Source organism: Rhinolophus ferrumequinum, chromosome 22 (genome assembly GCF_004115265.2).
Source record: "Rhinolophus ferrumequinum isolate MPI-CBG mRhiFer1 chromosome 22, mRhiFer1_v1.p, whole genome shotgun sequence".
NCBI classification, from domain to species: domain Eukaryota; kingdom Metazoa; phylum Chordata; class Mammalia; order Chiroptera; family Rhinolophidae; genus Rhinolophus; species Rhinolophus ferrumequinum.
Genome location: NC_046305.1, coordinates 19,575,726 through 19,647,405, shown reverse-complemented (window position 1 = coordinate 19,647,405; position 71,680 = coordinate 19,575,726). Strand labels below are relative to the sequence as shown.

At 39.3% G+C, this 71,680-nt stretch overlaps 4 protein-coding genes across 7 annotated transcripts; 2 read left to right on the top strand and 2 right to left on the bottom strand.

The window, feature by feature from the left end:
- Positions 1 to 18,134: 18,134 nt before the first annotated feature.
- On the bottom strand, positions 18,135 to 42,606 carry NSL1 (NSL1 component of MIS12 kinetochore complex). 2 transcript variants are annotated; one of them, XM_033093319.1, is made up of 6 exons: positions 42,250 to 42,606; positions 40,638 to 40,716; positions 36,895 to 37,025; positions 35,302 to 35,356; positions 20,949 to 21,016; positions 18,135 to 19,651 (listed from the first exon to the last, which is right to left on the bottom strand). In XM_033093319.1, the coding sequence occupies exons 1-6, from the start codon at positions 42,481 to 42,483 to the stop codon at positions 19,373 to 19,375; spliced, it is 846 nt and encodes a 281-aa protein (XP_032949210.1). In that variant the 5' UTR covers positions 42,484 to 42,606; the 3' UTR covers positions 18,135 to 19,372. The 2 variants fall into 2 exon arrangements, with proteins under 2 accessions (XP_032949210.1, XP_032949211.1); XM_033093320.1 differs by lacking the exon at positions 18,135 to 19,651 and adding an exon at positions 20,486 to 20,566 and having other exon boundaries at positions 42,250 to 42,519.
- Positions 42,601 to 58,257, top strand: TATDN3 (TatD DNase domain containing 3). 3 transcript variants are annotated; one of them, XM_033093322.1, is made up of 10 exons: positions 42,601 to 42,702; positions 44,408 to 44,440; positions 45,352 to 45,425; positions 45,639 to 45,723; positions 50,222 to 50,284; positions 51,200 to 51,309; positions 51,464 to 51,519; positions 52,628 to 52,740; positions 55,436 to 55,513; positions 58,078 to 58,257. In XM_033093322.1, the coding sequence occupies exons 1-10, from the start codon at positions 42,637 to 42,639 to the stop codon at positions 58,219 to 58,221; spliced, it is 822 nt and encodes a 273-aa protein (XP_032949213.1). In that variant the 5' UTR covers positions 42,601 to 42,636; the 3' UTR covers positions 58,222 to 58,257. The 3 variants fall into 3 exon arrangements, with proteins under 3 accessions (XP_032949213.1, XP_032949212.1, XP_032949214.1); XM_033093321.1 differs by having other exon boundaries at positions 55,433 to 55,513; XM_033093323.1 differs by lacking the exon at positions 51,464 to 51,519 and having other exon boundaries at positions 52,626 to 52,740; positions 55,433 to 55,513.
- Positions 58,246 to 61,540, top strand: LOC117014989 (BRISC complex subunit Abraxas 2-like). The gene has a single exon (XM_033093324.1). It carries the CDS (start codon positions 58,891 to 58,893, stop codon positions 59,530 to 59,532), a length of 642 nt encoding a protein of 213 aa, XP_032949215.1. The 5' UTR covers positions 58,246 to 58,890; the 3' UTR covers positions 59,533 to 61,540.
- A 4,555-nt stretch (positions 61,541 to 66,095) lies between these two features.
- Positions 66,096 to 71,282, bottom strand: SPATA45 (spermatogenesis associated 45). Its single transcript, XM_033092384.1, has 2 exons — positions 71,006 to 71,282; positions 66,096 to 66,115 (listed from the first exon to the last, which is right to left on the bottom strand). The coding sequence occupies exons 1-2, from the start codon at positions 71,280 to 71,282 to the stop codon at positions 66,096 to 66,098; spliced, it is 297 nt and encodes a 98-aa protein (XP_032948275.1).
- Positions 71,283 to 71,680: the final 398 nt, after the last annotated feature.

Genomic DNA, 71,680 nt, shown 5'->3' with positions numbered 1-71,680 from the left:
TTTTCTTTACTTTGTACTGACTTTGTCTGGTTTTGGTATCAGGGTAATAGTACTAGCTTCATAAAATGAAATGGGAAATTTTTTTGGGAGAGATTTATAGAATTGGTGCTAATTCTGCTGTCCTGCGGGAGACCCTGCTCGCTGCGCCATTTGTCATATGGGGCAGCCTGCGGGGTCTCTGGTCCTGCTCCCCACATAAGAATGCAGGATATGGCTAGGCCAAAAAGGAACACCCACAGAGCCATAGATAGCGGAGTCATACCACTATATTTTCTCTGGCGGCTCGGCGAAAACACATGCAGTAGTAGCCATACGATCTGCAGTCTGCCATTCACTCCTCTGCCTGCCAACCAACCAACCAACCAATCAACGCAGCCCTGCAGTTACATCAGTAGCCAATTGGCTAACCGGTTACAGCTGATGGCGAACCAATCACAGTTGATGGTCATTCACTACCGGAGCCAGCACCTCCTCACGTGAGGCCGAGAGCCTGGAAACTGTTCTCTGGGACTCTGTCCCCACACTCCACACATCCAGGGTCTCGCCTCACAATCTACGCAACAAGTGTCTTTTGTGAGGGTCCCTGTGCCATATTAGCCTACAGGCACCTATGGACGGAAAGAAACAGTAGTTTTAGGAACCAACAATGGCAAATCCCTTCCATCTGGGAGGATGCATGTTAGCTTTTTGTCCTGGGAAAGGAGGGTTGCCACTGGCACCTTTCCTGGTTTGTGGTACCAGACCTTTATGGCAGTGCTTCGGGTCCCTTGTATAGTTTCAACATGTAACAGAACAGGGGACCCCACAATAGGCCATAGTGAGAGCACATATGTTCCCCGCAAAATTATCCCAGTATCGGGACCTCCGTATACTACAGTCACTTGTGGTGGCCACTCAGCCACCACCCCTGGTGTCACTTGTAAATCATGAGTCAAACCGGACCCCATGGGGCTATCAGGACCAACCATCGACAGTGGGGGCTTTTGACCTGCCAGGGCCAAGTCCATTGCTGCTGTTCCCCTGCTTTTAAGCATGTGGGTGCTCGCAGCAAAATGTTTCTATTTTTGTCATAGCCTGGCTTTAGCAGTCTCACTTGTAGTAACCTGTAACGGAATGGGAGCGGCCGTCCGATGTAGCAGGGCTTTTACTGGGGGGTGGGGGACCCTCCCCCTCCCTTCCGTGGTCTCTCATTCAGGATTTTCAAGACGTCCCATAGACACGAGGCCCAGTCACGCATCGTGGGAGGGTGTTTTGACACCCGGAGGCCTCGCTTCAAAACGCCATTGTAGCATTCAATCACGCCAGCTGCTTATGGATTGTACGGGGTATGAAACAACCATTGTATGTCCATCTTGGCAGCCCAGCGCTGCACTTCTTGTCCTGTAAAATGGGTACCCCTGTCACTTTCAATGACTTGGGGGTGCCCATAGAGGGCGCACAGCCGTGTAAGAGCGACCACTGTATGCCGCTGATCCGCAGCCGGACACAGCCAAGCAAACATCAACCCCGTAGCAGTGTCCACTGCTGTGAACGCGTATATCGCATTGCAGGCCTTAGGCGGGGGTCCAATGTAATCCACTTGCCAGTGAATGAGGGGTACCCTCTCTTGTGTACTCTGATGTGTCTCCCAGGGGAGCCTCCACCTTTGGGGCTGTCCTGGGCACAGATGGCACAATCATAGCAGGCATCTGCTATCTCCTGCCATTGTAATAGCAGACCCCAGCGTCTGCTCACCTGCCACATGGTTCGGCTTCCAGCGTGCTGCAATTTCCTATGCGACCAATGGCCACATCAGTGGCAGGAGCCCGTTCTAACCATCGAACCCGTTCTAGGGCATCTGCTTTATCATTACCTGGGGACACTAAGGGGGAGTGACCTGTGACATGCATTAGGGTCACCTCTTTTCTCTGCTCTAGGTCCCAGAGGTCCTGCCACATGGCTTGACCCCACAGTGGACGGTGTCCTACCAACCAGTTTTGGTGTTTCCACGTAGGGAGCCACAGCGTTAGGCCCCGGAACACCGCCCAGCTGTCAGTACAAATAACTAGGGGCCCAGGCCCCTGAGCTACGGGCTGATTATCATCCACACAGCCCGTAGCTCAGCCCACTGGCTACTCTGGCCCATCCCAGTATCAAACCAAATGGTGTCTGTTTTGGGCTGCACACCAATAGCCATCCAAACTGCTGCAGCTCCTTGGCTAGAACCATCGGTAAACCAGGCATCCTCAGGTACTGGGGACTGTCCTTCTTTATAGGGCGAGGGCTCCAAGTCCTCCCCTCTAGGCAGAGCGCTTGGCTCAGCCTGGGCTACAAGCTCCATAGGCCCCAGGACCTGTTGTAGCTCTGTCCTCAAAGGGCATGAACTAAGGGTGCTACGTCGCTCCAAGTAGGCGCCCCACTTGGCGAGGGTGGTCGTCTGTGCCACCCCAGTTTTGGGTCCCTGGGTCCACGTAGGGACCCACCCCTGGCGGGATAGGTTGTTCGAACCAACACCTGTGCGTTCCTGTGATGGCTTCTGTGGCCACCAGGGCTGCGTACACAACAGCCAGCTGTTTCTCTATTAGAGAGTAGCGGACCTCCACTCCTTTCCACAATTGGGACCAAAATCCCACTAGCAACTGGAGACGCTCCCGCCTTTGCCAGAGACCCCAACTGTACCCCTCTTGGGTTACGTGAAACATCAAGTTCAAATGGGCGGCCAGGGTCCACTATTTGTATAGCCTGTGCCTGCTGCCGTGCCCGTTTTGTGGCAACAAAGCCTTGTTCTATAGCCTCTGTCCAATCCCATGAGGCCCCCTTTTTTATCATGTTATACAAGGGCCTTGCCATTTGTGCTAAATGAGGTACAAATGCCTGCCAATATCCTAGCAGACCCAAATACGTCTGCAGTTGGGAGACCTTGGTCGGCTGGGGAAAGGCTTGTATTTTGTCAATAATCGCCTCAGGTATGACCTTTGTCTTACCCGACCACACAACACCCAAAAATTTGAAGGATAAGCCAGGGCCATGGACCTTTCCTCATTCACTGCTCAGCCACGTGACTTCAGGTGGCGGAGAAGAGAGGGAGCTGCTTGCTCTAAATCAGAAAGAGAATCTGATGTTAATAGAATATCATCGACATAATGAAACAAGGCCACAGAGGATGGGTGATCCCACTGTGCCAAATCCTGGGCTACGAGCCCCTGGCAGATAGTGGGGCTGTGCAAGTATCCTTGCGGAAGGACTTGAAAAGTCCACTGCCGCCAGTCCCAAGTAAAAGCAAACTGCTCTTGACACTGGGGTGTAATGTCAATGGGGAAAAAAGCATTGGCCAAGTCCACTACGTAGTGATATGTTCCCAGGTGGATAGTCAGAGGATCCATCAAATTGTGAATTGAAGGTACTGCTGTGTGCAAAGGTGGCGTCACCTTATTTAACTCCCTATAGTCCACAGTCATTCGCCAGGTCCCACCTGGCTTCTTGACAGGCCACACTGGGGAGTTAAAGGGACTGTGCGTTGGCCTCACAATATGTGTCTTCTTTAACTCTAATTTTGTGGACAGAGTCCCAGAGAGCAGTTTCCAGGCTCTCGGCCTCGCATGGGGAGGTGCTGGCTTGGGTAGTGAATGACCATCAACTGTGATTGGTTGGCCATCACCTGTAACCGGTTAGCCAATTGGCTACTGGTGTAACTGTGGGGCTGCGTTGATTGGTTGGTTGGTTGGCAGGCAGAGAAGTGAATGGCGGACTGCGGATCGTGTGGCTACTACTGCATGTGTCTCGCCTGGCCGCCAGAGAGAATATAGTGGTATGACTCCCCTATCTATGGCTCCGTGGGTGTTCCTTTTTGGTCTCGCCATATCCTGCGTTCTTATGTGGGGAGCGGGACCAGAGGCCCCGCAGGCTGCCCCTCACGACACCAATATTGTACGACCAATCTCCTCCTGCCCTCCTGGCAGGCGGTACTGTCGCACTGTAACCACGCGCCAGGGCTGTAGCAACACTTGAGGAGGGTGGTGAGCATGCCCGTGTGTCACCGCTTTCACCACCTGGATCCGGAGACGGAACTCTCCTACCGACGTCTGTAAGCTGAGGCCATGTAGCACGTCCACCCCTAGAATATACTCCGGAACGGGGGAAACATAAACCTTGTAGGTACGAGGGGGAAGCCTTCCTATACCCAGTGGTAAGGAAACGGCTTTCACAGTCAGTCTTTCCCGCGTAGCCATCAATGCAGATTGCTGGTCCGGAGAACAGTTCTGGGTTCCCATAAATAAGACTGCAGTCTGCGCCAGTGTCAACTAGGGCCAAAACCCTCTTGTATGGACAGTTCCACGTGGGGCCTCCGGTCCCTGCTTGTCCCCTCTGACCGGGTACCTTGGCCCCACCCCTAATCAAGCTGAAAGGAGTCGGCCTCAAGCGGCTGCATGAAGTCCTGGAGGGACACAGGTGGCGCTTTCCTGGAATTCTCCTTTAGGCTTCTCCGGAATTGCTGTTCTGGACGCAACTGTTTCCAAAGTTCCAACAAGAGTGTACTGGGTTGTCGGTCTATTTCTTCCCAGTCGACCGCGGCTGCCACGAGATCACGCCACATCTGCGTGCATGTTATTCTCTGAGGCCTGCGACCTCCCCCCTTTACTTTTGATTTGTGCTTCCAGGTCTCAACTGTTTGGACCTCCTGTCTTAACTTCCTTCGCCTCTGGCTTTCAACATCCCCTAGGGTGGCCATAGCAGTTGTAACTTCATGGATCCGCCGCCCCACATAGGGTGTAAGAATGGTGACCAAAGATCCAAAAGCACTCGCAGGTGCAGTATCCAAAACCAGATCTCTCATGCTGGCTGCAAAAGCTCGTCATCCGGCCCCTGCATATTAGGGTTGAAAATAGTACGTCTCATACCCATTTTACAGATGATTTGAGTAAGTTTCGTATATGACTGTCATTTACTCACAGTGTCTGGCAGCTCGCCAGCCTGTCCCCATACTGTGCGTACCGCAGCAGTGAGCCACTCCATTAGAGAATGGTTGCCCTGGTCGTGGGCCAACCTATGGCAGTTCTGTAACCTTTGTCGCAGGGACGGATGCACTGTCACAAAGGCTAGCTTTTCCATCTCGCCTGGGGAGCAGAGAATGTTGTCTGCTCCCTCGTCCCATAAACGTAGTAGCCAAGCTGAGACTGTCTCTTCAGGGCACTGTCGGTACCGCCTCCCCAGCTCCTGCAACTCAGTGGGAGTGTATGGGGTGTAGGTTGTGAACTCAGTCACAGCTGGGTTGCCGGCAGCAACGCCCCCGGGGGCCCAAAGGTTGCTCATGCTTTACCTTTTGTTTCAAGATTGGTGGGGCTTGGAGGTTAGGAGCTACATTGTTTCCACTCGCTTTCTCTGCCTCTGGCCTCAGAGTCTCCACCTTGGGGCCCCTCTTCTAACAGGTGGACCCCGGGCTTCCAGCGCCTCCAGCCGGGACACCTGGTCCGGCACCTGGGCCATTTCGTTAAGCGCACTTTCCACGTTGAGACTCAAGGCTGTGAGGAACATCCAGCCCACGCGGCCAGCTGTAGCCTTCGCCAGCCAAAGCCTGCAGGGCCCTCTCCACGCTGGCTGGAGAGCCATCCATGTCCTCCCACCCCTCCTTGGGGGTCTAACTCCTGAGAACAGTGGCCACCGAGCACCACACACTGTGTGGAGGCCACCTGTCCGCCTGCCCAGAGTCAGACTCCATTCCTACCTGGTCGGAATCTTGCTCACCTTGCCAGGCATCCGATTGGGTGGCGGCCTCAGTGCACGATGTCCGCAACCCTCGGAGTCTACAGCAGCAGCACGTTACTAAAAGGAAGGTGACTCCTTCTGTGGCCAGGAGGGAGGTGTACCATCTGGAGGCTCGAGTCTCCCAGGTGGACCGCACCTCCCATTCCCGGCGCAACTCCTCTTGGGCCTTCTGAAACTGAACTTTTACACGCACAAACTGCTTCACCGTGTTTCGGTGGTTTTGGCCGGCACCACACCCTGCTGGCTGCGCCATTTGTCGTGCGGGAGACCCTGCTGGCTGCGCCATTTGTTGTGCAGGGCGGCCTGCGGGGCCTCTGGTCCCGCTCCCCACATAAGAATGCAGGATATGGCGAGGCCAAAAAGGAACATCCACGGAGCCATAGGTAGGGGAGTCATACCACTATATTCTCTCTGGCGGCCGGGGAGACACACGCAGTAGTAGCCACACGATCCGCAGTCCGCCATTCGCTCCTCTGCCTGCCAACCAACCAACCAATGAACGCAGCCCTGCAGTTACATCAGTAGCCAATTGGCTAACCGGTTACAGCTGACGGCCAACCAATCACAGTTGATGGTCATTCACTACCAGAGCCAGCACCACCCCACGCGAGGCCTGGAAACTGCTCTCTGGGACTCTGTCCCCTCATCTGCTTTAAACATTGAGTAGAATTCGCCAGTGAAACCATTCTGGATCTGGAGATTTCTTTTTGGGGAGTTTTAAAATTCTGAAGTCAATGCCATTAGTAGTTATAAGGCTATTAAAATTATCTATTTTGTGATGGGTGAGTTGTAGTAGTTCATGTTCTTTGAGGAATAGGTCCATTTTGTCTAGTTGACAAATCTATGTGTGTATAGTTGCTCATGGTATTCCTTTATCATTCTTTTGATGTCTGGAGCTTCTCTAGTCATAGTCCTGATACGGATCACCTGTGTCTTCTCTCTTTTTTTCTTGGTCAGTCTTGCTAGAGGTTTATCAATCTTTCTTGATCTTTTCAAAGAATCGGCTCTTTGTTTCAGTGGTTTGTTTTTAATTTTTACTAATATTTATTATTCCTTTTTTTCCTTCCTTGTTTTGGACTTATTTTGCTGTTTTCTAGATTCTTGAGATGAACACTCAAAACATTTAGTGCCATAAATTTCCCTCTTGGCACTGCTTTGGTCGTGTCACCCAAATTTTTCTATGTTGTCTTTTTATTTCCGTTCATGTCAAAGTATTTTAAAAATTTCTCTTGAAATTTCCTATTTGGCCAATGAATTATTTATTAGAGTGTTCAGTCCAAGTGTTTGAAGATTTTCCTGTTATCTTTCTGTTACTGATTTCTAATTTGATTCCAATATGGTCAGAGAATACACTCTGTATAATTCTAATTATTTTTAATTTGTTGAGGTTTGTTTTATGGCCCAATTATAGTCTATCTTGGTATATGTTTCATGGGTACTTGAAATGAATGTGTATTCTGCTGTTGTTGGATGGAGTTTCGTATAAATATCTACCTGATCATGGTTCATGGTAGTGTTGAATTTGTATAGCCTTTGCTGATACTTGTCTAGTTGTTCCACCAATCATTGTCAGATATCTTAATTTTTGCCTCTCTGGTAAGTAGAAAACACTATCTTACTGTGGTCTTGAGTTGCATTTCCCTGAGTTCTAGTAAGACTGAGGATGAAATTAAATATCTTCCTTCCTTCTTAAATTGCACTTTTTAAAACACGTAGTTGAGACTTTACCAATTACTCAAACCTATTGCCTTTTTCTCTTATTTCTAGGTTTTACATATGTAGTGACCCGTGCTGATGCATCTGAATAGAGAAGCCAGGAATATGTCTGTGGATAATTCTCCTTGTGTATCTCCACTTGGCACAATGCCACAAGCAATTAGACAAATACTGAGATCAAAAACCTACAATGACTCCCCATTATCTGACAAATACAGTCCTAAATCATAGCCTATCATTTGAAGCCTCTGTGATGTACTTCTGATTTAACTAACATAGCTATGTCAATGTCTCACTATTCCCTAGCTAAGTAGGTCCCTGCTTCCACATTTTTGCCCATCCCTCTGCTAGAACATTCTTTGTTAACCAAAATCCTACTTAACATTTTCGCTGCGACAGCATGTTCCTCTAGAGTGAATGATATTTCCATGTCACTGATGTGGCATTGGACTTTACTCCATGAGCTCCGTGTTCCTGAAAGGAAGTTTAGGAAAGCAGATGTACATTTTTCTATATTTTTGTGTTTTTCAAGAATGAATAATAATAGAAAAGTTTTATACTTTAAAGTAATCATTTATTTTAATAAAATGTAACACCTTAACTGTATTTACTTAAAAATATAAATACTGTTTTTAATTATTTTTCTGTGGATTTTTGATACATTATGGAGAACAAACTTGAAATCTATTAACGCAGTGAAAAGGTTAAACTTTAAATGTGGTTCACACTCTCCCTCTATGGAGACTTGATCATCCCAACTGGAAGCGATTGCCCATTTCTGTTGTCCTATAACATCTGTCATATGCTGGTACATAGCTTGGTAACAGAATGCACACATCTGGGAAACTACTGGGTGGCCTCATGTCAGTAATTCAGACCAGGACTGTCTTGTTTCTTGACATCCATTTCTTGGTTTGTCGGCAAAGTGCTTCTTTATTAATGTTCTAGCTCACATAATGAACATTATTAAAATTCCATCTCAAATGATCAAATCATCAAAAGTGATATATCAGGCAAACCCCCAATTTGTTGAGCAGAAATATCACCTAATGCAACAGATTAGAAGAATGAATTATTTAGAATACTGATAAACTCATGCTTAAAGTGATTTCTATATACATGTCAGTTGAATGTGGGAGATGAACTAGTCTCTCAATTGCAAAACAATTGAAAAAATGTATTTGAAAAATCTGATTAGTTTTATTGCGGGCGGAAGTGGACAACATTCCTCTGAGTGCTGAACTTTTTTGTTTCTTCAAGTGAGGTGATAGTTGAGTAGACTGTATAATATAAAAGGACTTAAAAGAAAACAAGTCTAGACACTACCCTGTGTTATTTTTAAAGCAAGAAATTCCAGGCAAATCTCATACAACCTATCTATATAAAAGTAGCCGTCAATTTTTAATCTCATATGGGTGCAATTTCATACACCAGGCAATTCCACTCTGTATTAAAAACTGAACTACACCTTTTTAAGGCACAGAAGACTAAAAGAAATTTCTGCAAATAAGATTCTCATCTTCTTATAAAACTGAATCACATTTATTAAGAAAAATTAGAAAATAATTCTTATTGATAATTAATGATAAACTACTATGCACTTAATTAATAATTAAATTATCAGTACCATCCATGTTTCCTTTACCCAGCGACAACTGCTTACTATATAGAAGAAACTTGGATTGTTCTAGATCTATTTGGGTTCATGTGGCGGCAAGACTATACCTGCCAGATTTATTTATTTATTTATTTATTTATTTTTTAACGAAGAATCTGTAGCCACACTCACTGTTCCAGGGCTTAATAATATGGCTGGTCAGCAGTTCTGCATGTTTATTTTCAGTTCCACATGCTGTTCTTCAAATCCATTTCCTCTTGTTCTCTCCCCAGCAGAGACAGAAAAGTGCTGGCCTCTCCCCTGTGCCTAAGAATCTTCCACAGAATCGAACCACTGCACCTTCACCCGGTTCTCCTCTGGTGTGAATCAATCAAGTGTGTGTCTCCTTGGCATTTGGGTCTCATTTTCCAATCATTTTATCACTTTGAACCTTCTCAGAGGCTGAGAGCCAGGCATGGTTTTCCTAACAACTGGTCGACTTGGTTCCTGGCATCCTCCTTCCTGACAGCAGGCTGCTGAATCAGATGGTTTTTCACTTCTGACTTTATGTAGCTCTTCATGGGGCCTAGCTTAGGACTCTGCTTATGGCAAATATTTAATAGGCTTTACTGGCTGTCTGACTCAAGAGGGTGGTTCCTAATAGGAGCCACAAAGGGTAAAGGCAGTTCCAGGAATTTGCTGGTGGTAGTGGTGGTGGTGGATCAAGCTGAGAAAACAAAACAATGCACGCCTCCTGCTGATTTCCCAGTCACTTCTCCCACATTCATCACAAAGAATGTGACCATCTACGGCACCACACATTGCCCGTTGCAATGTGCTCCCTGGCAGGGGACATGCCCTGGGATTTGTGTTCTTCAAGGAGCTCAGGCTTCGTATGGGCTGCTGTATTCAACGTGGAATGGTGCTCTAGGTAGTTGGGTCTCCTCCTGGTTTCCTTGTTTCTTTTCAAGGAAGACACTTTAAACGTGGTATTGTTGAAGCTGGCATCACTGCACCCTGGTACCCATGAGAGATATAGCCAGCCATGTTTGTCCTGTGTCTCAATCTGAACCCCTCCAGAAGTAGCTGGGAAGATGTGGTGGGGGGAGCCCGAGCAGTGGAGTGACAGGGAGTCTCAGACTCAGTAAATGCTCAATGTTTGCAGAAGCATTCCCAGCACTGCCAAGCTTCTGCAGAAAGTGCCTGGACTATTCTGTCCAACATCTTCCCAATTTGACCCTGCATTCTTTGCAAACAATTATTCACCAACCCTTTCATCCATCTTACTCTTGTGTCTTGGATTTTCTCTTTTAAGGTCATACCACTTGCCAGAATATCCCCAATCAACCTCTGTCTTCTCCCATCATTCAAAGGGTTCCTGAAACCACCTCTTCCAGGAAGTCTTCCCTGACTAACCAGAACAATGAAACCCTCTGGCCTCCTTCTATACTAACCACTCTCCTCAAAGAACTTCCCCTTTGTTTCCACAGAACGTAAATGCTGCAATTTATTTATTGTTGAATATGTGTTTTGAGTAGATTCTCAGGAAGGATATAATAGGTGATGTCTTTCGAGAAGTAGGATGGTGTTTCAGAGCAGCCAACAAGCACTGCTGCTATATGTGTGACTTTGCAGGTAGTTGCTCAGACTTTGTCTTCAGGACCGGAACTTCTCCATTTCTAGTGGTGCTGCTTCTGTGTGAAGCATTAGCCAGATGCTTCAGTACTAGTCACTGAACAGATGCTTACTGAGAATCTACTATGAACCAAGCAAGCACTGTGTTCGATGCGGGGAATGTAGTGCTTACTGAAAGTTTTTGAAGACGATTGTGATTGCCCATCAATTTGGTGGCCCACAATGAACCATGCCTCTCAGCCTTCATGCCCTTGTGTAGCACCCCCCACCCCCACCACTTCTTGAATCTGAGCTGGCCTGTGACCGACCTGCTTTAATTAATATAGTAGAGGTGATGCTGTGCCGGTTCCAGGCTTAAGCCCAAACAAATCTGGAAGTTTCTGTTTTGTGGTTTGGGGAGCCATGAGCTACTATTTTTGTAATGGTTTGTTATGCAAAAATTGATAACAAAAAAACAAACAAAACTATAATTCCTGAAAGCAGGAGAGGAGTGTGTGATCTACCAAAGTGGCTTCAAGAAACAGACCAAATGGTTAGAAATGTAATAATCAAACATAGTCATGGTAGCAATAGGCCTTAAAAACAAACAAACAAACAAACAAACCATACCAAGTTCTTGGCTTAAAAACAGTAACTAAAGGTTATTTGTTCTCAGTTCTACAATCTGAACTGGGCTCAGCTGGATGGTTCTTCTGCCGGTCTTGCTGGTGGTCACTCATGTGGTCACTCTGCTATCAGGTTGGAGGATGCCAGGAACCAAGTTGACCAGTTGTTAGGAAAACCATGCCTGGCTCTCAGTCTCTGAGAAGGTTCAAAGTGATAAAATGATTGGAAAATGAGACTCAAATGCCAAGGAGACACACACTTGACTGATTCACAACAGAGAAGAGCAGGGTGAAGGTGCAGTGGTTCAATTCTGTAGAAGATTCAATTCTTTTGGTGGGTTGGCTGGAGGCTGGGTTCAGCTAGGACTTGGGATGGCTGAGCTTCTCTCTCTTTCCCTGTAGTCTCAGGGCCTCTCCCTTTCCAAGTGGACTCTCCCCGTGATTTCTCCAGGAGAGCAGCTGGACTTCTTACATATAAGTGTGGTATAATGACGAGGACCTCTGACACACAGGGCAAGGGGGCAACAGGAAGAGACTGGAGGCAGGGGTTGGAGTCACACCACCTTGCTCGACTATGTCGTCTGCAGACCCATGGGGAGGTGTCTGGGTGTGTGCTCGCACGTCTGTCTCTGCATCATGAGAATGGAGATGAGAAGAGTCCCTAACTCATGGATTGCTTTGAGGATTAAATGAAATGATACGTGTGGTACTCCTAGCATGTTCGTGGCACACAGGAAGCACACACCACATGGTAACTATTCGTATTTTATTACTGTTACCTTCAGCAAATAAGTTGATAAGATCATATTTAAACATTTATAGGGACGTATTTTTGTATAATTCTGGGCATACAGTGAATTCTTTATATGCTTGTTTTAAAAATATGCTACTTTAAACAATTCTTTAATTCACACAATTAATGGCCTTTCACTGGATTTTGCTGGAATGTCACAGTTGTGGCTTTACTTAACCTCTTCTTTCACGTTGGGTAATCTTTTATCTTAGATAAAAGAGTAGAATAAATTGTGACCTCATGTAACTAGAACAAATCTGACATCATGAGTTTGTTTAGACAATTTTTTTAAAAAAATCAGATTTATAGGGAGATATGAAAGAAAAGTTTTGTTAGGAAAAAAATGGTTTCTGAGAATTCTGAGGCTCCGATCTGATGCATTAAAAAGTGACGGGAACCACAGGCCTATCTACATGTCATGTACCATTTGATGAGCTTCCCCAGAGTGTAATATCTTCACAGACAACACAGGGAATAAACCTGACCATGGTCCCTTTGTTGTCTCATTGCAGCTTGTCCCTCCTCTGTTTCCTCTCTCTCTGACTCAGTTAACAATTGGGGGGTAGGGAGGACGGGCAGAGTCCCCAGCAAATTAAGTCGTGTTTCAGGGAGGGCTGGGGGTTAGGGGTGAAGGTCCCAGAGTCCATCACTGAGTCAGAGAAAAGGCAACATGTATTTACGTTTTTGAACTTTTGTTCCCTTTGAGTGTGAAAGGCAAAAGACATGAGGACTCATTTTAGTAAAATGTATTTCTGGAGAAGCATTTGTCAAATCTGAAGTTTCTTTAAAAGAAGGATTATTCGGTTAGGCTTATAACAAAGAGAAACTGCAGTATCAAGATTTGCCGGTATATTACAGGAATTTCTCAGTACTTCATCATTGTTTCTGAAACCAGGCAAAACAATTTCTTGCAAGCAGCTAATTCCACAGAAGTGAATTTCACTCTCATCTTCCCTCTGGGCGCCGGGAACCCCAGCAACATTACATGTTTGCGCTCCCCACTCTTGTCCTGGGCCTTTCCCTCTGCTCCCTTCTTGCCACACTATTGGATTCCCAGCTGCCACTGACATCTCTCAGGACCAATGGCAGACTGCTGGTGGGCAGGGTCTGCGCCTTGGTTTACAAGTGTATATCCACACACCTCAGCACACTATTTGGACTCCTTGAGTATTTGTAGAATGAAGGAAGGCGTGATTATGAAAAACGATTTCAAAACATTGTTTGGGATGTGGCTGGGAAAGATCCTAAGGCTCTGGAGCTGGCATGTGTGACACCTGGGGCACAGGTGTCCTAGAAGTTGGCCACCTGTTATTATTCTGCCACTGTCATCCGCTAATTTCTACCCCCTAACAGGACCAGAGGTGGGCAGATGTGCCATATGTAGAGACCAGAGAGAATTCATATCCACACTTCTTTTAACTTTTTCCCACCATTTATTTTTTTTTAAACAGGGAAGGGAATGAAGCAAGATACGCAGGTCAAAGCCTCCCCTCTTCTCCTTTTCCCATCTACTCTTCTGGTGGAGATGCTCAACTGTAAAATGGCTCGAAAGAAAAGGAGCTTCAAATGCAGGAACAAACCTGAGCCGTGAACTGGCTGGTGCTGCAAAGGGCCAGGATAGAGGACAGAGGGGCTGCTGGGATGACCCAGGCAGCAAGGACCCTGAAGGGGGAGGGTAGCCACTGGCTGCTTCATGGAAGAACAGAAGTTCAGAAGAGCTGGAAAGAAGGAAAAGAGTGAAATGCTCACGTCTCAGACACTTAGGGACTGGTGAAGAGGGGAATGTTCCATCAAGGTGACATGAGGGGCAGGAGTGGACAGAGAGCCATCGTGATGGAGGAGGTGGGCCACAGAGCCACACAGGTGAGCAGCAAAGGGAGGCCTTAAAATCCGTGACCAGGTGTGAGCCCAAAGACATGGGAGCCATTCTCTGAATGAGGCTAGTTGAGGTGATGATACAAACAGCCTGACCTTTCACAGGCACAGAAATGAGCTGGATGGAGCAGGGGAACATCAGGAACCGGGTTATCTGGTTATCCCAGGCCACCCAGAAGTCAAGGGAATGCAGCCAGAGGAAAACAGGGCCAGAGGGCAAATAACACCTGTAGTGTCACATGGTCAGTGTGAGGGGTGTGAGTGCCACCCTCTGCTCTGATGTGCAGGGACCTGGGGACTAGACTTCAACTCTAGGAGCCAGAAAACTAGAGTTCTAATTCACGCAGTTTCCTCATGATTTCCCCTTGGTCCTTTATCTCCCGCCTCCAACCCTCACTCCCACCCCCTGCAATAGTTAAGCTTATCTTCTAAGTTCAATAAATAATGAATATGAATGCCACAGTCATTAATGCCTGAGATTGTGATCCAGGGGAACGAAGTTAGAAATCTGCAGTATAAAATCATTCATTCGTTCAAGTAATATCATTAAGGGCCCACCCGGTACAAGCAACGTAGGCATACAGAGATGAATCTGGAAGGGCTTTTCACCCCGGAAGCTTCACATAAACATAGTACTGATTTCCCCACGTTTTTTTCCTATAAAATCCCCCCAAACCCTTCAATGGTTCCCTAGAAAGATATTTTTGTCTTCGTTTCTGTACACAGAGGTTTGATAATAGAATCTATTTGCACAACAAATGGTTAGGGGAAGAAAAAAAACAGACTTCCAAAAAGCCTAAACTAAAACTCTCAGCTAAAAACACAGACTAGAAATATTATCTAAAGTACACTGGGACAATAGAACTTACATCCTGCGAAAGCCTCTGGCATATAATTTATTTCTCGATTCTCAGTGATATGAAGATAGTGTCGAAGCTCATTCGTATTCACTCGCATTTGTGTTCGTTTTTAAATCACTTATACATCAAATTTATTTTATGCACCTAATTTAAAGAATCAAATCTACAAGACTTACAACCAAAATCAAGCCTTTGGCCTTCTTTCCTTAATCTAGATTCACCCACAAAAGTTAACCACTTTCCACTCTCTTACCTGTGTTTTCCTGGGATTTCCTAAATAATACCTGTATTATGCTCTCTCTGAATTCAGCTATTTTAGAGATGATGCACTGACTTTCAACTGTGGTGAAGATTTCATTCCCCAACTTTCCCATTTCACGACTGATACTCAGATGGGCACACACATCTGCAACCATCTGAGTTGTTTCTGTACTGCAAAGTGAACTTCTGTACTGGTTGGGACAGAAGCTTCCTCAGCGGCCCATCCCTGGCACGCTGCCTGCTCCAGTTCCTGTCCTGGGATGCCCTGGACTTCCGCAGAAGCAAGCAGCTAAGGGGACCCGCCCAGAACCCTGCTCCAGCGCTCGGACCACCCTCCGTTCTGACCAGCCAGGGCCTGTGCTGTATTCATTGCGAATTCCCAGTCCTTCTACCCTCCAATATAACTGTCCCTACTTTTTGTTGAATTCAGATTTGGGGTGTTCAGTATGAGGTCATGAGGTCTATATAAATATTGTTCGCTGTGGAGCCAATCTACAACGATGAGTATTGATACATCTCTTGTACAACTTTCTTCTTTTATGTGATGAATAAATGCCTGCTTTTTTGTTTCTTTGAACATCTGAATACTATCATCTCATTTGTACAATTTTCCATGGAGTTAAAACTATCACTCGTGTTGTCAGTTACAGTTTCTTCTCCTGAAACTATCTTTTGGAGGCTTATATATTTGTATTCCAATCTGAACTGACTGGACTCTTCTCCAGATCTGCTGAATTGTGTCCTGTGGACTCGAGTTTGCTGCTCTCTGTCTTGAAGCCTCTCTCTCTCTCTTTTTTTTTTTTTAAGATTTTATTGGGGAAGGGGAACAGGACTTTATTGGGGAATAGTGTGTACTTCCAGGCCTTTTTTCCAAGTCAAGTTGTTGTCCTTTCAATCTTAGTTGGAGGGCACAGCTCAGCTCCAGGTCCAGTTGCCTGTTGTTGCAGGGGTCTCAGCCCAGCATCCCTCGCGGGAGTCGAGTCCAACCTGCAACCTTGTGGCTGAGAGGACATGCTCCAACCATCTGAGCCATCTGTCCACCTGGAAGCTCAGTGGCAGCTCATTGACTTCATTCTAGTTGCGGAGGATGCAGCTCGCTGGCCCATGTGGGAATCGAACCGGCAGCCCCGTTGCCCAGAGCTCACGCTCTAACCAACTGAGCCACCCGTCTGTCCCCTTGAAGCTTCTCTTTGCTAGATGTCACGGCTGCTTCTTTTTTGGTTTACCTGTCGTAGTAGAGCACATCCTCTAGTAGTGTCCCCATATAGGATGCTTTAAAGTTAAATTTGTATTTTATTATTTAACTTATTTATTGCATTTTATTTTAGGTACGGCATGTCTGAGGTATTATCATCACCTTGTTCCATGTGAGAAAACTGCAGCACGCAGACGCCAGGTAACTTGCCCAATGCTATTTAACTGACAATGGTGAGCAGAAGTCTGAATTCAAAGACCTGAACTCGAAGACCTGGCTCAGACTATGCTCTGAACCTCTCTGACTTTTGAACTGAGTAGGTGCCTACCATGTATTTGTTAAACAGATTAATGAATGAAGGGAAAAACCAAAGCCTTCCACAGAAGTCAAACAAACTCAGTCTTAGAGATAGCTACATTTTAAAGCAAATAAAAAGTTTGATTTCATTAACTTTGTTCTCTATGCAGCCCAGGCCATAAAGACGAAGGGACAGAAGTCAGGGTAAGATTCTGTTGTTCAGCGTTACGAACTGAAGGTTTGTGTCCCCTCAAAACCCGTATGTTGAAGCCCTAACCCCCAGTGTGGCTGTATTTGGAGATGGGGCCTCTGAGGAAGTCGTTCAAGTTAAAGGAAGTCGTATGAATGGGGCCCTGACCCAAAAGGATTAATGTCGTTATAAAAAGAGACTCCAGTACTCCCTCCTCCCACTGCCAACGAAGGAAGAGGACCTCGCCAGAGACCACATTTGCCAGCACCTTGAACATGGATTTCAAGCCTCTAGAACTGTGAGAAATTCAATTGCTGTTGTTTAAGCCACCCAGGCTGTGGTATTTTGTTATAGCAACTCAAGCAGACTAATGCAGTTTCTAATGGCTGAAATTTGGAAAACACAGATTTTTCTTCACTGATTTAAGAAGCTAGCTCCCTTGGAACTAGATTTGACCTTCCTGTGTTGCATTTTTTTGTGTGTTTGTTATAGTGTTTGTAGAAATTAAATTTTAAGGCTCTGTCCAATCTGGTCTTTTACCATAAGGAGGTCAACATTTGATTTTCTATTTTTTCTTTCAACATTCCCTACAACTATGGACTTTCTTGTTTTTCACCATCTTAGCTAGCTAGCTTACCTCAGTTTAGCTTAGCCTATGCAGACATTCAATTTCTCTTCTTAAAAATGTATACGAGCTTATCTAATATTACTACTGATAATGTAATAATGCAACCATGTTTATCTTATTTAATAATGTTAACATATGGTTTTTCCCAATGGTATTTCACTTGGAACTCTGCTGTAACTATGGAGTGAAACTTTGGGATCTCGAGGGATTTCAAGTTTCAGCTATCTGGGGGGGGGTTTAAAATAAAACAAACTTTTTTTTTTCTAAATTATAAAAATGTTCAGACACAAGAGTAGAAAGTATATATCCATCACACAAATGTAACATTATCAAGGCTTTAGCCACATTTGCCTCATCTATTCCTTTTCCTTTTCTTTTTTTCTTTGCTGACATATTTCATAGAAAATCCAAGAAATCAAGTCCATTAAATTCTATGTATATCAACATGTATCTCTTTAAAAAAGTAAATTATTTTCTTTTATAATCACAATGCAACTATGTAATTTAGGAGAATTAAGAATTGTTTGCAGACTTTTGGAGTGAATTTTACAGAATTTTATAATTTGAAATAGTACTATATTCGAATAGCAATATTCTGTAGCCTCAACACAATTTAAAAGTGAAATTTAGTATGTTTTGAAATGTGAGGTGCAGACCTGCCATCCAACCAAAGTTGAGCTCAAGAATACCTAAGACAACTATAAAAAACACACTGTCTCAAGATTTCAGTCTTTGTACATTGTTTTAATAAAAAACACACTGCTTTATACAAATATACAGATCCCAATTTGTAACATTAAAATACAGAATGTAATAAAGTGGCTTTGTAAGTTTTTTGAGACAGGCTTCCTGTCACACTTAGACATTTATGATTATTAAAACATAATGAACAAGAGTAGTACAGATTTTCCAACCTCATGATTAGTAAATTCCTCTGCAAAAGAATGAAGGTATATACAGTCATCAAAAGGGGCAACAGTTGGTAAGTTGGATGGTCCTGCCTATTTTGTATTAATGTGAGTGAGAGACACAATAAGAGCTCTAAGAAACTGTAGTTAAATGTTAGAAGTATGGGCAATCTAGCTTTCTCTGACTTCTACCAATGATTACATCCTTGATATATAAACATCTTTAAATGTAAAATAAAATAGTTCAGTATGATTGCATCTATATTTGTTCCACAATGACAATTTGTTAACGTATTAATCTGATATATATGTATTTTTTGAGCTGGAATCATTTACAAAGAAACAATGAGAAATCTTGAAAAGAAACCATTAGTCCCAAGTCAAATTATGTGTAAAAGTTAAGCCTATGGAAAACAAATGGGTGGGCAGGAAATACTGGCTACATGACAATTTTTTATTTCTTAGAGAAAGTCTTATGCAAGTAATAGTTGTCTTCTTCGTTTTACAAAACAAAAGAAAAACAAAACTCCTAAAATTAATCCCACAAATCCAAATTAGCTGAACTTGGAGCGACAAAGTGAAAGCGTCTTGTCATCTGCACATTAATTTGATAAATCAAACTACACTGGAAAAAAACAAACAAACTGCATCTGTTCCTGTGCAGAACTGGTGATTCATTTCAGCACTTAAACTGTTACACAGCTCTTTTTTAAAGAAAGTTGTATATCCGGAAAACCCAACAGACTATATTACTCATGAAATTCCATAAAAGCTGTAAGGTAGCCAAGAGTTGACGGCATTTAAAAACAGCAAAATTTTACACTCTTAATACCCATTGATGGACTTTGTGCCAATATTTTAAAAATATGCTTTTCATCGACTACAGATGAAATGGTAAGAAAAGAAATACAGTACAATACTACAGCATATCCCAGCACAGAGGTACTACGTTTGTATAAAGAAATCACTAAAGAGTTACTTGTTGTAAATGAAGTTCCTGTCTAGGCATTAGACTATAATCTAAATGTTGATAGTGCCTAATTTTGACTCCTAAGATAAAGAAAAAGAACTTATGTATCAAGATTAATTCTCTTTGGCCGCAATGGATACCATTTTCTCTGGGGACAGTCTTTAGTTTGCTTTCTTTTCAGTACTATGTCAGTGGTTTTCCTGGTAGAAGTCTCTGTTGGTGTGGTTTCTATTTGTGTTATAAAGTTCTCAGGTTCAACATCTGGTTTCCTATAACAACTGGAAAAGACTTCTTGGTGGATTCTCTGGAGATGGATAACAGGCTGCATCTTTAGAACTTGGGAAAATCCGTCTCCTTGTTCAATTAATGCAGGCAGGGACTTACAAAAGTAAACAAACAACAGTAATACTCCACATTAGTCTCAGGTTGAAATACAAACACACAGGGACAAACACAACACTCTAAAATTTAATTTTTTGGGTCGAGAGCTAAGACCTAATTTCTTGGTTCATGGATATTCAACTTTACCTTAAAATACTAGTTTTAGCTAAGGAATTTTAATTATAAGCTAAGACTAAACAGATATGTTCTATTTCTACAAATGCCTGGTAGTAAAATAAAACTTTGGTAGAATAGGAGGTAACAGAATTTCAGAGCTAAGGCTTTAGTGTCTGAAATTCCACATTTTAGGCTACTAAGTATTTTAGAAATCTTAATCATCATTAAGAGCAGGAAATCAGCACATTTTTCCTGTAAAGGGCTATGTAGTACATAGTTTAGGCTCGAGGGGGGAGGGGCCCTTACATCTCTGTTACGATTATTCAACCTTTCACTGGAAAGAAACCATAGACAGTAACTAAATGAATGGACATGACTGTATTCCAATGAAGCTTTATTTGCAAGAACAGGTGGCAGGCTGGATTTTAGCCTGGTCCACCAGTTCGCCACTCCTGATCAAGAACATGCTATGAAGGAAGCACGAGCACCAGGAAATCATGGAATTAATACAAACCACAAAACAACATTATAGAAATTTTACGAACAGGGGAGATAATGAAAACATTTTAAAATAATTTTCATATACTAGAAATACAAATGTTTTCCTGTTTATGTAAAATAAATGCCAAGAATATACACAATTTTATTACAATAATATTAAGACTATAACTTGATATGCAGTATAACATAGTGGTTAAGAGTATAGGTTCTGGAGCCAAGCAACCAGGGTTTAAATCCTGGCTGAATTATTTACTTGGGCAATCTCATTAGTCTCTCTGTGCCTCAGTTTCGTCATCTGTAAAATAGGGAAATAGCAGTACCTATATCACAGAGTTATTGTGAGGATTAAATGAAGTAATATAAGTAAAGCAGTTAGATGATGCCTGACCCATACTAAATGTAAGCTGGTATTACTATCCAAAATTATTGGACTGCTCTCAGAACTCCAAAATATAATCAACCTTTAAAGAAGCCAGGTATACTACTGGCACATAGTAGGTACCTAATAAGTGATAGTCATTCTGAATGCTACTGCTGCTTAATAATTCATTAAAGATCTATTTAAAAGACTATGGGCATTACCTATTACAATAGGTTAAAACACATGTGGATGTTAAAAGCAAATACCTAGCTACACATTTTGTTCATTTTTATAATTTTTAGTATGTAGCTCTTACCTTCATGGCTTCACTCATCTGTTTAGCTACTGTTTCTCCTCTGCATTTCAAATTTTCCACACGAGAGGCTGCAAAGAAACCACCACACAGTATTTTAGGTTTTTTATCTAATAACAAATCATAAAAGACAAGCAGATGCTATCTGGACAAACATCCGTTAAGACAATTCACCTTAGCTCAATCTTTCTTAGAATACTTTGTCGTGATTAAAACAAGTCCTATTAATCTAGATAAATAAAAAGGCTGAAAATATTAGAACAGTAGAGTAAAACTAATAGTTACAGGATGATACACAAGAGTTGTACTATGAGTAGTCTTAACACTACATGCCCCTAAAGAAAGCCTAATGTTTGTTTTACGTATGTATTATCTACCACTATGTTTAACATCTTCAAGCACTATCGTGCTTTAAAATAAACGTAGGCTAATATCTGATATTTGTACTACTATGAATTTTATAAAAGCAAATATAGTTGGACTTAGAATTTATAATCATGGGCGGCCGGTTGGCACCGTGGTTAGAGCACAGTGCTCAGAGCACAGTGCTCATAATAACAAGATCGCTGCTTTGATTCCCTCATGGGCCAGTGAGCTGCGCCCTCCACAACTAGTTTGAAAACAAAGACTTGATATGGAGCTGATGGGTCCTGGGAAAAAATACACAGATCCCCAATAAAAATTAAAAAAAAAAATTTATAATCACACTCCATCAAAGACACCTAGATGCAATTTCTGGAAAAATAAAATCCAGAATACGTTGTCAGTAATATTAATTTTTCTTTCTCCTTACTTCCTTGATGCTTTTCTTATTCCTAATACATTTTATTTTCTTCTAATCTTTGGATATGAGAAAAATCATTCCATTATGAAATCATCTACAAATTAGCTTTCAGAATAGTACTCACTAGCAATTTCTTGAACGTGTGAGCAAGTACGTAACTATGTTAGGATGACCACAGCTTTACTGGCTTCAAGAGACTGGCACATAAGCCAGGAAGAGAGTTTCTTTCATAGCTGTTATTTTTCTTTTCTGACTTTCCTTAGCTCAAAAAAGTGAGAACACATTTATTAAAAAAGGAAATGAACAGCAAAAGCAACTGAAAGAAGGCACTCAAAGGAGGAGAAAGGCAGAGGCAACACGATGGCTGCAAGAAAGGGTTCTTAACCATTTCTGTTACCAGAAATTTCTTTGGCAATTTGGTGAAGCCTATGGACCCTTCTCAGAATACTTTTTCATGTATTTGTTTCTTAATTCAGGTACAATTTACATACAATGAAATGTAAGTCTTAAGTTTAATATTCAGTCACCTTGGACAAATATATACCAGGACATTTCAATCATCCCAGAAGATTTTCTTGCGCCCCTTTCCCAGTCAATCTTCTCTACAAGAAGCAATCATTCATGTGATTTACATTACACATTAGTTTTGCTTACTCTAGAAGTTAGAATGTTTTAAAACAAAATTTTACAAATACAACTATTAAAAACTGTATAGGTAATATATGTGTCTCTTTATTAGTGATTTACATAACAACATCGAGTGGCAGATCTAACAATCACCGTAATATGAATATAACGAGTACTGACAATATTGTGAGGTATGTGCTACAACTGAAATTGAAAATATCTGTGGCTTCTAGTAGCAAAAGCAGTTATAGGTACTGCTAATGCCACCACCACCATTTCCTGCATTCAGAATAGAAGGAAATGCTTGATTTCAGTTTGAGGTTAGTAAAAATAACAATGTAATTTTTTTTCCTATCCAAGTTCATAGTCCCCCTATATTCAAAGGACTGTATTTATTGTATACATAAAAACATAATGGGCATATTATTTGAAAATCTAACTAGCATACTGTTTAAAAATAAGCTTATCCTATGTTTCCCAACTATGCAGACACTCAGTATATCTAGGTAAAGGGGGTAAGAACACGTATTTATGTGCATGTGTGTGTGTATACATTCATCAAGCTGTGTACTGTATGCTATACCTCAATATACACCCGCATATACACACATAATGAACAAACTCTTTTTTAATATTTCCTCTAGAAAGTTGTCTCACTGTTATGCATAGGGCAAGGCAATCATCATTTTCATTGTTATGCGTGACTCACAAAATAATCCATCATCCAAGTGATCCTTAATTTTTTAAACAAATACATGCTACTTGTTTTAAAAACGTGTCTATAAACCCACACTGATGGGCAACAATTTGTTTTCCATCTGTTGCATAAGCAATGGCAATGTAAAAAACGCCAAGAGTAGTTTGGGTTGGTGTGTAAAATAGAGTAAAAGCCTAGGCTTGGATAACTATAAACATATAACATATAACATATGAATATCTTGTATAATATTCTAAAGTTGTGCTGGACATATAAGACATTCCTGGCTCCTGACTACAAAATGCCAGCTGTACCCCTCCCATTACTGTGGTATCCCAAAACTTTTTCAACTCCTACTTTTTCAAAAAGGCCGCTAGGGGGCAGTACTGCCTCCAGTGAGAACCAAGGCGTTTCTTATTTTTTTCAGAACTCCCTTGGGAACAAGAACCTCATTCTCTTAATCTTAGACTCCCTCGTGTTGAACACGGTGCCTGACATGTACAGTTGGTGCTCAGTACGTATGAAGGACAAGGCTGTGACAGAGGGTGCTGTGGAGGCACAAAGAGGTGAGGTCAGTCTAACAGAGGATTGAAGGGAGTAAAAGCTTCACAGGTGTTCTAAGCGAGTTGTTTTACAAGAGGATTTGGTGCTGGAGGGCCGGGAGGCAGTGGAGATAGGAGGTGGGGTGGTACAGAATGTGCTACACCAAAACAAGGGAATAAATCATGAAAGAAGAAAACACAGGAACCAGGAAACATGATCCAAAACAGAAGAGCAGCAAAGGAAATTCCCAGGGTAATGAGGAAAGGAACAGACCGGATATAAGCTTTGCCCCAGGCCTACAGAGCAACCAGTCCAGATTAGAATAGGAAGACAAAAAAGGCTCCCAGAGGAATAGCTCCAAGAAAAAGGAAAAGGTTTTAAAATGGATTTGATAGATAACCCTGAAGTGTTTACCCAATTGAGAGGAACTTTACAGTTCTCCTGAAGTGTCTGGGAAAGAATTAGTGACAGACACAACAGCAAACAAAGCAAAGAAAAAAATAAAGCGGGGGATTCCCAAGGGGGATGGGAAGCTGTTCAAGAAAGAAAATATACTCACAGTAATGATTACCTGACTCATACTGAAGAACATTTACACAGTCATGGCAATATTAATCCTAAGTACTACCGACATATTGAAAAAGTGATATTAAAAGTGAAGCTGATGAGTGTAGATTATTCTTTTGAGAAACTTAGCTATGGGAAAAAAAAAAAGTTCAGGGAAGAGAAACACAATGGCCTGAAAGCTTTCCCTACTTGATCCTCCGACAGCTCATTCCTATAGTAGTCTGAGCTGGCATATACTGCCCGTCAGTCTTATGTAGTAACACCGTTAGCAACCCTGTGAGGCAAGCAGGTTTCATCAGCCTCCTTTTACAGATAAGGAAACAAGCTGTGAGAGCTGAGAAATTTATCTAGAATTGAACAGAATTAGAACCCATACCTCCGAGGATCCAAAGCACATATTCTTCTATATACTTATGTAACTTTCCAAAATACCACCTTTGCCAAAAATTATACTATACTCGTAAGAATATAAGTTAACAATGGTAAAAAAATTATCTCCAACATAATGAAAATCTCTTAAAATAAAAATAAAGTATGCCTGTTAAAGATTTAAAAATAGAACAATACTATAGTTAAATCTGCTTTATTAATGTTATAGTACCTTTTTAAAAAATGAATTAAATTCCTTTCATTGAAAACTAAGGAAAATCAATAATTTTATGACTAAAACCAGACACACAAAGATTTTTTAAAAAGGGAACCCTCGTGCACTTTTGGTGGGATTACAAATTGGTGCAGCCACTATGAAGAACAGTATGGAGGTTCCTCAAAAAATTAAAAATAGAACTACCTTATGACCCAGCAATTCCACTCCTGGGTATTTATTCAAAGAAATCCAAGACACTAATTCAAAAAAATACATATACTCCCATGTTAACTACAGCGCTATTCACAATAGCCAAGACATGGAAACAACCAAAATGCCCATCAATAGACGACTGGATAAAGAAACTGTGATACATACTGGGGGTGCCAAAAAAATGTATACAAGTGGACACGTTGGTCAACATTGCTCAAGCAGTAGTTCGTCGTAATCAGAAGTGTCTGGACGCTGATAACCACTTTGAGCACCTCTTGTAATTGCAGAAGTCAAATGTGACCTGTATTCATCTTATGTTATCGGTATATATTGAGTATTACAATTTTAATAGTTTTCCTTTCTTAAAATGTGTATACGTTTTTTTTGGAACCCTCTGTATATACAATGGAGTATTACTCTACCACAAAAAAAAAGAATGAAATCTTACCATTTGCAACAACATGGATGGACCTAGAGGATATTATGCTAAGTGAAATAAGTGAGGCTGAGAAAGACAAATACCATATGATCTCACTTATATATGGAATCTAAAGAACAGAATAAATGAACAAACAAAACAAACTCATAGATACAGAAAACAAACTGATGGTTGCTACATGGGAAGGGGTTTGGGGATGGGTGAGAAAGGTGAAGGGATTGGGAAGTACAAATTGGTCGTCACAAAATAGTCACGGGGATGTGAAATACAGTATGGGGAATATAGTCAATGCTGTAAGGGCTATGTAGGGTGTCAGATGGGTACTAGACTTATTGGGGGGATCACTTCATAGATTATATAAATGCCTAACCAATGTGCTGTACACCTGAAACTAATATAACACTGAATGTCAACTATAATTAAATATATATATAGTCACGGGATGTAAAGTACAATACAAGGAATATAGTCAACGGTAATGTAATAGCTACGTACAGTGTTAGAGGGGAAGTAGACTTGGTGGGGTTATCACTTTGTGAGGGGTGTAAATGTCTAATTATTATGTTGTTTTGTACACCTGAAACTAAATAAAAAATTAAAAATATATATATATATACAAAGGGGGGGAAAACAAACACAAAAATGATCACTAAATATGTGACTATTGTTATCTGTAAATGCATCAAAAAAGCATTTTCCAACATCAATATCTGCTTAGGACATTTCAAAATATATAAACTTTTCACTCCCTCACTCAGGCTCATTTCTGTAACTACTAAGGGCACATGGGTACCCCTGATACATAAATGTCTCCCATGCTGATGGCTGGTCCCTGCCTTGTCGGAGATGGGGATAGGCTTCCCCAGGTGCGTTCCCAATGGCTTTCTCACCATAGCCTTGATGGGCACGTCCTCATGGCATCATTATTTACCCTCTCACCATACACAAAGGTGTTTAGGAATCCAAACTGTTCCCCCCAAATCCTATGTAATCACCATGTAGCGCAACTAATGTGCATCGGAAATGTGATTTTCCTAATATTTTTCATCACAAATGTGTAGCATTTCAGCTACATTATAGATTAAATGGGTCTTTAAAGGGTAGCCTGGAAACTTGCCCTTTTATGCTACCATCTGTAAATTTTTTTTCAGGGAGAAATGCATTTGAAATTCCAAAGCTAAGATTAAATGTGAATTGTTGAAATATAACCATCTGTAAGGGAGTGGCTACCTGTAAATATTCTGACGGTGGCTGAAGCAAATATGCCTTATCAGGAAAGAAGAGCAATTGCCTCCAAGTCCTCTGCTGTAGGGTAAGCACAAGATCTGGAGGTACGATGAGGTCTACCGCAGAGAAACTTAAAATAGCTCCTCAGCATCACTACATGTTTAGTGAAGGACGGAGGAACAAAAAGAGTGTCTCTTCAATTAACCTCAAAGAACATTTTTAAAAAGAAGACAATATGAAAGCAATTACTGGTTTTATTAATAGATCACAAAAGATTATAACTGACAAATGAAAACTCACTGGTAGACGGCTAATCAAAAGACTGATGCAAGGATATTAAAAAAAAAAAGTGCGCTCTTAAAAATGTGGAAGTTAGGTACCCTTGAGGACACTGCCTTCCCTAGTCACTTGCTTTCTAAAACATAGGGAAATGAAAAAGTGGAAATGAAAGATTGAGTAATCAATCGAGTTTTGCTTTCAGGCCACTGCACTGACTAAACTAGGAAACATGAACTTCCAAAGACTGCACAAATTCAGAAATTCAGCAAAAAAGCATTAAGTGAGTGCTTCCTTTCTCTTTCCAATGGAGTTTATGAGCCTATGAGCCTGAACGAGCAAGCATGTATAACATAGGATGTCTGGCTTGTGCTGGTTTCTAAAGGAGTAACTAAAGGCATAAGAACCATGGTTTGTAAAGCAGCATCCCTGGTAAAAATGAAACCAAAAACTAAGTGGCGATTTATGACTTTCTGGAAGAGAACCCGATGCTACAACTTAAATCTGTTGAATACACCCGCTAGGCAGCAGGTATGTAATCTTCTGCCATCCACTCCTACCTGCACCTCACCAGCTCCTGCAGTACTGAAGAGCTGTATCTCTCTTAAGGCGCCAAAGACTTTCAAACTCCTAGCTTGTATTTATCTGGCCTCAGCCAAGTCTCTAACCTTATCCCGTAATGCTCTTTCCCTCTATTTCCTTCACTACAGCCTCAGTGGTCTTTGGTTCCATAAATATTCAAGCCCATTCTTGATTTAGGAACCTTGTTCTAGCTCTTCTAATTGAAAATTTCTTCCGCTTGTCACAAGATAAATTCCTTCTTGCTACTTCCTCAAAAGTGTTTCCCATCACCTAAACATAGCACCCTAGCACTGACGTTACTTATTTACTTTTATTAGATTTGTTTATATTTTTCTGCTCCCACTAGAATGTAAGCTCCACAGAGCAAGGACCGTGCCGATGCCACTCCTCCACAGAGACACTATGCATGAGTGTCTCTGGCATATAGTAGACACTCAATAAATAACATATATTGAATGCATGGATGAGTAACAGTCATTCAGTATTTACTGAGCATGGTGCTATATGCTGGCTACATATAATGCAAACTCAAGTCAAAAAGCTCATAGAGCTTTCAGTTTTGTGAGCGATCATACACAAGGAAATACACAAATACTCATACACTGTAACAAATGCCATTAAGGAAATAAACAAATGTTATGATAGAGAACTGGGGAGAGGCTATTTTATTAGGGTGGTTAGGGAAGATATCTCTCTGAGGAGGTAGCAGTTCAATGAAAAGAAAAAACTGAGAAGATGGCAATCTGACAAGCACTGGGGAAAAGCACGTGTGAAAGTGAGGCACTTTCAAAAAACTGAAAGATGAGCCATGGGGCTAGAGCAAAAAGGAAAAGAGCCTGAAATGATTTCGAGAGGTAAGTGGGAGCCCAATCATGTAAAGGAATGCTAAGAAGTTTGAAGCTTATTATATAGTTTTTAAAATTGGAGTATTTTAGGATTTTAAGCAGAGGAATGAAAGCTGATTTGTGTTTTTAAAAGTATCTTGGACTTCTAGTCAAGTTGGCTCGGAAGTTCCTAAACCCCCCTGTGTCCAAAACATTATTGGATAAATATAGAAAACTAAAAGAGCATATCCTAAAGCATATATAAACTAAACATTTATATGAGCCAGAAAAAAAGGAAAGTGTACTAAATCAGTTAAGTCAAATATCACCTGCCCCCACACACACTAGGCTCAAACAGTTTATATAATAGATGAATCTTATCCTCTTTTCAAAACACAAATAACCTCTATGTTTACAAACTGTTATGATGGTAGTATAACCTTGATGTCAAAAATGGAAAGGGACGGTATGTTAGAAAACACCACATGTTCATTTGTGTGTGTGCTGTGACTGTGGGTGCAAATATACTATAGGAAAATATACTAAATAAAGTATAGGTAAGTTTCATTCAACAGTGTATGAAAGGAAAAATACGTAATGAGAAAGTGAAGGTTTTTTGTATGAATGGAAAGATAACGACCAGAAAAACCTGTCAATGTTAATTCACCACATTATGAGAGTTAGAGACAAACAGGACATGCTCTAGGGACATAGGGAAACTTTATGAATGATAGAAAATGTTCCATATCTGGATTGTGGTTGTATACATTTATCAAAATTCAAACATGTAAATTAGACCTCAATAAAGTTGGTTAAATAAATATGTGATCTCAGTTGATACAAAAGAAGTATTCAATGAAACTAACATTTATTCATAATTTTAAATTATGACCAATTATTACCACTACTATTCAGCATTATATTGACGGTTATAATCAATGTAATAAAACAAAAAAATGTGTAAAGTTTGAGAAAAGACAAATCCCCTCCTTACTTGCAAATGATTTGATTATCTACATTTAAAAGAATGTAATTAAAACTAGATAAACCACTAGAGTTCAGCAAATAAAAATCAGTCGTGTTTCCAAACACCAGCAATATTGAATTATAATATGTAATCCTAAAACATTACCATTTTTAATAGCTACAAAAAGGTAAGGTATCTAAAAACAAATAAAAGATGTGTAAAACGTATATAGAGAAATTTGTAAAACACTATTTTTTTCTTATAACCATTTTTATTACGTTTTGAAATACTTCTCTACATGCATTACTGAATAGCTATCATATCCATTCCCTTAAATAACGCAGTTCTCAATGAAGTAAGAGGGCAGCACACTCATAACCATCTTTATTACACGTGTTTATAAAACACTGTTGAAGGACATTTTGAAAAACTCAAAATGCAATATAAATTATGTTCACGAATGGGAAGACATATATTGTAAACACGGCACTTCTCTCCAAAGTGATCTATAAATTAAATGCAATTCTAATCAAATACCAATAAGATTTTTCAAGAAATTTAACAAATTGATCCTAACAATTCCTACGGAAGAGTAAAGGGACCAGAATTGGTAACAAAATTTTGAAGAAATTGCAATATATTAAGACCTCTTATAAAACTACAGTAACGTGAAAAGTGTGATACTGCAGGAAAGACATCCAAGTCAACCAATAAAATTAAGAAGAGAGCCCAGAAACATATATGGACACTTAGTATATTAGAGAATGGTGTCACAAAGCTGTGGAGAAAAGATGGACTAGCCAATAAATGATGCTAGGACAACTGGTTATCAGTATGATAGAAATTACATCCCTTCTTCCAAAATTAAAAAAAAAAAAATTCAGATGGATTCAAGACCTAAACATGATAATCAAAACTCTATAAAGAAAATAATAAAGGATCTTTATGTCACCTGAGTAGAGGATTTCTTAAATACACTGAAAGAACAAATTATAAAGGAAAAAAACTGGCAATTCTGACTACATTACAAGTTATACATATGCATATATGTATATATATATGCATATATATACATATATGCATATGTATAACTTATATGAATATAACTTATAACTTATATGAATACATGAATATAACATATAACCATGAATATATGTATATATGTATACATATATACATATATGTATATACATAGATGCATATAACATACGTCTTCCCCCAACACCTGGTTCAATTCTAAAATGTTTTCATTTAAAATGACTACACATTTTAAGAAAGGAAAAAAACTGTATTAAAATTGTAATACTTAATATATACCAATAACAAAAGATGAATACAACTCATGCTTGACTTCTGCAATTACAAGAGGTGTTCAAAGTGGTTACCATCAGCATAATTTTAATAGTTTCTTTCTTTCTTAAAATGTGTATACATTTTTCTAGCACCCTCTGTATATATAATCATTATAAAGTTAAAAGACAAGCCAAAACTTGAGAGTAAATATTTACAGTGTTTATAACCAAAGGATTAATATTTAGAATGTGTGTCCATGCATGTATGTACATGTGCCCGTCTGTGTGACTCTTAGAAATGAATAAGAAAAGTTCAAACAACGGGCAAAGACTATAAATAGGCAACTCACAGAAGAACCTGTATAGGGTGAAAAAAACATAGGAAATGATGCTCGACCTCTCTTTAACTACTACTGCATGCCCACCAAATTGGCAAAAACTATAGTATACATGTGTATGATTAACAATTGTTGACAAATGTGGGGAAGCAAGAACTTTCAAATACTGCTGGTGGGAATGTAAACTGCTACAACTACTTTGAAGGGGTAGAAAAGCTCAAATGTAATAAAGCTGAATAGAAACAAACCTTATGACCTAGAAATTCTGCTTCCAGAAATCTACCTACCCCAGAAAATCTGTGGCATATTTATACTATACAAGGAGATAGGTTAAGAATGGTTATTGCAATACTGTTTATAACAGAAAAAGTAAATAAATAAACACAGCAAAATCTAAGTGTCCCTCAGTAGAGGAATGAATAAACAGTGGTGTACTCATACTCTAGAATACTATACAGTAGCTAAAAGAACAGAAAGCTATGTGTGTATACAAAGTTGAGGGAAAAACCTAAGTTGCAGAATGGTATAATCAGTATGATACAACTTACATAAAATTTAAAAGGATGCTATACATTGTTTATGGACATACAGCAATAAAGTAAAAGCATAAGAAGCATGAAATGGATCCACTCAGCCTGAGGATAGTGGTTACTTCTGAAATAAGAGGGAGTGGAATGGGATGGTCATAGGGGTACAAAGAAAGTTTTAACTGTATCCGTGTCTTTTAGTTTCTAAAAAGGTCTGAAGTTTGGCAAAAATACGAATAGCTCTCAAGTATGAGTAGTTGGTACAAAATGTTCATTATGTTTTACTCCGTATTTTCTACATGTTTGAAATATTTGAAAGATTATTTTTTTTTTTAAATCAACTGTGCCTGACGTATTATATACAATGGAATGGAAGAGACCAAGAGTGAAACAGGAAGACCTTCTAGAAAGCATGTGTAGAAATCCTGGCTAGAGTGATGGTGATCCAGACTAGAGGTGATATTATTGAGATGAAGAGAAGCTGATATTGAGATTATATTTCAAAGGAATAATTTGTAGAACTTATTGATGGACTGGATATGAACAGTTCAGGAAAGACTCAAGGTTGACTTCTGGCTAAAACAATATGTACGTGAAGGTACCATTTTATCAGATGGCGAAAACTGGGAAAAGAACCAGTTTGAGGGCGAGAAAGAATCCTATTTTATGTTCATCTTTAATTTCTTCCACTCAGACATAAGCTCTTTATAGGGAGAATGTCTGCTTTACCTTTGTATCCCCCAAAGTTTCTAATATAACTATGCCAAATCAATATTATACACACTGGTATCCATTGATTCTACATCCATGGATTCAACCAACTGTGGATTGAAAATATCTGGGAAAAAATATTACATTGTTGCTGATGTGTACTATGTAGTTAGGCCTATGATGGTTGCGTCTATACTAAACATGTACAGACTATCTTCCTTGTCATTATTCCCTAAACAATGTAGTATAACAACTACTTACACAGCATTTCCATTGTATTACGTATTATAATTTAAAGATGATTTAAAGTATACGGGAGGATGTCAGTAGATTATATGCAAACATAATGCTATTTTATGTAAATAAGGACTTAAGCATCCGTAGATTTTGGTATCCACGAAGGTCCTGGAACCAACCTCAAGAGATACCGAGGGTTGAGTATATTGTGTTTTAAAACCAGACAACATTCTTTAAAAGTGTCAGCTTTCAAAAAATTTGAAAATCACTTAATACTCTTATAACAAAAAGAAAAAATCTTTCAAGTTCCCATAAAAATTTTCCCATGCAGTTTATTCAGATTTTTAGGTTCCATATAAATTTATGCTTTCCACATTCCTCCTAAGACATTTTAATTAATGTCATATGATTTTACCAGTTAGAGGCATTATAAGCTATGCAGTATTATAAGGCATACCAATGTAAATGGGATAAAATTTATAATAGGGTTATTACATAGCATCTCCTTACCAACTACTACTTATTTTACTTATAGCTTACAGAGCACCTTATCTCATGAAATTCATAACACAACCTCAACAAGTAGGCGGATATTTCTATAGTATTTAGTGATACAGCTGTTATTCCCACATAAAGCATCAGGCTCCAAATCTAGAATTTGCCATAAAGATACTGATGCTGGGGCCAGTCCGGTGGCTCAGGTGGTTGAAGTGCTGAGATTCCTGGTTCGATTCCCACATGGGCCAGTGAGCTGCGCCCTCTACAGCTAAGATTGTGAACAACAGCTCTCCCTGGAGCTGGGCTGCTGTGAGCAGCCGGAGGTTGGCGTGAGCCGCCGGTAGCTGCCGCGGGCTGCTGTGGACTGCCATGGGTTACCTTGTGTGTCAGCATGAGCGGCCGGCAGCCAGTGTAAGTCCGACCGACTACCTCAGCCAGGGGGAGTGCAAGACTTGTAATATCAGCATGGGCCAGGGAGCTGTGTCCTACACAACTAGACTGAGAAACAATGGCTTGAACCAGAGTAGGGGTGGGGAAGGCAGAAGAAAGGGGGGGAAAAAAAAGAAACTGATGCTGAAGTGACTTGTCCATGACTTGTCCAAGGATACACAGCTAATAAAACTGTCAGTTGGGCCGGCCCGGTGGCTCAGGCCGTTAGAGCTCCATGCTCCTAACTCTGAAGGCTGCTGGTTCGATTCCCACATGGGCCAGTGGGCTCTCAACAAGGTTGCCAGTTCAATTCCTCGAGTCCTGCAAGGGATGGTGGGCAGCGCCCCCTGCAACTAAAAATTGAACACGGCACCTTGAGCTGAGCTGCCTCCCAGATGGCTCAGTTGGTTGGAGCGCATCCTCTCAACCACAAGTTTGCCAGTTCGACTCCCACAAGGGATGGTGGGCTGCGCCCCCTGTAACTAGCAACAGCAACTGGACCTGGAGCTGAGCTGCGCCCCCCACAACTAAGATTGAAAGGACAACAACCTGACTTGGAAAAAGTCCTGGAAGTACACACTGTTACCCAATAAAGTCCTGTTCCCTTTCCCCAATTAAAAAAAAAAAAAAAAAAAAACCTGTCAATTAATTATGCTGTGCTTAAAGAGCTGATGCTATTCTAAGCTTACAGACATTATGAAAATGTATAATGACAAAATCACCTCAAAATTTATCCAAAAGATAGATTCTGATCATTCTTTTGCTTACTTTTGAAGTCAGAATCATATTATACAGAGATTTTTCTAATACTACATAACTGGAATGGTAGGAATAAAATCACATAATGATTCTTCAAAGGATCATTTAAATAAAGTTGTTTTCCCTAAGATAAAATGGTTACCAAGTTTCTTTAGAGGAGAATTAACTGTATCTAAAAAGTAATAATACTTGAGTATATTATGATACCACAAGTTTCAATTCTTATTTTCATATTGTTCAGAACCAAAACAAGTGTATGTCAACCAATACATTTTGGCAACTCCCTTTTTAGTGAGCCATAACAACTAAGCATGAGGTCCTAGGTCAATTTCTATTTTCAAACACAGTGAATGTTGTGACTTTAACCAATTCAGAGTATCTGAATTGTACTTTCCCATCTCAGTTTATTCCATTAGTTTGGGAGATTTGGGAAGGGCTCAGGGATGTGTTAGGAAGTAGTTCAGAATTTGACAAAGGTAAATGCAATGCCATAAGTATAAATATCCCTTACAAATAAATCAAGGTCTTGTTTTTCTAATAGTTCAGAAAGAAATGGTACTTTTGAGCGCCAAAGGTAAATTCCAAATGGTTTCTTAGGGAAATTGTTACAAATTTTTAAATGTGAGAATTGAGCCATTTAAAAATATATGTGATCCACATTTTTAGCAATGCCCCTTCTGTTTCTGGATTTACATAACTTTGTATCAATTTGGTTTCTCTGTTTTAGAGGACGCATCTGAATGGAAACAGAATTGAGTTTAAAGGTATAACAAGTGTGTCTATCTCTTTTAAGTTCAACATTATATTTTTATTGGATTTAATTTTGTAAATGATGAGAAACCAATGTCACTAGGGAGTAACACCATGAGGGCTTTAATAGTATAACTTTGGCTGTAATGCAAAGAATGGATAATGTAATAGCAGAGATGGAAGGATACATATTAGAAGTTAGAGAGTAGAAAAGTGTTACAATAGTCTAGATCAGGAGAGCTGCTTTACACAGAGTCCAGATTCCTGGGTCCTTTTCCTAGAGATTCCGAGCCAGTAGGTTTAAGCAAGTTCTCACAATGAACTTGAAGAGTTCATTAGTGAAGAGCTAAAGAAGGACAACTGGTAGTGAGTTAGGACATCAAAGAGAAGACAACCTTGACGCTGACACCTTTAACAGAGTATTAGGAACTCATAAAAATTATAAGCTAACGCTTCATTTTTACCACAAATGAACAGACTCACCTGGATCAGGGTCGTATTTTAGGTCCAGTGGAGGTACAACAGGGTGGTACTGCTTCTAAACATAATACAAATTAAAACAGATTTAATTTAACCACTTACTCTCATACAAACATTTCCTTCAGCTAATGTAAGCAAATGTACTATTAGTGAGTAGTACCATTCTTTTGCAAAAAACCCCAAACACACCAAAAAAAACCCCAAAATTAGATCCTGAAATCTGTGGGGAAGGGAGGGGAAAAGATCAGCCAAATTAAGGCTGAAGTATGCTTTTTACAGTATTGCCACCTACTGCATACACTAAGAAATAACACCATAATAAAGTATTGAAGAAAAGCAATCAAGCAAATTAAAGGCACAGAAACTAAATGTTGTGTTTAAAGTACTAGGTAGTCTCCAAATTATAAATTGTTTTACAAAAGTTCATTTTCAGACAAGTATTTGGAACTCAGAACTCACGTTCCCACAGAAACTCTGTTTTAAGAGGTGGCTAGGCCATGCCAGCAACACTAAGGCCTACACATCCCATGATACACTGGGACCATGGTAGCAGAACTATAGGAGCAGGTTCCATAATTCAGACAAAAAGAAAGAGGAAAATGTTCCTCGTTACTCTTGCCCAAAGCTAGCAAGAGCCAAAAAGCTTTTTTTAAAAAAAACTGTCTTCAGTATCTCCGCCCCATCCATTTGTATCACTCTTTAAACTTCCACAGCACTACCTCACCTAGGCCGGCCAACTTTCTTTTACATGCTACTACTGATTACTAGGTTTTCTTCGGGGAGGGAGGGGTAGTTATAGTGAGGGAGACCATGGAAAATATCACATTTTGAATATTTTTCCTGAGGAAACTTTAAAAAGGGGGCAGGGAGATGAAGTGGGGTATTTGAGGACTAACTGCTATAGAAGAAAAAAATGAAAAATTCTGCTTATAAGTATTTTTTCTCATAAAATGATGACTAAAATATTTTAGATAAAGGACCAGCCTTTACTATCTAAGACAATTCTCGAAAGGAAAGCAACTGAAAGATTTGTATGTAAAGTATGTTAATTTCAAAATCTAAGACAAAGAGCAGAATAGAATCTAAAGCAGCATGTACAGCGTATTGTTGTAGTTCTCATTGCAGAGGCCATTCCCAGCAGACCTACTCCTGCCCCATCATGATTTTTGGAGCAAAACAAATTACACGCAATTCATAAAGAAAATTTCAGTATTATGAACAGGGACTCAATCTTCATCATCAATTAAACTAAAGCATCTTCCAAAATATATAATCACATACAAACAATGTGCCAAACATAAATGACAAATAGAAAAGCCTTAAAAGATAAATTTATTTTTCCTTCCTGGTCTCAGATTTAGAAAGTCATTATCAGTCTTCCATCTTCAAATTTTATTTTAGTTACCAGTTATGTTCAAAATCTGGTGTGACTTAGATCAGGAAAAAGTCTTACAAGAAACAAACAGTAATTGAGGAAGGAAAGACAACAAAAACAAAACGTCATTTATCTCCACGTGGATCTTATACTTTAATTTTTTTAGTGTAGTAAAATAGATGTAACATAAAATTTACTATTTTAACGGTAAATCATCTTACCAGAATTTCTTGTTTTGCTTTTATGGTTTTGATGACACATTCAAGGATCTTTCTGGGATACTGCTTACGTTTTGTGGCTATATCTACTATGATTTCATCAAACTGATCTTCAAGTACTTTGATATCAGAATCTATTTCACAGGGGAAAAGAAAATAAAAATTCCTCAAAACACATTGTTTATATTCTATATGGAAATGTACATACACCAAATTCACAAAGTAAAATAATTAAGGAAAACAAATTTGGCAAGTTAATGGATGCCCTCCCTCTGGGACTGATTCATTTATGCAATGAACAATTACTAAGCACCGATGGGAAGCCAGGCCCAAATCACAGAAATACAAAGAGGAACATGTCATGATCTCTGCTCTCTAAGAGCTCACGGTCCACTGGAAGAAACAGACTGCCTGTGGAATTTAAGACTTTAAAAAGAAAGTAATATTTGAATGGGGCCTTGAAATGTAAGTGTAAATCCACTGGATAAAAATAGGTAAGAAAAAGATAATAGAGAGAAGCATTTTAGGCAGAGGAAACAGTATTTGCAAGATCACTGAGTCTCTGGGAAACAAAGTTCTAAGTGGCTGCAAGATAAAGTATACAGAAAGAAGAATGATAAAATAACCAGACTGCAAAGGGCATTTAATATCAGCAACGCTAACAGATTTTGACTTTTATGTGCTGAACCAAAGCTGTGATAGTGGTAGTGAGTATAATAGCTAAATCTGAAATAGGTGTAATTGGCTAAATGGCAGGAAAAAGGAAAAGATATAGTGACTTTAATTTATTTAGCTAAAACCATTTTATCAGTTGACTTCCTATGTTTTTAAATAGTGATTCTCAAACTTTAGCAGAATGAATAATCAGCTGGGGAACTTGTCGAAAGTGCAGAAATTTTAATTCAATAGGCCTCTGGAATGGAGCCCAGATATTAACCGTCACAGATGAAATGAATGCAGGTGATACATCAACCTTATTTTGAAAATCATTTCAAAGAGTAACAAATATTGAGTAGTTCAAAATACTACAGAGCTGGGTCCTCAGCTTAACTGTTTTACATAATGTGTTCTGCTGTGTCAAAGTCTATGCTAAAAATGGATTTATTTATTTTATTAAGTAGAAGCTTCACTGGGGAGAAGTACCGTATATATTTTTGGAAACATTTTGAGACATTGCTGATACATATCAGCACATACTTACATATTGGGTCAAGATAACTGAGGTGTTATACATTGGGTACAGCCTTTATTTATGTAACTAATATTAGTTAAGTCCAACTAAATTACTTCTTTTGAGAGTATTATGAGAGATGGTCATTTCTTACTTTGAAATCATTTAAATGAGCAGCCCTCCCTAAATTTTAATTTATCCATTTAAAAAGTTCAATCACTAATCTGAAAGGAACAATGTACTATTTCACAATCAGTTAAAAAAAATCAAGTCTCCCAGCTAAATCTTCTATGTAGGGAGGAAAATGGTTTCCTAGCGCCACCTAACGATAAAACTATAATACTGAAATGTATAAACAATTTGAGCAGGGAAGAATTAGTCATTCATTTAACAAATATCCAGTGGGTGCCTACTATGTGTCAAGCTAAGTGTTGAAAACATAGTGATGAGAAAAACAAATATAGTGCCTGCTTTCAAGGAACTTACATTTTTAATTCTTAAATGTGCCTGATCAAGTCTCCTGAAATCAAGTCCGTTCAGGGTAGGTAAGGGGCAGAGAGGAAGGTGGTTTCAATTGCACGTATATTCATTCTTTCATTCATTCGCTCATTCATATAAAGATCTCAGTGAACAAAAGATCTCTCTGCCCTTGTGAAGCTTACTTATTGCTCCTATATATTAGATCAGATGCAAATCCTATTAATTCTATCTGCTGAACATATTTTTCTTTCTCTCCTTTCCCACTGTCTTAGGGCAAGTCTTCACCATATTTTGCTGTACTATTGCAATACCTCCTAAGGTCTGCCTGCCTGGAATTTTTCCCTTCTCTAATCCATCCCCCACACAGCCAGCAGTTAGCATTATAAAATACAAAAATGTTTCATGTTCTACTTTAAAACCCTTCACCAGTTCCCCATTACCTACAAGATAAAGTGTAAATTCCTTAGCATCTCCTACAGGGCTCTCTGTGATCTGGCCCCAACTTATCTTTCTGGCCATATCTGCCATTAGTTTTCCCAATTCATGTCTGACATTTTCCAAACATATCACTTCTTTCCAAACGCATATCACATGTGCGTTTACACATGCTGTGCTGTTTGCTTTACATGTCCCTCCTTTCTGTCTAGCACATTCTCATTTATTACATGCATTTAATTTAACAACCTACTCTGTTATGTCTGCTTCCACTTCCCAAATAGTGTTTCCTTTCCCATTTCCATTAACTATGAATCCTAAATGGTGAGGATCGTGTCTTTTCATATATTTCCCAGCATTTGGCATAGTGACTGGCATTTATCAAGTGCCCATGAGAAAAGGTAAAAGTGTAGTATTCTCAACGACTTCACCACATTGTTATAACGATAAAAAAGGGACAGAGAATATAAATATTCAACCCAGGCCACCAACCTGTCAGAAAATACATTTCTTAACTTATAAATTGATGAATCATATTACTAAAGGCAATCTGGACCAAACGATGAAGCAATTCCAAAATGACTTCACAGAACAAGAGTCAGATAAAGACACAGTAATGGATGTGTAGTTTGAAAATACTCCTAGGTGATTCTGATATACTCCTGCTCCCCTATTAACTAGCAATCACTCTGATAATATTTGAGACATCCAAAGTTATTGTTGTGATGTTTTACTATATAAACCAGAAAGTGAATTTTGGTGACATTGAAAAGAAACTACTATAATAATCCCAAGGATTAGACAGTGAAGTCTTCTGGGTAAAGTATTATCTTAATGTTGAGAAGAAAAATTATAACCACAGAGGGTGACTTGATGGGCTTGGAATCAGCTCGAGGGTATAACTGAGATATCAGAACAGTCAGCAGTGGTATCAAGCTGTGCTAGTCAGATCTCTGTAATATCACCATGGGGACAGACAAGACACTCTGGCTCTCCTGTCAAGGTAGACGTTCCCCTGGACATGGGTGGAGAATTCTGACTCTCTTCCCAAATTGATCATTATTTTTCTACTGAATTTCTTCCTTCCTACACTGAACATTTTCTTTCTACTAAAACTTTGATTCCTTCAGATATGTCAACACCATCTAGTTAGGGTACAACAAAGGCTGCTTTGGACCAGGAAAATATTCTGTCTTGTAAAGGCGGTTTCTCCAAATACTGGCCTCATTCTTTATATGGTCCTCTTATTGTTTAACTTCATACTTCTGAAAATACTTCACTATCTACTTGTAAACATCACTTGTAAAAATACAACTTGATTCATAAGGTATTAATCATAGGAATTCTCTGGGCCTGTTTCTTCATCTGGGGATAGTTCTACAGCATTTTCCAACAAACTACTGACAATGGTAGTTTTGAAGATTAATCAAAGTCTTATTGAGAATGCCAGATAGAATATATGAAGGATCAAGGTATCGACTGAGTTACTTCAGATTACGACGACTTTAATAGTCTTCTAGTTTTCCCTACCCCCACCCAGCGAAAAAAATTTTTTTGAAGTAACATTGAAAATGGGGATTTAAAATTAGCATTCAAAATAAAATTAGCTACAAAAATAACTCAGAAATTAATGACAGAAGGAAAAAGTTAAATCACATACCTATGAAAGACTTATCTGAAGCTTCTTGCCATGCTTGCCCATTAATGCTGACATTCTCTTGCACAGCTGATTCAAAAGTCTGCAATAAACCCACAATAGTCAAGTCACTAAAAATAACTTTAAACACTGAATTCAAACATTTTGGCATAATAACAATTTCAGATTTATGATAGGCAATATAAAGTGACAGACTAGCCTATTAGTATATTTATTTTCAATGAAGATTCCATTTCAATTATTGATTCTACTCACATTTTAGCTTACATATAAATTTTCAAGGATTACCTGAGAATACAAATTGTCTTTGTAGTAGTGACTGGCACAGTTGTACCAATACTATTTTTTTTTTAGTATGTTTCCGTATTATGTGGTTTTAGATAGAGACACGTCAACAAAACTAAAGCCTCTGCCTTTTATTTGCTCTTATTTAAAACACAAGTGAATTCTCTTAGTAGTTTAAGTTTTCAAAACTTTATTTTCAATTTACTTTATTGCCCATTAAATAAGGTATAGTGGGTTAAGCCAAATTCCAAGTTTTCTGCAAAGTAATTAAATGTTCTAAGTATCTTAGCATTTCCTAGAAAGGGGTGAACTCTAAGCATTACATAGTAAGGTGGTCTTATCCCAAAAATTATGTCCTACGGTACATCTCTATTCTTCCCTTACTTGCAAGGACATTCACTCTGTATAAGAGCCATGTATACAAAACTGAAATACAGAATCACAATTCAGGGAGTGTTTCTTCATTCTTCTGCCACTTACCCTTTATTTTTATTTTTTGCATTGTGGTCATTCACACTCATAAGTGTGATGCACTGTAACATTTTAAACTTTTTTTTCTACATACAGATTGTTTGCAAAATATAACAGTCACCAATCATCCAATTTGTTGTATCTTTTCCCAAAAAAACTTCTTCAAGGCTTTGCAAAATATTTGAGAAAGGGGAAATGTGTTCTAAGGGCCAGTGTATGATCTCAGAGAATTTTATAATCAAGACAGCTTCCTGATCTACTTTAGACTTGTAGGGGAAATGTTTTCATTCCCCTTACAAGTTTTTCTAAAACAGGCAAAAGTAAGGCCAAAAGCTAGCCTGGTGACTGACTTCCAGTATGCCCTTTCTTGGAGAATTCTTCATAGAGTATATGTCTGCACTATCCAATAGGGCAGCCACTAAGCCACGGTGGCTACTGAGGCCTTACAATGTGGCTAGTCCGAAAGAAGATGAGCTGTAAGGTTCAGACACCACATTTGAAAACTTGAGCACGAACAAAAGAATGTAAAATATCTCGTTCATTTTTTATTACAAGTTAAAACCGTATCTTGGATATAGCGGGTTAAATAAAATATATTAATTTTATCCACTTTTCTTACTTTTAATTTCAAGTTACATACGTAGCTCACTTTGTACTTTTCTATCGGACAGCGCTGGTCTAAGTAATTAATAATAATACCCAGCTGACATTAGATCTATTTCGTTCCCTCGCGTTTCTCGGGCTGCTTCTACCGGAGCGTACGGCCCCGCCACCTCTGCAGAAGCCTGGCACAGTCTCTTGAGCCTTGAGACCTGGGTTAAAGGGGTAATAAGACAAGAGGTGGCTACTGGGCCCGTACCCACTGCGCATCTCGCAGCGCTGGCTCCCGAATCTCCTCTGGCAGCGCGTCTCCGAGCTGCTGCACGAAGCGGCTGCATAATTCCAGAACTTCCGTCACGGCCCGCTTCGAGGTGCAGCGCACCCGGAAGTCCTCACGGCAAGTCGCGGGGACCGAGGTCCGATCTTCTGTCCAAGCCACTTTCTCCGCGTCCAGCGGAGGCGAAAGGACCACCGACTCAGGAGCCCCCGCCATTTTTCCAGTTTGAACTGTGGGCGGGAATTCTGGGAGCGGAAGCGAGTTCGCTGGAGGGAGGCGTAAGCGTGCGTTCGGAAACTCAGTCTGCCGACGCAGCAGCGTTCCGCCTGGGACTCCGCGGGCGCGTCGAGTGCTACAGCAGCAGCGGCGATGGGGACGGTGGGCTTAGGGATGGTGGACTGTCACTGCCACCTCTCCGACCCGGACTTTGACCGCGTATGTGAGGGCGAGGCCGGGCCGGTGGGAGCGGGGAGACCCCCGTTTTTTCCCTTCAGGTTACCTTTGCTCTCCTCTCTTAGGACGAAGCCCCAAATCCACCCGGGCCCCTATGGCCAGTGTGACTTGCTCATGACTCCATGTTTAAATTAACCTCAGTCATACTGATTTTTCTTTCTGATTCTGAATAGCGATAAGCCCTCCGTCTCCACTTTTATTTGCTATTCCGGGTTACCGGAGTTCTTCCCCCTACAGTTTCTTCCCCCCTTGGCAGTTTATCCCACCCGCCTTTCAGGTCCCGGCTGAGAATCCACTTTCCCCCGGACGCGGTCCCCGAAACACCGGCCGGCTCCCACTCACCGCGTGCTCCAGTTTTAAAGGGGGAGAGAATCAAACAGAAAGAACATCACACACACAAGATCGGAGTTACAAAGTGTTTTGCCCTCTGCATTGGAAAGTGTTTTACCCTCTGCATTTACCCTCTTCCTCTTTATAGAGAAGGAAGAGTGGAGTCTACTTTAGGGGGGAAACCTCTCAAGAGGTGACGCTTAAATTGGGGATGGAAAGGCAGAGAGCCAGCCAAACAAGGAGGTGGGGGTACGGTGGTGAGTAAAGCAGGCAGGTTGAATTTGGCACATTCATGCTACCAAAATGTATGATCAGCTAGAAAGAGGGAGACATGGAACAAGACAGAAAAGGTTTGCGGGGGATAAGTGAGGTAGGGCAGTGAGGAGTTTGGGTTTCATTAGAAGAACAAGGCGAATTTAGTCAAGGGTTTCTTTAAAAAGGAGAGCGACAGATCTGATATCCATTTAAAACCATTGTGCTGATGTGTTGCAAACGGATAGAGGAAAGCAAGAGTGGAAGCTCCTAGACCAGTCTGAAGGCTTTTGCAGTATGTAGACAAGAGATGATGGTGGTTGCATGGGTAATTTGAGAGAAGTAGGTGGATTCAGGTATATTTTTAGAGGTAGGATCTGTAGTATATGCGGAGGAATTGGATGTGAAAAGGGAGGGAAAGAGAGGAGTTGAAAAGGGAGGATGGTGGTGCTTTGTACTGAGATGAGGGCAGACTGAGGTAGGGGAGGGCAGGCAGAAGGAATAGGTGTGTTGGGGCGAAAATAAAGAGTTACATTTGGCACCGGTTGAGGCCCAATATCCATCCAAATGGAGATGTCATATAGTCATTTTTAAATGTGAATCTTGGGTTTTGGAGAGGATGACAGGCTGGAGATAAAAATTGGGGACTCATTAGTATAATAATGACATTTAAACCTATGAATAAGATCACTTGAGGTGAGTGGAGAGAGGAGCGTAGGGTCCTGAAAGTAGAGGAGAGAGAGCCAGTCAAGGAGACTGAAAAGTAGCAGCCAGTAAGAGAGTGGAAAATATTTCAGGAAGGAAGGAGCAGACAAGTGAGGAGTTCCTAATGCTGCTGCTGAGGGATAGAATAAGAGGACAGAGAAATGTCCTGTACCTTTGACAATAACAGTTTCTGTTTTAGTGGAGTGGGAACATCAGCCAGATTTTACTGAGAGAAAGAAAGAATGAACAGAAGGGGGGTCGGTGTAGGCTCTTCACATTCCACTACATTGTTCCTTGCCATCATTGTCATTCTTTATGGTGCCTCTACGTTGACATACACAGCCAAAAAGCAATTACTTATTCATCTAAAATAATTGTGATTACTTACGCTTTTTTTTAGGATCTGGATGATGTGTTGGAAAAAGCCAAGAAAGTAAGTCAGTATCAATAATTGCCTTGTTTTAGTTTTCCTACTAATTTCAAGCTTGAAATTTCGATCGGCTATGTTGATACTTCAGTAACAAAAAGTTAATAATCAGTTGCATTTATTGTTTACTATGTACCAGGAACTGAGCCAAGCCCTTTCTGTGCATTATCTCGTTTAATGTTTCACAACAACCTTCTGAGGAAGCTACTATTTTATAGCCAACCATTGCCCATTTTATAGATGAGGAGACTAAGGCCTAGACATTAACTTGTCCAAAGACACCACAAGTCAAGTGATGTAGACAAGATAATCTGAATCCAAAACATGTTCCCCAGCCACCATGCTTACCAGCAATATGGTACAGATTAGTTCATCTGTCACTTCTAAAATTAACATTATTCTGAAGATCTTGGAGAAAATATAAAAGTTTTCTGAAACATTTTGATTTGTTTGGGAAAAAACTATTAATTTTTGGACGTGTTTATGAAATTCATTGTAACTAGCATTTCAAGGTCTTCCCCAAAAGTGTCCGTCAGAAGTGGTTGCCAGTACATTTTTACATACGGCCATCTTTCACTATGACAGATCAGTTGGGAGTGTGGGCATTGGAGTTACACAGGCCTAATGATCTTGGGCAAGTTATTTGACTCCATCCAGAGTTCTGTCTCCTGACCTATACCATGGGTTACAGCAATGCCTACCTCACAGAGTTGTGTAGATTAAATGAGGTAATATTTATGTTCCCTGAACATAGTACCTGAAACACAGTGAGTACTCAGTGACAGCTATTCTGATTACATCGATGGAATCTGGATGTGCAAGGGTAACTAAAAGCACAGAAAACTGTATAATTTTATTTAATTATATTGGATGTATGTTGTTTGACACTCTAACTGTTCTATTCTTTTTTGTTTCAGGCCAATGTTATGGCTCTTGTGGTGGTTGCTGAACATTCAGGAGAATTTGAAAAGATTATGCAACTTTCAGAAAGGTGCTACTTCTCATCAAGAACTTAAAGAGTTGCTAATAAGGATGCAGTTGTGATGTCCTATATATATTATCAAAGAGCTTCCATTTTTAAAGACAAGAAAAAAATCATATTAGCATAGCCCTAAAAAAATTCTTTCCTATTTGTTCTTTAGAGTAACATTGTATACTAGGCTAATATCCCTGCTTTCTTTCTTAATTCATTCTACATTTTTAGGTACAATGGGTTTGTCCTGCCATGCTTGGGTGTTCATCCAGTTCAAGGACTTTCACCAGGAGACCAAAGAAGTGTCACATTAAAGGTCAGAGAGAAAAACAAGAACCATAAAAAAATAATAATACTTTTGACTCAGTAATCCTCTTTCTGATTTGTAGTCTAAGAAAATAATCCAAAATAAGGAACTACTGCCTTCTTTCCCAGAGATATTTGTTGTATCATTATTTGTATTGGTGCAAAAGTAATAAGTAATTGCAGTTTTTGCAATTATTTTTAACCTTTTAAACCACAATTACTCTTGCACCAACCTAATAGTAGGAAAGATGGGGAAACATCCCAGACATTCAGAAATAAAAGAATAATTAGTTACCTTGTAGAGTGTTAAATATGCTTTTATAAAAAATGAGGCTGATAAGGTTTATGCAGCAACATGGAAAATGTTTACAGTCTAATGCATGGAGAAAAGCTGGATACCAGATGGTTTATTCATTGTGAGTTACGTCACATCAAAATATATTCTATAAGGAAAAGACTAGAAAGAAAACACAGAAATGATAGTAGCTGATCTGGTAGAATTATAGGTGACTTGTTTTTGCTTTTTTTTTTTTTATCATGTCATATTGCTTGGCAAAAATGATAAAATATTTAGGAAAAGAAAGATACACATTCATAGATGCAGTACTGTAAGGGAACAGATAAGTTCAAGTACACAGTAGCTTCTCTGAACGTCATACCATCCCTATAGGAGTGTTCTTGATCTATTAAACTGCATGCATTACTTTTATACCCTCTGTAAAAAAGATCCTACCCCAAGAGCTCACTGACTCACAATAGTCAATATTTCTTATATTTTAGGCGTGTCTCCTGACTCATCATCAGGGAAATGCATGGTTTCTTGAGTGCTTTATTTTATAATATGATCAGTAACCCCATTTTGAAGTAGATTTTTTGTTATGTATGAATAAATTAAGATATAAGACCTATCATTTTTTTATAATAATGAGTCTGTATTCCTATATGAGGATACCCCAGGTAGCTCTACTTATTTTGAAACAAAATTACTTTTAATTCACTTCAGGTGAAAATAAATACTTATCTTGTAGCTCTCCTGAGTTGTTGATATGATAAAATTAGCTAAATTGCCAGAGTTACAATTCCCAAAATGTTGGGGATCATAGCAGGATAGCATTTGTTTCATTTATGTAGAGATTTATACTGATAGGCATTCATGCAGTTAGTCAATCAAGTGTTTTCTGAGCACACTACATTCCAAGCACTATAGAGTAATATCCCCCATGGAAGCTAGATTCTAGATGGGGGCAGACAGACAATCAACAATTAGATACATGAACAAGGAAACTTTAGGTAGCACTACATGCTTTAAAGACAATAAAATAAGATTGTGTGACAGGGATTGTGGATGCTGGTTATTAGATTGTGTAGTCCAGGAAGGCCTCTCTGAGGTGTTGACATTTCATCTGCAACCTACATGCTGCAAAGGAATTGGCCAGGCACAAAGAGGGGTCAGAGTGTTGTAGGCAAAGGAAACAACCAAGCACAAAGGTCCTAAGGTAGGAACAAGCTTGATGTGGTCAAGGAAAAGAAAGAGCTGATGTGACTAGAGCGGGGGGAATACTAGTGATGAGGTCAGAGGGATTGGGTTCACCTCATACAGGGCCTTGTTGGGCTCTAGCTATATCAGTGAGGGATTTAAAGTGAGGAGTGACAAGTTGTGGTTTATGTTTTGAAAAGAACCCCTTAGCTGTGATGTGAATCATGAATTTTGAAGAGGGGAACAAAAGGAAGAAGGAGAATAGATAGATAGAAGGCTATTGCAAAAGTCCATGTGAGAAACGATGGTAGATCGGACCAGAGTGGTAGCAGTGGAGGTGAAGAGAAGTGGGTGCTTTTGGCATATTTTTGGCATGAGTATAGAACCCATAGGAAGGACTGTTTAACTTACAAAAGTAATTACACCAACAATATATAAGTAATTCTAGATTCTTAAAGCAGATATGAACTCATCAAATCTCAGGATAGCCCTCTGGAAAAGACCAGAAATAAGCAGTTATTTCTGTTTAATTCCTAGAGTGCTTATAGTCCATACCATAATTTAGTTTTCCCATGTTAATTAGATTACAACCCTCTAATATGTGGTACAAAGCTAGGGATATAGTTAGTATTCACTAAATTAACTTAGTTTATAAGATGAAAGTTGCCTAGCAATACACAAGTCTTTTAACATATTCCTGAATTGGTTCGTTCAATAAATATTACCAGTCAGGGTTTAGGCCCCGGGAATACTTCAGAGAACCACAATTCACTGACCACAACGTACTGTTCTCTCCATTTAGCTCCTGTCCCTACTTGGCCCACTTCACTCATTTCTGTTATATGCCTGACCCCTATTTTAAAGGTTCTAAAGACTAAACATTTTCTTTAATCAAAAATCTATTGTAATTGTTTAAAATCATTCAGAACAAATTTTCTTTCCTTTTGCCCTCTTCCTTTCTTCCCTCTTTCCTCCTTCCTTTTCTTCTTCTCTCTTCCCTTCTTTCAGCAGAATAGTGGAAACAGCATGGGTTTTGAAGTCAGAGAGACCTGGCCTACTGGCTTCTGTGATCTGTGGCACTTTACTTAACTTTGCCAAGTCTCAATTTCCTCATTTTTAAATCGTGAATAATTATATATTAGTAGTATTCCCAATCATAGGGTATAGGATCTTGAAAAACCCCATAATAGAAACACTAGCTGCTAAGAAACTTGAGACCTTATGGAGGAAGTAGGACTAGAATGAAAGTCAGAAATAGATCTGTGAATGTCCTCAAAACTATTTTTATATCTATTAAAATAAGACCACACACAAATATATTTACACATGTTAAGTTAGTAATATGAGTTATATTAATTTCTATTTGCTATCTTTGACTTGCCAGAAACTTCCAGATTATTTCATAAGGAGTTGGAACAATGTCATTGTGAATCTGTTTTGCTTTTTTCAAGGATAATATATATTCCCAGAAGCACGTTTTCTCCTATATCTGGTCTTCATCCAACTGTGCAGCTTCTTTCTGAAGAAGACTTTCTAGGTGTCAGACATTTCCTGGCTAATCTTTCCAATTTCTCCAAGAGACACAAAGTAGTTTGGGTGTTTGGTATGGAAAAAGCTTTGTCTGACACTGTTGAACCTACCCAGCTATTGTCAGACACCTTCTGTGATATCCAGGGTTATATACTCTTAGCTCCTCATGACAATGTCAATTCCTCTTCATTGATTTACTAGAATGTATTTCTAAGGCCTCGATTTACTCTCCTTCATCTTCTTTTCTCTTGAGGCACAATTGTAAAAACTCCTCCTGTTTCTCTACCATCTGTTTTACCTCCCTTTTCTCAATTCTCCCTTTTTCTGATTATCCTCATTAGAAGTACCTTGCAATTTTACATATCCTGAGACTAAAATCCTCAAAGTAGTTTAAAAGATATCTAGAAGCAAATTTTCCATATATTTGTCTTTCCCTTGCCTTACACGAGAACCCTCACAGGGCAAATTCTCTAAGTGGAAATACTAATATTATGGAAATAATGGTACACAGTTACTTCAATGGTTGACAAACAAGCATATATGTGATATTTAGTGTTTATTTTGTTAACCTTTAGGACAAAGCTAGGCCAAGCAATATTATAAAGATGAAATCGGTGGGGTGGCTGGATGGCTCAGTTGGTTAGAGCACGAGCTCTTAACAACACGGTTGCCACTTCGATTCCCACATGGGCCAGTGAGCTGCGCCCTCCACAACTAGATTGACGATAACGAGCTGTCGCTGAGCTTCCAGACGAGTGGCCGGATATCTCAGTTGGTTAGAGCGCGAGCTCTCGACAGCAAGGTTGCCGTTCCCGGTTCAATTCCCCTATGGAATGGGGGGCTGTGCCCCCTGCAACTAAAGATTGAAAATTGCAACTAGACTTGAAGCTGGGCTGCGTCCTCCACAACTAGATTGAAGGACAATGACTTGACTTAGAGCTGATGGGCTCTGGAGAAACACACTGTTCCCCAATACTCCCCAATAAAATAAAAATTTTTAAAAATAGATAAAAAGAAAGAACATTAAAAAAAAAAAGATGAAATCAGTGAAAATAGTGCAAAGGATGTATGGGATTATTACTACTATAAACTGACAAACCATTAGTACCCTAAGAGGAGAAGAGAACAACATAAGGCACTCCCAAAACTCACAAAGGTGGCTTTCTTCTCTCTTGCTCAGGCAGTCAGCCAATTCAAATCCGTCCTCCCAAATGCCAGGCAATGCCTCCTCAATAGAAGGAAGTGTTTGAGTGGGAATCTTCATAAACAGTTATGTTCTTGTAACCCGAATGGGTGTGGGATGTTGCTACTCAGATTTCTAGATGGGAGAAGTACTCACCGTTACGAAGGATGATTAGTCCTAGTTCCTCACCTGGGTAAAAGAATTGAATGTGTGTAAAGGACCCAGGGCAGCATGGTGCCTGGCACATAATAGGTGTTTATAAAATATCAGTTTCCTTCTCCTTCTGTTTTAACAAATATATATATTTTTTTCTCCCAGGATTTGGATGTAGCTTTGCCTGTTATTGAGAATTATAAGGATCGATTGTTGGCAATTGGAGAGGTAAACACTCATTGGCTGATCAAATGACTTCTAATCCAGACTTTCATATGGTATATGAAATAATCCTTTATTTGTTATTAATGATTGTAACTGACTTGGATAATTATGTTCACCTTGTTCAGCTGAATAATTATTTGTTGATACTTCGTCAATAAGCAAAAGAGCTTAGGGATTAAACAACAGAAAGCCTCACCAAAGGCTTATGTTAATACTTTATTAGTATTTCTATATGATTTGCTCTGATTTTTTTTTCTCAATATAGGTCATCTCTACTTAAGTTAAAATAGTATATACCAACATTAAATAGGCTAGAGTTTGTAACTAAAAAACATGTTTTGTTAAATAATTTTACAGTTGTAAAACATTTTTATCACTTGGTAATAAATTCTACTTCTAATTGAAGATAAAGATAAAAGATAAAAATAGCAATTAAATGCAAAATATAGATTATAGCAATGCATGCCAAAATAGTATCAAGAGAAGCAGACATTTATCATCTTTACTGTCCACTGTGATAATCGCATGCAGCTGTTGAGCACTTGAAATGTGACTGGTCCACACTGAGATGTGCTGTAAGTGTAAAACACACCGAGGACTTGAAAGTTTTAGCACCCCAAAGAAAGGATGTAAAATAATAGCTTTTATATTGCTTACGTGTTGAAATAATAATGTATTACTATGTAATAATAATGATAATGTTTTGGACACGTTGGGTTAAATCAAGTATATTATTAAAATTAATTTCACCTGTTTCTTGTTAGTGTTTAATATGGCTGCTAGAAAATGTAAAGTTATATATGTGGCTTGCATGTATGGCTCCCATTATATTTCTCTTGGACAGTACTGCTCCATAACATGTCTTTTGGGGTTCATTAAACCATAAAAATATAATTCTGTTTTATTTTTCTGTTATAGGTGGGACTAGACTTCTCCCCTAGATTTGCTGGCACTGAAGAGCAGAAGGAAGAGCAAAGACAAGTCCTAATCAGACAAGTCCAACTCGCCAAAAGACTCAGTTTGCCTTTGTAGGTTAATTTTATATTAATAGCGATAGAGCACATTCAATAATGATGCTTTTGAAATGGAGCTCTACATTTCTTTTTCTCTAAATTACTTTAATAGAACAAAGATAATATTACCAGATTAAATACTGAAAAGGAATTTTTTGTTGTTAAACAGAAATGTTCACTCACGTTCTGCTGGAAGACCCACCATCAGCCTCTTAAATGAGCAAGGTATTCAGTTAGGTTCCTAAGATAAATGTGCCTAAATGTTTAAGTTTGGCAATTCCAGTCCATATTCTCATAGAACAAGCCATGTTTTAATTTGATTTCTTAAAGGGAGGGAAATGAGGCAAAGGTAAATGTCGAAATCAACTAAGGTGATTTTGCAAGTCAGCCAACTGTTTACAAGGTTTTCAGTGTGATTGTGATATTTATCAGGCCAGGATAAAGCAAATGAAAAATTGGATCAAGTAATTTTATTTCTAAAGTAAAAATATACCTTATAGCATTACTTTTCAAACTTTTTAAAGTGCCATCCTTGGCAAGAAATGTAATTTGAACTCAGTATATACACACATACTTTTTTTTGGTATTAAGACTTTATTTTGAGACTCAGTATATATACACATACAGAAACAGACAAAAGTTTAAGAAGCAGTACATCTATGTGTGTGTGTAGTGTGTGTGTGTGTGTGTGTGTGTGTGTGTCTATTAAATTGATTTCATAACTCACTGATGGTTGTAACCCACTAATGGTCACACCTGCCATTCAAAAAACGGTATCAAATAGTACAATAAATGTAACTGCCCACAACTAGCAAGCATTGTATTTCTCAGTGATGAGTATTGAACCCTTTTGGAATCACTGAGAGCATGATTTTTATGTAGGCTGGGCAGCCATCCTTTAAGGAGTGGAGGTGATTTCATGAAGCTAACTCTATGCAATTTCATGAGTCATTTAGCTCCTCATTTCTTCTTCCACTAGCATTCTTGCCAAGGACTATTTGCTTAAAAACCTCCTATTAGAAGCAATAATTTGATAGTTCACAAACTTCTAGAAAATGTTTGATGGTATAGGAATATTAAATAATTGTTTAAAAATAGTATTTCAATATTATTTAATAAGTTTATTCTGAAGATTCAGAATTTACTACATTTTTATTCTACTGTTTGAACACTACATTTATCCACCCTGTAGAAGTCATAGAACCTCATCTTTATATTGGAGTGACCAACATTTACTTAAAATTTTTGATCTTTTTTGTTCAATTTGATTAATGGAAAAAGCTCTCATTAAGGAAGTAAAGTGAAACTCTGATTTATCTTTTATTTTTGAGAGGTGCTGACAAAGTGCTGCTACATGCATTTGACGGTCGGCCATCGGTAGCCATGGAAGGAGTAAAAGCTGGGTACTTCTTCTCAATTCCTCCTTCTATCATAAGAAGTGGACAGGTAAATTCTTTCATTAAACCTCATCTTACACTTTGTGAAATACATTTTAAAATATGCGCTTTTATTACATACTTGTGATACTATTCTAGTTACATTACAAAAATTAATCTTAGGTCCCTACCTCCTTATGCCAATATCATATTATCATGATTACATTAGATTACAGGAGGTTGAAATCAGGTAGTGTGAGAATTCCAGTTAGCTCTTAATTTTCAAAATCATTTTGTCTATTTTAAGCTCTTTGCTTTTCCATCTGTATTAGAATCAGCTTATTGATTTCTACAGAAAGAAAGATGGCTGGGATTTTTATTGGGGTTACATTGAATCTATAGATCAGTTTGGGGATAATTGATAGGAACACTGTATCTTTTTATTTAGATCTTTGATTTTGCTCATCAGTGTTTTTTATTCTACTTTAAATGGTGCTGGTTTTAAAATTTTAGTTATCAATTATTCATTGCTATTATATAGAAATACAATTGATTTTTATATATTTAAATTTCATCAAGTGACCTTGCTGAATTATTCATTAATGCTAGTAGAGTTTTATAGATTTTTGTATGTTTTTCAGGATTTTTTTGTGTAGAAAATCATGTCATCTTTGAATAAAGATAGATTTCTTTTTCCTTTCCAATATTTATTTGTTTTTCTTGCCTTATTTCACTGAATACAGCTACCAGTAGAATGTTGAATAGAAGTAGTAAAAGCAGACACTCTTACCTTTTTCCTGATCAAGGGAAAACATTCATTAAGTATGATATTAATTGCAGGTTATTCATATATACCTTTTTATCAGGTTAAAGAAGTTTCTTCTGTTTCTAGTCTGCTGAGAGTTTTTAATCAAAAATGGATACTGGATTTTGTCAAATGCTTTTTCTGCATCTACTGAGATGACCATATAGTTTTCCTTTTTTGGCATGTAAATTATATTGATTGATTTTCTAATGTAGAACCAACCTTGCATTTCTAGGGTAAATTCTACTTGATCATGATATATTATCCTTTTTATAGTTTCTTAAGGTAGAAACTTAGATTATTCATTTGAAGCCTTTCTTGTCTTTTAATATAAACATTTAATGTTATAGTTGCATTAGCACTAACCACTTATAGTTACAATCCACAAATTGTAACATATGCTGTATTTTCACTTTCTTTCAGTTCAAAATGTTTTTTAATTTACCTTGTGATTTCTTCTTTAACCATGCAATTATTTAAAAGTGCATTGTTTAGTTTAGTGCATTGTTTAGTAATTTTCCTGATATCTTTTCATTACTGATTTCTACTTTATTTCTGCTGTGTCCAGGAAACATACATTGTATGATTTTAATTATTTTAAATTTGTTGAGGTTTGTTTAATGGCCCAGAATATGGCCTATCTTGGTGAAGAGAACATACACACTTAAAAACAATGTGTATTCTGTCATTGTAGGGTGGAGTGTTCTGGAAATGTCAATTGATTATCCAAGATTATTTTTATTTTTCCTACTTTCATCATTTGTGGATAAATTTCTTATTTAGTAGTAGTAATCTTTAGCCATGGTATGTTTCTTTTTCAAAACTAAAATACTTTTTTTCTAGTTTTAAAGATAATATTTGTACGTTATAGAAAATTGAAACACTTCCAAAAAAGAATAAATTTCAAGTCAACTCAGATCCTATCACTCAGAGACAATCATTGTTAACATTAAGATAAAATAAGATAACCTTATTCGTTTTGTTTTGAGTCAGCTTCATGGATATCTATTTGTGTCAATAAATAGGACCTAATTCATGTTTAAAATGAGTCCATAATATTTCATAATAGGGATGTACCATTATTTAAGCATTACCTCAAGGAAAAGTTAGGCTGTTTCTAATTTTTGACTGTTATAAACAGTGCTTCAGTGATACCTTTGCACATCCACAAACACATCTGTATACTTGTACAGTTATTCTCTATAAATGGAATCACTGAGGAAAGAGTATACATTTTTAAATTTTTGGTTAAATTGTCACATTCCTTTCAAGGAAGTTTACATGAGTTTAGCTTTTATGTACTAATAGTCCACGAGCATACCTATTTCTGTGCTTTTGAAATTTTAATCTTAAAATAATTTATTATAACACTATTCCACTTTGCATCATGTGTCTCTTTCCCATTTTTTACTTTGAAAGTGCAGTGGCAGCAAAAGAATTATGTTCTTGGTATAAAACTCATTGAGTTAATTGCAATCCTTATAATCCAGACAGAAAATCATAAATAAGAAAATAAAACCATCTACCACCCAATCTAAAATTTAAAATGTGCATATGAGTTTTGAATTTATAAACATAAAGCCTTAAGTGATTTCAAGTGAATGATTGAAAGAAATATTGAGTGTGGTGATGATGGAGAAACAACAGAAGTCTCTGAGATCTTGCATTGGGCTAGTGATACCAGATGTTTGGCTTTCTTGCTGGGTGTACTCCCTTTTATGTTATTGGTAACTACTTCTTGGGTCCCGGGAATCTTTGAATAATTTTGGGTAATGAATGTTTCTGTTTAAATGTGTTAGTAGTAGAATGATGAGAACATCGTGAACATTTATTAATTGAACATTCAAGCTTGAATTTTAAGGAAGAGTAGAATGCATTGGCATATGGGTTTAATGCTCTTTTTTTATATTTTTACTTCTCAAGTTTTAACTGACTAGCTTTCTCTTTTCTCTCTAAGAAGCAGAAACTTGTGAAACAGTTGCCTTTAACTTCAATTTGCTTAGAAACTGATTCCCCTGCACTAGGACCTGAAAAACAGGTAAATGATTTTCTGATTTCTATGATATTTAGATTGTATCTTTCATTTGAGCTATTTTCAATTTAGCTATGTTTCTCATTACAGTGTAAATACATTGAAATCCTATTTTAATGCTAGGTTGAGAGGTTATATTAATTTCGGGTCTTTACTAAATAGTTATTGTGCCCCAGGAAATATTATTTGATATAGGCCATTTCCTAATATATGTGGTAACAAGAGCCAGACCAGTGTAGCAGAAAGCTCCGTGTCTTAGAGTCAGAAAGACCTGGATTCAAATCCTGTCTCTGCTACCCATTAGCTATCTGACTTTGGGCAAATTATTAATCTGTCTGAAACTGTTTCTTTATTATAAAATGTGGGCAAAATAATAATTAAATACTTCAAAACATTATAGTAAGAATTAAATGAAACAATGTATATGAAAGTGCCTAGCAGTGCTGGTATATATTATATGCTCAATAAATGTTTATTTTTTTTCTCTTAATTAGCATAATGAAGTTCTCTTTCTTTCAGTATAAGCATTGATCTAGTCATAGATTTGTTTATATGATCTTTACTGTACATCTTGTTACTGTGGGTCACAAAGAATTGGATTTTAAGTATTGCCACTGTTTCGAATTATAATTTTCTGAAAGTAAGCCCCAGTATCTGCTTTATTCGCTTTGGACAGTGCCTATTTTAGTCACCTCCCAACGTGTAGCTTACTCAGTACCCTGACTGCCCATCAGGTCTGTCTCCATGCCTTCCAGATTCAGAGGTCTGGCACTGAAGAGTCAGAGGTTTGGGAGCAGTCATGATGAGATTGTTAATAAGCTATGATTATTTGTGATTGCAATGTGAATTTTGTTCACTAATGACCAATTAGTTACATATTTTTATAAACCAGCTCCTATAAAACTATAGAAGGCAGAGGAGTGAGAAAACAGAGGGTCATGACTCCAGTTATTTGTTTGTTTGTGTGTTGGACAGAATGGTACAGAATTGCCTTCCTGATTGATGTAAAATAGAAGGAAAAGGACCTAGCACTTTCTTCCCTAAGCATTACAAATTAATTTCAAATGCTGTTGTAACTCAGTTTTATATTTGTATTTAGTCCATTTGATAAAAATCGTGAGTTTCTGGCATAGTGCCTTGCACATAGTAGATACTCAAAAATATTTATGAATCAATGAAATTTTTAGTTGAATATGCTTTTTGTTAAGTAAAATGTGTTTGTTCTAGAAAATTAGAAAACACAGAATATCATAAACAAGAAAATAGAACTATCTCCCACTGTAAGGTTACCACTGTAGTGTGGTGGTTCAGAGCATAAACTGATGTCAGACTGCACAGGTTTAAGCCTCAGTCAGGCTGCTTGCGAGCGGTTTAGGATCCCTTCTTACCTATAAAAAAGGGACGCTAATGATAATAGTACACATCTCAGAGTTGTTTTGAAGATTAAATGAGAAATTCCATGAAAAGCTTAGAACAAACCCTCACCTACAGTAAGCACTAAGTAAATGCAAGTATTTATGTCCTTCCAGACGTTTTTATATCCATATATGTACACATACGTATTTTTCACAAAAATAGGATTAGCCTGAACACATCATTTCACAACTTGCTTTTTTGTGGTAGACATCTGAATATGTCAATAAATATACTTTTTCTCATCATGTTTAATAACTGCATAATATTCCAGTGTGTGAATACCATAATATATCTAACTTGATATTGTGATTTTCAACACAGTATTGTAAACAATATGATGAAAGTCTTTCAACATAAATCTTGGTGCACATTTCTTATGGTTTTCTTAGGCTCTGTTATCAAGGTTATTTTTCTTAACCTGAACAGTTATCTTATGCTATGACCATCATCATCCTGAGTAGATGACTTAATAATGATAATAATAATAATGTAATTCACCTTAATAATCACAATAATAATATATTTCACCAAATCTAAATGATTGTAGATGCACCACTGTTTTGTGACCATTAAGAAAGAAAAAAACTGCCAATTATACTATGACATGCCAGTGAATGTTACTAAAATATATATATCAATTACAGAGATGTTAAAATAGGGGGGAAATGCATCTTAGAATCAGTGAAATACTGGTACATGATCTATTTAGTCTCCCAGACACACGATGGCGTTTCTTAAATCCAACTGTAATGCCACCTGTGAGGTGAAGAGGTCAAGCAGCAGAGCAGTGACCTGCACAAGCGCTCAGTTAAGCACCAGACCAAGGACAGTGAACCCATCAGTCACGCAGGTCACCACGTGCCCGCTGTGTGCAGACTGCTTCATTTGCTAGGTGCTGGGATCTCAATGTTAATACCCCAGGGCTCTTCTCAAGAGCAGCATAGACTTACAGTCAATGTCGTAACTGTACTCTTAAGCTGAAGTTCAGGACCTTCTCCCCAGCCTCGCTTCCCGCCCTCTTCCCCACCCACCATAAAAAATTAAAAGAGCTCGTAAGTTTTCACCAAGTAATTGTCTCTGTTTATCTACAGTCTCCAAGGATTGCTTCTTTTGACAGTCATGTTTGATTTAGTGTCCACTTTGTTCTGTTTCAGGTACGGAATGAGCCCCAAAACATTTCCATTTCAGCAGAATATATTGCCCAGGTGAAAGGGATCTCAGTGGAAGAAGTTATAGAAGTGACAACACAGAATGCATTGAAACTGTTTCCCAAGCTTCGCCACCTGCTACAGAAATAGCTTCAAAACCAAATCAGCTGTCGGGGGCAGCATTTGAGAAAAAGAAATGTTCTGATTAAGAGTCTGAACTAGGATTTTCATCATGGCAGCTTCCACTTCGGGCTACATCTTCAGCCAACAGCAACGCTGACCACGAAGGATTTTTTTCTGGGAGAGGTAAGACAAGAGGAAACCTTTAGAATCAGTGACTCACAAATCAGCAACACAGAATTTCTGCAAGTAATTGAAATCCATAACCATCAGCCTTGTTCAAAACTTTTTAGTTTTTATGACTATGCAAGCAAAGTTAACGAAGAGAGTTTGGACAGGATTCTTAAAGATCGGAGAAAGAAAGTTATTGGGTGGTACAGATTCTAGCGAAACACGCAGCAGCAAATGTTGTACAGAGAGCAGGTTCTCCACAAGTAGCTCACCCATGTCCTCGGGGTGCCGGACCTCGTCTTCCTGCTCTTCAGCTTCATCTCCACCACCAACAACTCCACTCATGCTTTAGAATACGTTCTCTTTAGACCAAATTGAAGGTATAATCAAAGGATATCCCTTGCTATTCCCAACCTCAGCAACACCAGCCAGCAAGAGTATAAAGTGTCTTCAGTGCCAAATACTTCTGAAAGTTATGCCAAAGTTATTAAAGAACATGGTACTGACTTTTTTGACAAGGATGGAGTAATGAAAGACATCAGGGCGATTTATCAGGTTTACAATGCACTTCAGGAGAAAGTGCAGGAAGTGTGTGCAGATGTAGAAAAGAGTGAGCGAGTTGTTGAATCTTGTCAGGCAGAAGTGAACAAATTAAGAAGTCAAATCACTCAGAGGAAAACTGAAAAGGAACAAGAAAGAAGATTGCAGCAGGCAATGATAAGCAGACAGATGCCGTCTGAAAGTCTGGAAGCAGCGTTCAGCCCTCGGACGCCCTATTCTGGGTTTGCAGCTGAAGGTAGAAGTTCACTTGGAGATGCAGAGGCCTCTGATCCTCCTCCCCCTTATTCTGATTTTCACCCAAACAATCAGGAAAGTACTTTGAACCATTCTCGCATGGAAACTAGTGTCTTTATGCCTCGATCTCAAGCTGTGGGCTCTTCCAGTTATGCTTCCAGCAGTGCCGGACTGAAGTATCCTGGAAGTGGAGCAGACCTTCCTTTTTCCCAGAGAGCAGCTGGAGACAGTGTTGAGGAATCAGACGACAGTGATTATGAAAATTTGATTGACCCCACAGAGCCCTCTAATAATGAATACTCACAGTCAAGAGATTCTCGACCCATGACACATCCCGACGGGGGCTCCAGGAACACTCAGACCTCCCAGATTTAACTAAACGAAGGAAATTCTCCACTTAGCACTGTTTTCTTAATCGCTTATTGAGAGAGTTCTTTGAGGACTTAACTCTGGGGGGAGAACTGCTTTCTCAGATCCCAGGGCTCCCCAGAGAGCCCTTGGGCACAGAACCTGGAGGGGCCGCACATCCCTGGGGCCTCACCTGCGGACGCGGTGGCAGGTGTCACGACAGAATCATTAAGATAATCAAATTGTCCTAATTCTGGTGCGATTCATGGATGTACTGGTAAATTTAGGCAGAGTGAAACTTATCAAAGTAGTTTCTGTTCTTTAAAATAAATTGGAAATTAGAGACTAAGCACAATTAGTCTATAAATGTTCTAGAAATCAGAAACTTACCTCTTGCACTATCATGCCTTGAAATTTACTTTTTCAAAGGGAAACAAGTTTAGGAGCAGCCTTCAAAGAAGCTTCTTTCTATGATGAGCCAAATTCACTTTGCCAGAAAAGAAATTTTGATAATTCCGAGAAGCCTGATTGGAACAAATCGGATATACCTTCTCTTGTCTGCATGACTTTGTGAGATCAGAAGAGAGGGCTTTGTTTCAACTTTTTTCTACTAGCCTGATACGTATTGTCACTTAAAATGGTTGCCTTTAAAAAAAAAAAAAAAAAAAAGAAGAAATACTAATTACCAGTAAATAATCATCCAAATAAGTATGTCATAAAATAAATTACTTATTTTTCTTTTGTGGAATTACAGTGACTGCTATGTTGCACTAACCACATATATGGTCTCTGTTCTGGAGGCTTAAATGAAGGACACACAGCAATGGGTAACAGAAAGGAGTCCTGTGCCAGGCCTGAGTTTTATGATAGACAGATTCCAGACACTGGATTTAGCTGAGTTCATACGTAGGGATAAAACTCATTCAGATCTTCTGACAAATCCTAGTGTTAGTTTTATTTGTGGAGGAAAGACATTTATTAAGCTATTTGAGGATCTCGGTGAATAAAGATTCATTTTAAATCAGAATAACCATACTTTTTTTTTTTTTAATTGCCATTTGGAGGATAATTGTGGAATGTGTAGAAATTTCCGGTTGGGATACCCTTATATTTTTATTTAATTACTGCTTGTTTTCTAGTTTTGCCCAGAATGTGTGAAACCACTAAAGACTTCCTTGAGCATTTTAGGCTGTTGGTTTGGAAATGACAAGACCGACCGTTTATGTGGAGGTCAGCCCCCCAAGTTAATGCTTTGGAATAGAACTGCCTTTCCTTTGGACTAGTGAAAACCGGGAAGAATAAGGAAGTTGTCAAAGAGGTTTAAACCAGGTTCTGAAAAAGTAGTTTCATTTTATAAGAGGAAAGTTGACTCACTGAGCTCCAGTTGAAATACTAGATTAGACAGTATAACATGGACTAAAAAATGAAATGCTGAAACTGCCGTTCTTTCCTTTAGCCACTCTGTGGGGTCTGTATTTCATTCCTCTCCCAGTTTTGTTGGCCTTACACTACTGCCATCTGGTTTGAAATGTTGCAGACCTCTTTATGTGCAAACGTGTTCCTGTCTTACCAGCTACATACTAGGAGCTTCAGCACTGTTGGGAATTTACTTTTTTTTAAAGTGCCATCACCATCTCCTCTGTTCATATTTTGACATTCAGGAATATATTTTTATTTTTATGCCATACTGAAGCCTACAATGTATATCGGACAAAGCAGTTAAATGTGACAATAAAAACTTACTTAATAAAAAAAAAGTCTGAACTGAAGAAACCATTACATAGGGATATAGAAGGCTATAATTTTAGAGAAATATTTCTCTTAGAAATAAAACTGGGTTTGGGTCCTAAAACCCTGGATTCTAATTCTACCTTGTGGCTGCTTTTCAATTAACGAGTCCTCGCAGGAGATGGGGAAACACTGCTGTTTCTTAACTTGCCCCATTAAATAGAACCACCACATGAATGGAAACCATTTCTTCTGGCAAGAGTGATTCCCGCAGGTAAGAAACAAGCAGTCCGGGGATGGCATTGAATAGGATAAAGTTTGATCCTTCACCACCACCTGTCTTACTTCTCATAGGAGTTATCCAGTGAAAAGAGAGCATCGAGTTTCTTACACTATCAAAAATCTCTTTTCTGGGCTTATAAAATCGAACTGTTAGTACTTTGAGTTATGTCATTTTAAGAGAAAAATGTACAAGGTTTTCATATTGACCTTAGATTTAGACTTATGAGGCCAGTGGTTTATATAATCACCATTAAATGCCAAGCCCAAAAGTTTAGTTAATAACTGATTTTAATTTCCAGTGTGAATTTTGTCACATTTTTAAAACATAAATTGCTTTATTAAAAATACATCTGACTGTTTTTGCATGTGGTAAAATTTTGTATTTTGAAGTTTCAAAAATCTTAGGTATAAAAAACACCTTAGGTATAAAAAGAGTTCTATGGCTGGATGGGGGTAATGGTAGCACAACAGTGTAAATGCCCTTAATGCCACTGAGCTCTACACTTAAAAATTATTAAGATGCTAAATTCTATGTTATATGCATTTTACCACAATTAAAAAAAAATCTCGTGTAGTTTACCAGGTGTTGTGAGCCATACCAAAAACAAATATTTTTTATATCCTATAGGAAGGCCCTGCCCCCAGCTGAAGGGCAAAAAGGGCTTTTTTCCCCCCATCCTGAGCATATGGTGACCTTCCTTCTAAAGGAAATTTAGTTTCTTATTCCGGTTCTTACCTTTTTTTATTTTAGTAAGCATCAAATGAAATTGTATCATTCCTTTTTAAAAAAAGAAAAACATCAGCCCTTTTCTTTCATTATTATGTATCCAAGAGCTCATTTTATCGCTTGGCTGCTCGCTCGCTCTTGCTCACTACTTGTCTACTCATACTTCTTGCTCTTTTCATCCTTTTGATTGAATACTTCAAAGCAGCATGTGTGAACTGACATTTCATTTATGTGATCTGAGTAAGTTAGAAAGCGTTTCCCGAGACTGTTTTATGCGTTTTAGAGCTTAGTATTTCAAGCACAAGCAAATCTCGCTGTCCTTTTTAAATTATAAGAAAGGCTGTGCTAATGATTGCAAAATAAATAAAAAAGATAGACTGGAAAGAGATTAGATAATACAGGGATTATCAGTGTTACAAGTTTAAACATAAATCTCCAGGCAAGAACATCCAAGTAGGCCCTCCTAATTCCAAAACAAGCATCTCTCTAAAAAAGATGACTCCTTTGGTGACCAGAAGTCTGAGTGGTATTTAAACCTGGGATGTTAAAAATGGTACAAATAACTTCTTATTTCCTAATTTATTTGTGTAATATAATAAATATAGAGAACCAGGCATAGCATGTAAGAGCCGAAAGTGTTAGAAGTCTAATGTCCTCTGTATGGGACTTTTCTGTGGACTACTTCTGAGGCTCAAGTAATTTAAATTGTATAAATTTTCAGAGCTAATGTGTGATACATTTAGAATTATAATCCCCGACTTCCATTTCAGCACTCTTTTCTAAATATCACAATGCCTTCCAACCCGATCTCTGCATTAGCTGAAGTAACATCCTTCAAAAGCCATCTTTATGGTATTACAAATCAAGAACTATGAATTTGAGTGGGTAGGTAGTAACTGAGGGAAGCAATAGGAGAGAGAAGGAGTCTTAAGATTCGTATGATTGGACATCTGACTGTTTTTTGGCCATTCCTTTCTTTGGGGGAATCCTTTACCTTACTAAAAAGAGCCCACTTCTCACTCTAGAAGCCAAAAATGCCAATCACTTTCCAGCCTTTCTTGCAATCAGGGTACTGAGAATATCACCCATCGTTGATTTTGAATGAAGTCACTCACATGAAGAAGCCAGGACTGAACTGACTCCATTCTGGTGAGGGCGCATAGTATGGCAGTATTCAGAGTTCAGGCTGGTAAGGTTGGCAGTGTTAGCTGCAGGGTCTGTGACTGTGACTGTGGGAAAAGAGTCTTTATGCTTCTGGTTCAGTGGTATGAATTTGATTTTTTTCAACCCTTCTGGAGATTTTACGAACAATCCAATATCCTTCAGTAAATTCATTTTCTTCTTAAGTTAACCAAATTTAGTTTGCTTTCCTTGCATCTTTAAGAAGCCTGATTGATGAGGAAATTGATACCCTGAAGCAGTTGTCACCAAGAGACCCTTAGGGAAATTAAGGCAGGAAGAGATGGAGATCTGGGACTCAGAGAGCCCGGAGAGCTTTCCAGGCAGCAAAAGCCCAATTAATTTTCAGGGATAAGACGGCAGTCCCTAGCAGATGGAGATCAATGTTGTGAAAGCATTTTAAAGTGACATTTTGATGGCAAGAAGGATGTGTTGATTTGTGGGCATTTCAAGGGGTATGCTGCAATGAACGTTTCCATTGTTTTTCTCCACTTTTCCTGTATTTATGGAATCTCTTACCTTATGAAGCAGAGCTCATCATCCAGTCTGTGTGGCTCCTCCTTTTGGACATGTGTGCAGTGCCAGCAAAGAAACGTGTCCCCCCGCCCACCATGGCGTGCAAGACCCTCTCCAGGGAAGAGGCATGGGACATTGGTAGCTTCAGTAGCAATGGCGGGCCATGCTGGAGTCTCTTCTAAGTACCAGGGATGTCACAGGAAGCCTTCCTGCAGGGAGGCATTAATGGCCTTGACTTGGGAGCTCACCTGCAGACAGCTCTGCAGGGAGCCAGAGCAAAAAAGAGCAAAGTGCCCATGCCTACGTGTTTACTGAGGGAACAGGTGCATCAACATATCTGAAACACTCCCGGGACAGGTGGAGGAGTTGGCTGGACTTCTTGCAATTTCAGGTAGGGTCAGAGTCCAAAATACATAGTTTTGTGACTTTTGAATTTCTGGTTTTAGCCCAAGGCTGTTTAAAGTATACAGAGGGAGACAAAGTAACCAAGAGGAGTACAAGAGGAGAAGGGGTTGGGGGAGGGAAGGCTTCCAGGAGAAGGTGGTATTTAAACTGAAAGTAGCCAGGCAAAGGGGGTAAGAGAATAGGGTGGAGAACCACAAGTAGTTCCATAAAAACCAGAGGTGCGTGGGGGAGAAGGTAGGAGGGGATTACAGAGAAATGGGATTCAAAAGGTTGTTCATTGTATTACACATAACCTGCCTCTCATTTACTGTGTGTTTATGCCCTCTGATTCATCTTCGATTGAGCCCAAGAAATGCTGCTGTATTTGATAGTCTTCATGTGGGCTGCTAAGTGTTGAGAGAGAATTCTCTGTAGGTCTTTCGCGTTTCTGCTTGCCTTGGGAGCAGAGGCACTGACAGCTTTGGTTTCAGATTCTCTCTCCAAGGATGTTTGTCTAGCCAAGGATCTTGCAGGACAGAGATACTGGCTCCCACTGGAGCAGAGGGCAGGTTTATTTACTGCCCAGTGTAATCAGGAGACTCTCTTCCTCCTCTCAAAGGTTGGGTTTCTTAAGCTCAGAGATCTTCAGCTTTGAGGCACAACCTCTGTATGTATGGCATCTATCTGGATGGCTCCCCACTGTTTGGGAGTGGGGACAGGGGTGCCAATTAGAACATGAGGTTTGTGCTGCTTGCTGTGCTCTTGAGTAATGAAGCCTTTGCCTCTGAACCAGGAGTCTTATGTCTCCTGTCAACGGCCATGAAACTGGCAGGCTAACCCTTCACAGCTCTTGGCACTAGATATTTGCTTTTTTGAGAAGCCAAACATTAGCTTTGGGTCTGGCGTTTGTTTACATACCCTCAGGGTCAATGAATCTTGTCTACACTGTGCCCTGGTGCAGTCTTAGCTGAGATTGGGTTCTAGGCTAGCTGACTGATCCGTCGCCCTTGCCATACAAACACGCTTTGGCTTGGAATCTGAGCTCTCTGTGGAAACAAAGGGCCACCAAATAAAAGGTGAATGCCGAGAAGCAACTGGGTGCCAGGCCAGGCAGTGCTCGGCTTGCCATACGGAATAATAATAGTTTGAGGTAATAACTTCAACTGCAAAAAGGAACACAAGCCGAGTTAAAATTTGAAAATGAGTCTGCTATCCAAGAAGGAATGACACAGAGGTGAGAGCAGGCAAATAGGATTTGTCCATGAGATGCTTCTAGCAATGCTCACTTTGGGGATGGGTAATAAAATGTAACAGAAAGCTCCATCTATAAGCACCTTATATTACTCTCTCAAGTATGTACTTACTCAAATTGTCAAAGTGGTATTTCTTATTTAGAAGCAAGTTGCTAACTGAGAACGTTAGCATTCAGCTTGATTAGTGGGGTTGGTCCACGTATTCATTCCACTGATTTAAAGAAACAAATGTAAACTATTTAAACATTTGAGATTAATAAAGAGAAGATGACTGTGAAGTGAACTTTTAGGTGATTCATCTTTGAAAGTATCTTTAGTAATTCAAATTCTTTCTCCAAAACATCTAAGTGATAGAATGGAATAAATGAAAATGTACTGTATTTTATGTGACTTAGCATGTTTTCTTGGCGTTCGAGCAAATAACTTTGCTAGGCATTTTTTAAAATTAATATTTGTAAATAATGTAGACACTGAAGAAGGATCAAGTAGATGGTATTCCTGTGTGTCTCTGGAGATGCACTTTATCCAAATATGGCATTATCTGAAAAATAAAAAGGTTGTGTTATATAACTTACATTTCATAGTTTTCGAAATAACCCTGAGGGCAAAGGGGATGAGTACCATTTCACAGGTACAGAAAGTAAGGTTTAGAAACACGAAATGACTAAAAGCATGACATTAGTCAATAGCAGGCACAGAACATGAACCTGAGTGCAGTGGAGTGGATGTTTTTTCCCCTCCCCGCCCAAATTCCTGTGTTGGAACCCTTATCACGAGGTGATGGTTTCAGGAGGTGGGGCCTTTGGGGGATGATTAGGTCATGAGGGTGGAGCCCTCAGAAATGGGGTTAGTGCCCTTAAGAAGAGGCCAGAGAACGAGCTGGCTCTTTCCACCCTGTGAGGACACCGCAAGACAGCCCTCTGTACACCAGGAGGACGGCTCGTACCAACCACCTGACCGTGCTGATGCTCTGATCCCAGGCTTCCGGCCTCCAGGCCTGCGAAAAATAAATGTGTGTTGCTTTAGCCACCAGTCTGTGGTAATTGTTATAGCAGCCCAAACTAAGGTGCCAAAGTCTTCTGTTTTTAAGGCTAGCATCTTACATCCACACCTCCAAGTGGAAGATTGGAGAGAGAACTTGGTGAGGGCTTGTGGAATGTTGGGAGTTTTATTTTGATAAGGTGGTTTCTGATGAATTGGCCTTTGAACAAAGATCTTAATAAAGCGAAGCAAAGAGAGAAATAGTTCCGGGCAAAGCGAACAACATGTGCCAAGTGCCTGAGGCGGGAACCAGAATGGTACATCCAGAAACAGAAAGGAAGCGTGGTGGCTAGGCGGGATAAGGCCAGGGAAAGTTAAGGAGGTAAGGCTTGAAAAGACAAGTACACAGGAAAAGGCGTGGGTTTTATCCTCACCAATGTAGGAGGTCTGACAATTAAGTTCGCAAACTTGTTGCAACCATGTTGCTAACCTTTTTTGATATCAGAGGGATTATTCATTATGAATTTGTACCAACTGGACAAACAGTTAACCACGTTTACTAGTTGGAAGTGCTGAAAAGGCTGCATGAAAAAGTTAGACGACCTGAACTTTTCGCCAACAATTCATGGCTCTTGCATCACGACAATGCACCAGCTCACAGGGCACTGTCTGTGAGGGAGTTTTTAGCCAGTAAACAAACAACTGTATTGGAACACCCTCCCTATTCACCTGATCTGGCCCCCAATGACTTCTTTCTTTACCCGAAGATAAAGGAAATATTGAAAGGAAGACATTTTGATAACATTCAGGACATCAAAGGTAATATGATGACAGCTCTGATGGCCATTCTAGAAAAAGAGTTCCAAAATTGCTTTGAAGGGTGGACTAGGCGCTCGCATTGGTGCATAGCTTCCCAAGGGGAGTACTTTGAAGGTGACCGTAGTGATATTCAGCAATGAGGTATGCAGCACTGTTTCTAGGATGAGTTCGCAAACTTAGTTGGCCAACATTGTATGTTTTGAAAAGATCACTTGCGCTGTTGTATGAAGAGGTCGATGTGGGAGGCAGCAATAGTGGAGGCTGGGGGACAGTTGGGAAGGTCCCTGCTGTGCTTTGGGAGAGAGATGATCATTGGATCTGGGTGATAGCCGTGATCACACTCAAGACTGATTTTGAAGAAGTTGACAGGACTTCCTGACAGATTGGATGTGGGATGTGAGACAAAGAGGAGAGTCAAAGATTCTCCCAGCTATTTGGCCATTTTCTGAGCTGAGGAGGGGACAGGGATGAGTATGTGTGTGTTTGGGGGTGGAAGATAGGAGAGGTGGCAATGTAATAGATGCAATCTGATAGACGCGTCCAGAACGCAGGAGGAACGTCAGGGTAGAAATAGAAATGTGGGAGTCATCAGAATAGAGAGGAGATTTGAAGTCCTGTAACAGGTCAAAGACCTGCCATCTGTCTAGATTGAGATCATCTAGAAACTAAGCGTAGAGGACGAGAAGAGGACCCAACATTGAGCTTCAGTGTTCTTCAAGAATCAGAGGACAGAAGAGGGCCATCTTATACCAAGAGGATGTTATTTTATAATGATGTTCATCATTTGATTCATTGTGTATCAATGAATGTTGTTGAAGGCCTGCTAGAGTAATATGTTCACCAAATTTTAGAGGTAATGTCCCATCTTCTTTTTCTACAAATGAGGGTTTTCTCTTTGCATCTGCTGACCTCCTGAAGGAGCGGATATTCTCTCACACGTTCTCAGTCTAGTGTGGCAGGCCGGACTTTCGGTTTGGAATGGAGTAAGGTCTCTTTTGGGATGAGTTCGCCTTTGGCTGCTTTTAAGCCAATTCCTGCGACACAGATTTGTTTTCCAGTAGCAAAGCCCACATTTTTACCTCCATCTATCTCTCAATTGATGTAAACTCAGAATAGGAACAGAAGACTTTTTCAAATCTTAACAGTATTCAGAAAAAGTAGGCACTCAAAAAAATGTCAGCACCCTTCTCTATATCTAGGTACTTTCAACTTGTGGAAATTTTTAAAAAGTCCCCAATATCCCCCCTCCTTTTTTTTTTTTATCCTTGATTATTATTAAAGTTGAAATCAAAGACCATAAGTTTCAAATAGAGATTCATAAGAGAAACCTGGGGGAAAAATGTTAATAAGCTTTTGAGAATACGTCACACAGGATCAACAAATATACCTACGATTTGTCTAGATGAGTGGTCCTCAAACTTGGTGGTCTCAGGATCCATTATACTCTTAAAAATTATTGAGGACACTATCAAGCTTTTTTGTTCATGTGTGTTGTATCTGTCAATATTCACATTAGAAATTAATACTGTGAAAAAATTTAAAACTAAAGAATACCAGTCCAGGGGGCTCAGTTAGTTAGAGTGCGAGCTCTGAACAACAAGGTTGCTGGTTCAATTCCTGCGTATCATATTGCTTCTGGAAAAATTGACTGTACTCGCATAAGGGCATGAGAATAAGAAAAACAAATAATATTGTAGCAGAGTGAAATGCTTGGTCTCTCTGACTCTATCTTAATTCTAGCCTGCATTTTCCCCAAGGCCTTCAGGCAAATAGCTCCTGCTATAAGGGATTTCTGCTTGAGGCTTGAAATTTTTGGAAGAACAGCCCCTTGCCCGATGGTTCCTCTCCTGTAAAGGTGGGGAAATATGGACAAAAATAATGATTGTTTATCAGAGATTTTCAGGAGCCTTAAGACCAGACTCAGACCAACCGGGGTCAAGGGACAGTGAACAAAGAGATGCAGAGATTTCGAGATCTTCCCTGGCGCCCATATGCCTGCTGTAGGCAATCATCCATTTTCCCTTCCCTTGACATAATAGAGGCTTGAATATTGGGCTCTCTTAAGATGGATTTGTGGAAGCCTTAAGGCCACTCCTTCATCTGGAGCTGGCACCTTCTCAGTTATTAGCCTTTCCTTACCCAAACTCTGATGTTTGAATATTGGCCTTTTGAAGCACCAGGCAGCCAGACTTTGAACCAGTAACAATGTCTCAGTATCATTATGAAAGTAGCTTTGACCTCCTGGACCCCTGAAAAGGACTAGAATACCCAGGGGTACCCAGACCACTCTTTGAGAACTACTAGTTTAGGTTAATTAAAGAAAGAACAACTGTTTACATACCATTTAAATTAGATCCATACTTATTCTATATCTTGTCATCATAAAGTTGAATTTCTGTTTAAGTCTGTTCCTTTGGAAGGAACAGAGTTTTTCTGCAATATTTAAAGGTTCATTTTAATGTTCTAAGACTGCATGTAAAGTGGTAAACTATCTTTATCATAGGAGGTGGATTTTACCCTCCACTATTAAACTTGTGAGAACTCCTAACCTACTAGCTGTGATTTAACTCCATCTAGTTCCAATTAATTCAACCAGCATAAAAGATTATGCTTAGAATTAGGAACACTAAAGGCATTCCTCCTTCTAAAAGAGTTATTTTTATGTAAAATACATGACTGTTACAGATCAACTTTAAAACACAATGGAGAATCTCAGTTTTCCACACACTGTTTTTATCCTCTCTACACCACTTACTAAGAGCATGGAGCAAATGTAGTCATAGACCCCTCATCCAAGAAGGTACATCTCCAGTGTGGCAATTCTTTGGTTTCTGACCTAAATTAATCATGTGTTGGTTGCATTTAATATAACAACACTCTCCTTTTCAAATAAATGGAAAAAAACACCATCTTGAAGTTACTTGCCTTGAATTAGGAACAAGTATTCACAATCAAGGTAGTTACCACTTCCTGTTCTTCCTCCAGCAAAACAATACCACTGCCACCACCATCACCTCACACCTCCTCCCACACCACCCTCCCTGCACATTTTACCATTGTTTCTCAGGGCTTTTTGTTTGATATTTTTCATCAATATTATTTCCACTGTATCTCAATTTTGCACAGGAAATTTTTGCAGAGGCAACAGAAATTGGTGAGAAATGTTCTAAGACTGCATGTAAAGTGGTAAACTATCTTTGTCATAGGAGGTGGATTTTACCCTCCACTATTAAACTTGTGAGAACTCCTAACCTACTAGCCTAAGTTTTTGTGGTCTGTGATGATAACCTATTACAACTTTTCTCAAAATGTGGTTCTCAGGCCATCAGCATCAGAATCACCTTAGCCTGCTGAGAATGGGGACTCCAGGATCCAAATTAGAGCCTAGTGAATGAGGCAGCATGGAGGTGGAGCCCGGGATTGTGTCAGCCCAAGAAAAGGAGGATCTCTGGTCTATAGTGGATCTTCCATCCACCAGCCTAGTTTACAGAGGCTTTTAACTTCAGACAGATTGCCTCTAAGCTATCCCAGAGCAATACTTATGAACCTCTTTCAACCCCAGAAATTCTGTCTAAATGTACGTATAAATCCCTCCTGTCGATAGGATGGGAATCCTGCCATGACACCTTACTTTTTTGTGGAAAGTGCTTTTTCTCTGTGTGAACAAGGAGACTCAGTTTGACCCAGGAGCTCCTCCCACTGTCGGGCACATGTTCTTTGGTTTGGGTCTGAGTACAGGACTTATAGGCACCCTGGAAGTGCCTCTTTTGAATTCTCAATAAACTGACTCGATTGCTTCTTTCCACCAAGCAGTTGGATTCACGCTTTTCATTTATCTCCTTCAGCAGTTGTTGTTTGTTGACTTTAAGTTTCTTATGTATTTCACTGGTTCTGTTTACAGATGCCATTATGCTGACACATGAATCATCAAGTGTTTCTTGCTGTCCTGCAAACAAATAGAAAAGTCGTATCAGTTGCCTGCTAGAAACCAGTGCTGTTCACAATCAGGTATTCACCAGCTCCTCTTTCTTCTTCTGCAAAATATCACCATGGCTGTGGCCCCCGCCCCACAACTGACTCCATTTTTTATTATTGTTCTCTAAGGTCTTTTTGTGTTTTTGATGTTTATTCAGGGAGAAAACAAGGTTAAAAAAAGAGGATATAATAGAAGAAAAATGTTGTTTTTGAAACTAACCCTTATGCATTGATTTTTGCTTTTAGGAACTTTTGTTGTTTCTTCTGGTGATAAAAAATAATACAAGAAGCGAAATACAGCATTAGGAATAGAGACAGTGGAAATGTATGG

Coding starts and splice junctions, on each gene's coding strand:
- SPATA45 (XM_033092384.1), bottom strand. CDS start 71,282: ATGGCATCTGTAAACAGAACCAGTGAAATACATAAGAAACTTAAAGTC. Junction 66,116..71,005: donor AAAGCACTTTCCACAAAAAA/GTAAGGTGTCAT, acceptor TTTATTTTTCAG/ATAATGCCATATTTGGATAA.
- TATDN3 (XM_033093321.1), top strand. CDS start 42,637: ATGGGGACGGTGGGCTTAGGGATGGTGGACTGTCACTGCCACCTCTCC. Junction 45,426..45,638: donor ATTATGCAACTTTCAGAAAG/GTGCTACTTCTC, acceptor CTACATTTTTAG/GTACAATGGGTTTGTCCTGC. Junction 52,741..55,432: donor CTATCATAAGAAGTGGACAG/GTAAATTCTTTC, acceptor TTTCTCTCTAAG/AAGCAGAAACTTGTGAAACA.
- NSL1 (XM_033093319.1), bottom strand. CDS start 42,483: ATGGCGGGGGCTCCTGAGTCGGTGGTCCTTTCGCCTCCGCTGGACGCG. Junction 35,357..36,894: donor AAGCAAAACAAGAAATTCTG/GTAAGATGATTT, acceptor TATTATGTTTAG/AAGCAGTACCACCCTGTTGT. Junction 19,652..20,948: donor AGATGAGTGAAGCCATGAAG/GTAAGAGCTACA, acceptor TACTTTTGTAAG/TCCCTGCCTGCATTAATTGA.
- LOC117014989 (XM_033093324.1), top strand. CDS start 58,891: ATGAAAGACATCAGGGCGATTTATCAGGTTTACAATGCACTTCAGGAG.